Genomic DNA, 71,369 nt, shown 5'->3' with positions numbered 1-71,369 from the left:
ACTCTTTCCTAACTAGGAATAGAGGGTTTTGAGATGTCAATGTGAATGTGCCCCCTCTGTTCTTCCATCCCACATTAGCTGTATTCTGGATTTGCTTCCACAGTCTCTGTAGCTTGTACCTAATTGCCAATGTGTTGCTGAATACTTTGCATCCTTTTGCAAATCACATCAACAAACTGAAAGGAAGCATGCTTACACCAACATGCACATGCAGACACTGTCTTTTTGTGTGTGTGTGCTGATGTTTCTTCATTAGCATTTTTTTGCAATTATTCTTTAATTTTTCTCTTCCATTATTACTTGTATGTTGGTAGTCTCAGCAGCTTTATTAAAAAAAATAGAGTTGAGTAATCTACAAATAATTTACAAAGGGTAAAATTATAAGTACAATAATTTAAGGAATACTTATATAGTAGAGACTGCACAATTGTGGATGGATTTTACCATCTTTAGCAGCTCTGGTAGCAGACAGAAATGAAAAATGGGAAAAGAGAAACATATATGTATCCCTATATGTTTGATTTATTTCTCTGAAAGAAACTTTCATTTCTTAATAATTTCTTAATACAGTTGTAAAGCACTGAATGTATTGCTGGGGAGTTTTGTATTCCTACAGAAGTGTTGGTAATCCTTCTGCTATGAAATATTTTAGTATGAGGGTCTCTTCAAAATGCTATGAGATTCCCTTCACCTCCTCCAGATGCAGTAATTTCTTTGTTGGTCATACAGGATTTTCAAGATTATTGGAAAGAATGTGAACAGAAAGAGACTATTGGGCTAATTATAAAAAATATGGATGAAGATCTTTTTCCTCCCAAATTGATGGTAGCATTTCATATGCACAGCTGTATGAAATATAGCTCAATTTGAAGGAAGAATAGTGCCATCTGGTGATCTCTGGGAAAGGCTTTCCTGCACCTAAAGCTGCAGGATCGTAATGTGCTATATTAAAAGTTCTGCTCAGTGGTACCACTGCTGTTATATTATACCCTTTCCTGAAGCACTGACTCACTTTAAGTGGTTGTCTAGCATTAGGTATCCTAGGAAGTGTGCTCATTTATGGAAGTGTTTGTGCTCTAGCCTTGAATAAGAATTCAAACCAGCTGTTCTGTAATTTTCTCACTGGCATCCCCTCTATGAAGCTCTCATCCCCTTTTCCTGTTGTGATTTTCACTTCTGCAGCTGGATTTCCTCATAGCTGTGCTGCGCACCCATCTCCTGCCCTCTCCCCTTTTCCTGTGCCGTTGACCCCATGAGACACTAGCAGACCATCTGGGAGGCAGTAACTCTGAGAAAGATGAGTGGCAGTTTGGGCTTCCTTGCTCTATCCTTCTGGGAACACCCGGTCTGCATCACTCAGTTTATAAGTGAGGCAGTGGCTCTGTTCCAGCAGAAGACCTGTGCTCTGATCTCCTTTCTTGTTATGTTCTCATCAGTAATGAAGGGCTGGCATCCAGATCATCACTGATGCTGTACTGCCCTAGGGGAAGCAAAGTTCAACCTGCTGCTCTGGAGCCATGTGGGGTTTTGCATGTCTGTCATCTTGGTGCAGGGAGAAAAGGTGGTGTTATGTTAAAGGTGGATTCATAAATTGTTTATACAGAGCTAAACAAACATCATTTTACAAGCAAAAATAAATACTGTCGGTGGTTAGAAGTCTGCCAATGGACAGGTTTTATTTAAAATAATTTATTTTGTGCACTTGGTGAAACATCCTTTAACTGGTTCTCATTTAGGCTGATCACATAAGTGAGCCCTTAAAGCAGAGTAGAAACCCCTAAATTATATGTAGATTCAGAACATGATTTTATCTTTTTTGATTGGTTACTAAGTACACCCGAATCCACACAAATCAGGCTTCAGAGTTAAGCATGGAGTCCTATTTGTAACTTGTCTGTTTGGTTTTGGCTTGCATGGGCTCATATGGTTCTCTTTATACACAAAGGACTAGCTAGTCTTTACAGACAGCTTTTGATTTGCATTTTCTTCTCTGTTTAAAGAAAGGCAAACTAAATGTTAATTCTTTTCTTTCCAATTAATTCTCCTCTCCCCATTTAAACTGAGCTATTAACATGTTTAAGTGCAAGGTATATTACTATGGCTCTGTGTAGAATTGGATCATTATGTAGTTAGTTATGGCTTAAAGGCATATTCATATCGTGTTGGAAAAATCCCATCCTAATTGAAGGCATCTTTCCTAAAAGTGAGACCTTATCACATTGCCTTCTTGTGCCACCTTGATTTTATTGACAGGAAGTCAAACACGTTTCTTTGATCTGACAGTGAAGATAACGGCAAGTGGATAAAACGTTGTGCATGTTTAACTTCATTTTGCTGTAATATCATATAGAATGCTTCAGCTTTATTCTTTACAGCTATTGTAGCTTGCATTAAAAGAGGAAATGGATACAAGTAAATTTGTATTCAGAGCAAGGGCAATCTTCACATTACTGGCAAAATGCCAGCATGTTGCACAGAGTGAGCATTACTGATACACATTTTCTGCTCTATGTTAGCAGAGTAGGAATGTTGGTAATTAAAAGAACAAATAATTTAACTGAAGTAAATCTTTGTGTAGAAGGTTGCTTCCTAATGTTCTTGCCAGAAGTCTCACCCAAATGCATTAGGAGCAGACGAGGGGTGTGCAGAGAGAACTGATCAGTAATTTCTATTTTCTTTTTTAACTTTAATAGAATAAATGGGGTACCTGGGGCCACTTGTAACATTCAGATTGAAGCAGTCAGGGAGGTAACACAGAAATAGGAAGACTGAAATCCATATGCCTCATCAGCTGATTTGTCAGAGCACTGTATTTTTGCAAACAATTTTGCTTGTGGTCTCTTTCAATTTGTTAACAAATATGTTTGCATAAAACATTGCAGTGAGAGATGTGCATGACTCTTCAACAAGGTCAGTGGTATGAAGTCGAGTGTTTTCTTGTGATTGAACTCATCTTTTATCATTGTTGTTCTGAGTTTAACAACCCAAAATTAAACTGACTTTGGGGGGAGACCTTGAACTTCAATGCCCTGTATTAGGTCACCAGTGCTAGCACACCTGAATATTAAAGTTATCTCTACAGTCTAATACATTATGGATTAGTCCCATTTAAGGGAGCTACAAGCCTCTGACTGCAAGAGAGACACAGAGCCTCTTGAGCAGTCTGATGCAACAAAACATGCAGGGGAAGTCATAAGGTTTTTGAAAAAAATGAGTATTTTCAAAGTGAAGATTTAAGTTTTGTGAAGTTGACATGACTTCTTGTTCCTATCTTTTAATAAAAATGGTTTAGAATTGCTGACACAAAGCCAAAACAACCCCTTTCAGTTGCCAGAATTTACGAACCCAGTAATTCTTCTGTCAGGGCAGAAAATACTTTTGATGTTTGTCTAAAACTGTCAATACAGGAAGAATCCTTGAGCTGCCTAGTTTGAACTGCTGTTTGTTTGTGAGGACATCACTGTTCTGGGTGTTAAGAGCTCTATAGCAAATTCGTGTGATTAGAAATGAAGTGTCATCAGCAGATAGCTCGATACTGTGCCCACTGATTAATAGGATTCCTCCTGAGTTAAAATACCAATGCCTTGGTATTTTAAAGTGGTTAATTTTCAGTATTAAAAAAGAGATTTGTATGTTGATACTATTTTTCTATATCTCCTTTTAAACATTCAGATCAGCCTTTTAACCTGTCTACCAGGAAATACGCATTTCTGTATGGATTTAATGCACCATTTCCAGCTGTTCTGAAACTGGCCCTCATTGTGTCCTCCTCCTTGATTTCAGCTTGTCAGTACATCTTCCTCTTTGTGTCTCTGGTCCTGCCTTCCCACATTTTCTGTATGTTTCCATACTGCTCCGTGCTTCCATACATTTTCATATGTCTACATACCTCTCTGTCCTTTTCTTGCCTTCAAGGACAGATACTGATACCGCCTGGTGGTGGCTGGGTTGCGCAGTGGACCTCTCTTCCAATGCTGGCAGGCTTCACCCTTCAGGAGCTGGTGCCAGGGTTATACCTGGTGTGCCAGCTGGCTGGGCAGAGTAGGGCACTCTGTGCATTGTTGACCCTCTCAGCAGAGCTTGCCCAGTCTGTAATCGATAACTGGGTGTTGAAGAAATAAAATGTTCAGTTATTCAGATACCAGGCAGAGGTACCTTATTACTTGTCTGAAGAGAAATAACTTAGTGCTGCAGATGACTTTCCTGTCATAGTGCTGCTTATTTTGCATTGATCCCACAGTCATGTGGGACTTCATAGTTATTTTGTAGCAGCACTGTTACAGCACATGTTTTTTAATTGTCAGCAGAAGTAGTAGCACTTTGGGCTTTTAGCTTTCAAAGGCCAGAATGTCAACACTGATGCTGTGTCTGCTGGGTCAGATGGTTTGTGTGCTAAGAAAGATGTGATGGTACCATGATACCAGAAGAACTGATACCAGTGGTATCCTGGGGTGCATTAAGAAGAGGATTGCAAGCAGGTTGAGGGAGGTAATCCTTCCTCTCTGCTCAGCCAGGTGAGGCCTCACCTGGAATACAGTGTTCCAGTTCTGGGCTCCATGGTGTGAGAGAGACACGCAGCTCCTGGAGTAAGTCCAGCAAAGGGCTGCTAGAATGATTAAGGGTCTGGAGCATCTCTCGTATGAGGAAAAGCTGAAACAGCTGGACCTGTTGAGCCTGAAGAAGAAAAAGCTCAGGGGGGATCTGATCAGTGTATGCTTGTATGTATCTGAAGGGAGAGTGTCAAGAGGATGGGGCCAGAGTTTTCTTGGTGGTGCCAGTCGATAGGATGAGAGGCAATATACATAAACTAAAACACAGGAAATTCCACCTGAACATGAGGAAGAACTTCTTTATTGTGAGAGTGGCTGAGCATTGGAATAGGTTGCCCAGGGAGGTTGTGAAGTCTCCTTCCCTGGACATATTCAGAAGCCATCTGGAAAAAATCCTGAATAATGTGCTCCAGGCGACCCTGATTGAGCAGGGAGGTTGGACTAGCTGACCTCCAGTGGTACCTTCCAACCTCAACCATTCTGTGATTATGATTTAAGAGGGCTGCAGTCACTTGTTCTTTTTTAAATGTGATGTCAATGTTTCTCTTGCAAGAGTTCAGTAACAGCTCTAGTGACAGTTTCAGTGGGTGGTCTTGTCCCTCTGAATTCAGCCTACCTACTCCACTCAGTAGTATCAAGGGTTTCTGTTGCACTCACTGCTACACCATAACTGATTTCTTGCTGGAGCAGACTCAGATGAGCCACTGAAGTTCAGCTTCACAAGGGGATTTAACATTTAAAGAAAAAACGTATGTAACCCAAGTTGATTTTTTGTTTTCTTAATACCGACATCCAAGCAGAAACCATAAGTCACTGTAGAAATAGAAATCATTATCTTGTTGAGTTGCCAGCATAAGCACCAACGCTTCATGATCTGTGTCTGGGGTTTTTTCTTTGTCTCTATGGTTCCGTTGCCCTTTGTAAATGAGAAGCCAGTGCTGCTAAATTTAGATGTGAATTTGAATCCAAGCTTTCCAAAAACACAGAAGTGCTTGGCCCTCATCAAAAAGTGCAGACCCTGAGCCAGATGGTCCTAGTTCAGTATGGCGAGATACTTGAGATGCAGAAGTACAAATTGGCTCAATCTCTAATTAAAATTAAGAAGCAGCCAGCATATCATAATTAGGGATACTGTATGCATTTCTTTCTTTTTTTTTTTTTTTTTTCCCCCCAGACATACAAGTCAATAACTTTTCACAACCTAAAAGCCACAAGTAGAAAGTAGGAATTCTCTTATATTAAAATTGTGCACAGGACAACTCAGTCACCAGCTTAATGAAAAAATATAGTGGTTGCTGAGGTTGCTTAGAAAGTCATCTGGTTCATAGATTATAGGCCAGAATAATAGTGGCTGAAAATGGCCATTTTATACAAGCATTGACCTATTGTTGTGATTGTCGGTGTACCTTATATGTCAGCAAGCCAATGTTTTTTTTTCTCATATGTGGCAATAAAGGCAAAATAAGCCTATAGTATAAACTACCTAGTGTGTCTTGAAGTTGATCCTTACAGGTCAAGGATGAAGTAGGTTGGAAGTAGTCCTCAAGGCTTGCTAGTCTGTCATTTTATATCTGTGCTAAGTGAAAAAAATCATTTTAATATCATAGAAGATATGTAGAGGATTGTGTTTTCTTTCTCTTCGATGTGGATTACTGTTCCTCTCTGTTCTGATCTTCATCGAAGTGTCTGCCTACAAATAATCTAGGAAAGGGATAGGATTTTCACATATAGTGCATGCTTACTGTGCCTTTTGCAGGTCTTGACTTTAGATGTTCAACCAGCTTGTACTTCAGATAAATTACAGCTCTGCAGCACTTATGATGAAAGATTTGGGGGCTGCAAATCCCCTAAGGCTACAGTTGCTTTTCTTGAATGAGTCATGATATAAGAATCCAAAGTTGAGTCTTAAAGAAAAATTATTCATTCTTTTCACAGAGGAGTTCATTAGTGGCATTAAGTCATGAGAAAGAGGAGGTAGCATCTGTAACACTAGATGGTTATTAACTGGTATTAGTGTGAGTGCTTTAAATCAGGAGAACTAAAATAATGCAAACCACGAGGTCTGACGGAGAAGAAAAATGTGATAAAATTTGACCAGTTTGATTGCAGTGAGGCACAGGATTTATCTTTTTCAAAAGGTGCAGAATATCTGCCTGTCTTTGCTTCTGTGGAAGCATGTTCTAAAAAACGGGCCACTAAATATTGTTAGTGTTCTTGGCCACCTGGAGAATTTCATGAGATCTTCCCGCTCCTGTTGCTACAGCATATGCAAAACGTGCCCTGAGATATACATCTGGCTCCTGCTGTCATTTCTAAATCCCTGTTGTAAATTCAGTAAGAGCAGACTGAACTTTAGGGACACTGTATCTGCAGCTTCACTGATGATTATTTCCTAGTTTCTCATTTTCTTGTTGTATTTTATTCTGGTTTTCAACACTCATTTCCGAAAACCTCACCAAGTTTTTTTTTTTTTTTTCAGTTTATTTGTCTGATGGCAACTACTTTTTAGTATTTAAAAACATCTTTGACACCCTCTGTAGCAATTCTTTATCCTGTCCCCCCACACCCTATCTTTTCTCTTAATTTAAAGGCTGCATTTATTTGCAATATATTTTTAATGATATTTAGTGATGCTGTTCTGCTTAATACTGTTAAATAGTCCTTAGTGAAGAACTGTTGTGAATCTTTTGATGGGATAATTTTCATATGTACTTTTGCAACTTGCTGCTAATTGTGATGTTGTTTCTCAAGTTGCCTCCCTAAAGACTCTCAGGTATATTGAAAGGGAGAAGATATGGCAGTGTATGGCTCCTCTGGCTTCGTTCTAGTGTAACTGAGACTGTCAAGTTGAAAATGGGGGAGGATTAGTTAGTACACAGGAGGCAGAATGGTAATTATTGCTTTCAATGGATCTTTTTTTAACTCATGCTGTGTATTTGGCTGCTTTGTTTTAGTTCACCATAGAATTAAAATAGCTTCCCATGTTAAGCAGGCAATTAGGATATTGGACCTGTAAACTCAAATGGGTAAGATCCCAGGTATTAATAGATGGCATATCATCCACTGTATGTTCACCCAGCGTCCTGCTCCTGCTGGGTCCCAGCTGGTGTTACTCCATCTCAAGTTGAGACTGAAGACAGTTGTCACTGTTTTCTTCGCATGAACGCAAACTGTCAGCTTCAAGCTACCAATTTGTGACCATCTGATGTACAAATTGGAGAACAATAATGTAAGACAATCGAGGACAGTCTCTGAAGTACAGAATTGTTTTCCTCAGTTTGTGTTATTCAAAGCAGATTTGAGCCCCATTTAGAATTTAATTTTTCCCATCTGCTGCGTTTTAAAGAAAAGTAATAACTTTTAAAGTTCTGAGTTTAGTTGGAGTGGTGTCTATCTTTTAAATAATAAACCCTGACTGTTTGTGACTGACTGTTATCTGATTTATGTTGTCAAGTAGTTCTTCAGACTGGGATAATCATGATAGTTTAAGGCTTTTAGGCAGCCAAATCCCATGGAAAGTCCCTTGCAATTGGGTGACTGAATCCCCAAGGCTCTGCTGAGAACATCAAACATCGGCGTCAGAGTTTCCACAAGGTTTCCAAGCTGTGGCTGGCGGCTCTTAGCCAGGAAGTTCACCCCGTGCTCTTGCCTCCTTCCAGGAGCTGCATTCCCTGGATCGTCCTTGTGGGATGCCTTATGCAGAAGGTCACCAAACTCTCTGAGTATCTCCATTTGAACTGGGATTTCCCTAGGAGCCCAAGGCAGAGCACATGTACGGCTGGTTCCAGCTTGCCCCTTGCCATTCTTACATGCCACAGACTGGCAGTGGTGCTACCCATGGCACACACTCTGGGTGACAGGTGGCAGCCTGCTGCCCCTTTCCCCTGCGCTTTCTGGGGTTTTCCAGCAGCAGCTGAAATACTTGTGCTCTATTGTGACAGGAGGAAAAGTGGAAAATTAGGTAGTACTTTACATCGGTACCAGTGGAGTTTGTTAATTTTAGGTCCTCTCTGTCAGATATACATGGTGGGGAATTCTGTTGCATTGGGTTATGTCCAGTACTTGCACCCACAGAGGTGCAGACTTTCCTAGTCTGTAGGTCTTGAATCTTACCAAATCTAATTATCCCACTCCTTGAGATGATTTTTGCATCTATGTTTTGGTTGTTGCATGCTTGCCTGACAACAACCACTAGGAGATTTTCTTTTGGTGCATGTCACAAATCTGGAAAAGCTTGCTAGGTGACCTGAAAGAAAGAACTTGAAACTCCCTTGAAAGTTACAGATGGCATCAAAATTCCCTCCATCCCTCAGACCTTAAAACCATGCTTTCCTGATGGCATGTTGGTTTGTCGATTGATAATGATATGCAAAAGAATCTCCTCTTTTTTAAAACATGTAGTCATTTTTTGCTAAAGCTGTGAAAGAGACCTTTGCATCCAGGGAGATGCTAACCCAAGCTTGGGCATTGAAGAGAGGAGCAATTATCAAGGTGTTATCAGTGCTAACCATTACCATTGTCAGTCAACAAGAGGGAAGAATAATTGAGGCGTAAGCCTGAGCTGCAGACTGATTGTGCAGTTTGGATTAAATGTGATCCTTTGCCCCTTGGGATGTTGAGCACAGTACACAAGGCCATGTGGGCAGCATGTGGAGGTGTGTGCACTTAGGGCAGGCTGCATCCTCAGGCAGTTTGGTGGATGGTTTCTGACAACCCACAGAGGTCATGCAAGGCTAGCTTTGGTTTTGTTTTTCCCAGGAGCTATATAGCTAAATCTGGACATACCAGGAGAGGGAAAGCAAAAGGCCTTACTGCACCTTCGGTGCCTGCTGCAGATTAAATGGTATCGGTTTACTAGGAATTTTGAGCATGGATAAAACACTTCAACAGTGTTCTTGTAAACGTCTGAACAATTTTTCTCAAATGCTGAAATAATTCATCCCAGACAAATACCTGGCAGTGTACATTTCAGTCTGAGCTCTTTGGCTGACAAAGTTATCACGAACAGAAAGGCCCTGTAATGGAAGAAATTTAGCCATGAATGGTGTCACCTAAGGTAGAGGTGCAGGACGTGGCGATGGCAACTGCAGCCCCAGACAAAGTGTGCTATATACAGTTATACATTCCACAGGTCTTGTAATAAAGAAAAAAGTATTTCCTTCTCAAACCAGTGCCTGTTTCTTAAAGGCTCACAGTTCAATATTTGCAAAGGTTGTAATTACTCTCAATAGATTAAATGTTAGAGGCGTTTAAGAATGATGTTTTCATCCTGGTTTTCTAAAGGAAGTAGGATTGCATGATGATGCCATCCAACAGTTTCAAGCAAGTGTGGCAGATGGGAGGAAACATCAGAGCTGATCATCCTGCTAGAAATTTTATGATAACCTATGATGGGGTACAAGAGGTCGGTCCAAATTAGTGGTATTGCTTGGTAGGGAACGACTGACAGTTTAACACAGTGTGATGTGTTAATGTCCTTAATGGAGGGAGCCCCGACCTCATCAGCATACACGTAGCCCCCAGCACAGCTGCCTCCTGCTGACTGAGTGGCCACAGGGCTGTTGCTGAGGAAAGGGGTTATTGCAAATACAGTGAGTGCTGAGGGGACAAAACATGTAACTCTTCAGTGAGCCCCATTTCATTAGATCCTCTGCAGAACTACTTACAAGTATTTCCTCTGGCTATGCTGTGGTCCTTGGACTCAGGCACCATGCTGGCAAGTGCTCTGGCTCTAGATGTACTCACTGCGTGTGGCAGCCGTGACATTTTCTGCTTTGCAGATCGGAGTTCAGTGTAATTGTTACCAGGAAGGTCTGCTTAGCTGTGGTGGTGCCATCCCAAGGGTCAAAACCGTAATAGTTGCGGTTTGCACAAGATCTAGTTTTCCCTCACTATGGGCTCATCTGTTGTGCTTCAGTGTCTGGTTTACAGTTACATGGCTTTGAGTACTTTATAGAGTCAGCAGCAAAATCAGTGATTGCATTGATGATTTAGGAAAGGTTTTATTTGATCAATGTGATGAGACAAAAGGAAGATGCTATATTCAGTCCTACTAAAGTATATACCTTACAGAGATTGTAGCGGTCCAACTCCAGAGAGCAATGGAAAAGCTGTGCTTCATCAAGATGGAGAAAAGTGTTTCATAAATGTCCTGTTTACTCACTAGAGAAGAGGAAACCTGGAATCTTGTGTTAGTACAAACTAAAAGTAAAATAAAAAGACTCCAGTTCTGCAGCTTTAAATACTGAAAAGTGAAATGTCAAAGAATTGTACACACACTTTTCTCCTTAGTCATCTAATGAAAGGTGGAGTAGTTAAATCTGTGGCGCCTTTAAAATGATTCATTATTTCCATAGAAGCCAATTCATGTTTATCCTTCAAATCGCTCTGTGGACATTAAAATAATGGAGAATTATATTTGCTTTTAATTTTGTTTCCAGACAGCTTGGCCCTAACATTCATGATGTGACTTGGAAACTGTATCAAATTGTGATTTACTGTTCCTCATAATTGTGAAGATTGAAGATATGCTAGATGCTGCTTTTTTCCTTTCTTCCCTCCTCGCCTCCCCCATTCTTTTGCTTAGAGAGTGTTCCTGAGTGTAATGTGATGAAAGGCCTTCAGTGCTTTTCCTTGTACAAGCCACAGCAGATGAGGATTTTGGTTTTTTCCCTAACATGAGGTTGTGTGAAATGAATTGTAGTTTGTGTTTGATAACAATTTTACGTTTTTTCCCTTTTTTCTGTGCTTTTATTATGCTTAAGTTTTGACTGCTTTTCTGTTGTCATGTTAATCGGCTTTCGGTATAGGGTGGAGAGAAGCAGCAGTTTTTTAGTTAAGGTGGACGAGTTCAGTTTTATGAGTCATATGCAAAACACCAATTTGGGGGGGGGACGACTTTTATGTGCAGTAAGGCATCTGTTAAGTATAAGGGTGTCAAATCTGCTTCACTGTTGGGTCAACTGTTTCTTAACTAGTAAAAATTTGTAAACTAAATTTACCTATCAGGTCTTATGGATAAAGTAATTTATTATTCCCATTTTCCTAAATTAATTTTTCCTATACAGTTTTGCCTGCTTTTTGCCCTACTGAGTAAAAAGCTATTCTTAGGGTTTTATGCATAATGTAATTTCCTAGAGGAAAACAAATGGGATTTTGTGAAATGTAATATGAAAGCCTACAGAAGGTTATGCAAATTTTGAGAGTATTTTTTCTAGCCATGTTATAGAATCCAAACCAAACTATTCAAACCTAAAAATTCTAAGTGATCATTAAAATTTACTGGAATATTGTTTTCATATTTCATTTAAGAGTGTTTCTTGAAGATAAGTTTCCTGCCCTGACAAAAATTCTCTGTGTGACAGTGGGACACGCTACTTGTGATTTGGTTCTATAGGTGCAGCAGTATGTATGCTCCTTGTTACATGAAAGTTTTCTTGCAAATTCCCAGCAAGCCCACCCATGCAAATTTAGGTGATTGGACAGTTGGTGCTGTGTACTGTGCGTGTCTGTCCCTGGTCTCTAACTCATCCTACTGGGATCTGGCCATCTTAGTTTTCATACAAGTTCTTTAGGGGAAAACCCTTTCTTTTATTTTTGAGCACGAAAAGATGGCACAAAACATACAACAAGCACATTTGAACCCAGTTAGGAATTCCAGGTGGCACCAAAGCCTAAAACACCCACCTGGATGCCAGTTTAAAAAAAGAAGGGGGGGGAGGCAAGCACAAAACCAGTTGGTTTACAGCATTGAAAAGAATTTGTTTTGCTCCTCACCTTAGTTGTCAATGATCATGTTTAATTGATCTGATTTGGCTTTTGTTTCCAGTCTGTTTGCTTTCTCATTCTCATGCCCTAGAGAGCATTTAATCGCTTAAATTAGTGCATGACATCACTTAAATCAGTTCGAATGAAGTCACAAAGTGAACAGTAAGCCAATCTTCTCCAAAATTCATGGGAGGAAACTGTATTCCCAATCATTAGCATAGATTGGTAAATGAATACTGACCAGTGTGAAATTAAATTCACCTTAGCTTAACTCTTCGACTTTTTTGTTTTGTTTTACCAAGTTAGTTGTTTGTTAGTGATGATTGCAAACATGTTATTCATGCCTCTATTCCCAAGTATCCGGCCTTTGAATTTCGATGAGTAAAGTGGTTTGGGAAGAATCCAGATCAGTTCATGCAGAGGCTATTCATGTTTAGTAGAAAACTACTTAAAAAAGTCTGAGCATGGATTTTGTATGAACTTTTACCTTAAAAAAAAGACCTATATGTGTGCATGTGCCTGCATATGCATATATGCAATTATATCATTCTAAAATTTTCAGCAATTTACTGTCTTACATGAATCTTTTTTTTATTGTTATACATCATCATGTGTATTTTATAAAAAATTCCAGGTTTCCTTTTCCTTTAGGGAAACACATTTTAGTTTACTTTCTGAGTAATGGTTTGCAAAGCATACACAGTTCTCTACTGTTTTATAGTAGAGAATCTAAAAAATATTTTCAAATGTTTTCATGCATTTGATTTGTGTTTTTAGAAAATTATAATTTGAATACCTGTAATTTTATCTAGTCAGACTAGTCTGATAGTACTCTAAATTCATCCTGAGATAGATAAAATATTCAAACTGCTTGAAAAAGAAACTGTTTTCCTGAATAAAAGTTCAGTGCAATTAAATTACAACATATAAACTGTACCAAATTAGGATGTGGTGTTAAAGTACTGCAAATGATGCATTAGAGCAGTGTTTACCATCTTCTTTTTGTTTCTTTTGAAAAAGAAGAATTTAAGCTTGGTATGCTCTCCTTTTGCATATGCTTTCATTCTAAGGATTCTAAGCATTATGTGTAGTTCGAACAATACTTGGACTATGATATGTATGTCATTTAAAACAGCTCACTACAATGATGTCTTTGAAAAACTTTCACTTGAAGTCTTCGCAATGAGGTGTGTCATGTTGCACACACCGGCAACTGTTGATGTTTTATGGTGATCATGTCTGGTCTATGCTGGCAGGATACATGTCTCACTTCAGCTCTGGTGAGGGACACTAATCGTGCAACTCCTTATAGGCACGGAGCTGACCTCTCCAGGCATGCACCATGCAGGCAGGGTGGATGGCTGCAGGGGTTTTATGTGAAGTGTCAGTTGAAAATGTTAGATCTGCAGGTAGTAGTATGCTTTTCGTCAAAAAATGCACATTGTGCAGAGTGAGGTGCTATCAGATGTGCTCAAGCCACGCACTAAAACCTTTCCAAGGCTTCCAAAGGGAGAACCGCTTTGTTTCCATGGATTAGTTCTGGTGGGGTGTGGGCTGCAGCAGTGTTACTGTGTTATGTGTTTAAGTACCGAACTTAATGTGAGTGCAGACTGCCCTTCCTGGTGAGGTGCAGGCAGAGCTCAGGAGGGAGGATGCAGACCCAGTGTGTGACATCCCTCTTTTGGGGCCATATGGCCTCAGCACCAGCTTCTCGCATAACTCAGCACTGCTTGGCATTTGAGTTGGACAAGTCTGCTGGCACCCAGAGTCAAGGTTGGAGTCACCAAGACATGACAAGGCCTCCTGTGACAATGTCAAGTGCCATGTGGCAGAAATTCACCGTTGAGAAGAGACGGGCTCTCCTTCTCCCCACTTGATACTAATCATGGAGAACAATGCTGGCTGCTTTGCAAAATATTAGTAGTGCTGTACAAAATCTGGGCCTCTTCTTATGGCCTGCTGAGTCATACTTGTTTACTTCATTGAAGTATTAATCTCTGTCTCTGATTGGCAGTCAACAGCTCCAGGCTCCAGGCTTAATAGAATTTTCAAACTGTAGATTATGAAGTTTTGCTGAAAATGTGAGGCTTCTATCGCACTTTGAATGACGTATTCTCCCGCACTCCCTTCTGGTCTGTTTTTCAGGGCCGAGGTTATGATAGATAATGAATTACTCCCATCCCAAGCTTTGTCTTTCAATTTAAGAATTTTCTTTAGCATCTGCCAGAATCTTCTGCATGCACTCCTGAGGGGTTAAGCAATGAAAGAGCCATTAAATTAACTTCAGCCATTATTTTTTTTCAGTAGGATGAAATAGCGATTCAGCATATCAAGAGGTTTCTGGTTTATTTTATTTCATATCATGACAAAGAAAAGAAATGTGGGAAGAAGAGGCTGGTTTTCTGGTTCTGTGGGAGGATGGTGAGTGAGGAGGCCTGTTTTCTGGTCCTAAAGCTTACTTCTGTGTTAGAAAGAAATAGGACATGAGGAGTGGATTAGTGGAGTGAAACAGCTATTGCCAAGGGCCTAATGTCGACAGTACGCAACTGGGAAGATAGTGAGAAGGGGTTTAGCAATACTTTGCTAATATATTGCTTACCTCAGAAATACTTTGCTATTGCCTGTAGAGCCTTTTCTGAGAATGAGGCAGTGTCAAGACCTATTGTGCTGTTCTCTGATGTGTTGTGATAAATGCTGTCACTGGTGAGTCACTCCTGGCTGGGGCTCTGATCACCGTCCTGCTAAGCAGTCTGCCCAATTCTTCATGTTCTGTACTTGCCACTCTAAGAAACCCGTATGCTCTTTTCACAGGCATAACTTCCCTTTTTGAAGAACTGTGTATCTTAAGGGGTTTTTTAAGAAATACATGAAAAAAATCAGTACAAATCTTCTGGAATGGTCTCTCTGGCAAACTACACGTACACCTACTAAAAAGTCCCAAGCAGTAGCAGCAAAATTGAGCTTATGTGTCCGAAACACAACATAGGAAAAATGGTATGAAGAAGAATGTATGAAGACAGTTTTCCTGTGCCACAATTGGTTTGCAGTGTGTCATTTACAGATCAGTTATGTACATGTACTGGAAAAGGTGTCTAAGATTTGCCACTGATACGAGCTTCTCCTTGATATTATTTCTGTTCATGCATCACTTTATTTGATAATTCTTCCTAAACGACATATGTAAAGTAGGCATATATTTCAAACCCAGGGGAAAAAAAAAAAAACCAAAAAAAAAGAGAAAGTAAGGACCATCTGAGTAAGTCATGCAAATCTATAGAGTAACAATTCTCATCACTTATGCCTGATTAAAATAAGGATTGGAAAATCCACTTTTTACTCCATTTCAATTTTGGTATAGCTGCCCAATTTGCAATTGCTTGGAGATGAATGTTGTTGCCACCATACCAGAATGCTATATTTTAATAGCTTGCAGATATTTAAAAAATCTCAATATATGCTAGAGATTCATTTCATTTACCTAAGAATAAGCATTGAACATTAGTTGTTTTACATGCCTCTGGTTAGTAGAATGTCTCAAGAGAGGCTCCTCCTGTCCTAAGCTATGTCTCCAAAATTATTTGTGCAAATAGCCCCTGGCCATTGACTGTGTCTCTGCAGGGAGCCTGAACAATTCATTCAGATGGGTTAAGTCAGCTGCAGATGGTGAAAGCTGTGAAATCAGATATGATGAAATTCCAAACTCTTTGCGGACTGTGAAAGTTATGCCTGATGATTGATCTATTCAGCGTGATTCTCTTTATTTAAAGAATTATTTAATGTTATTATTTTTCCACTTTGTGGGTAACTGCTTTAGCAAAAGTTGTGGAGAGAGTTCACCACAGCTTTCAATACTGCTCAGCAGGTTGTTCACTTCTATTGTCTTACATGTATTATTTTTGTCCTCTTTAGTCTTCTGGCACCAGTATTACAGTGGATATCGCTGTCATGGGAGAAGCACATGGGCTCATTACAGACCTTCTGGCAGATCCTTCGCTGCCCCCCAACGTGTGTACTTCACTGAGAACAGTGAGCAACCTGCTTAATACGCAGTTAACCTTCCAGGCCATCCACAAGCCAAGGGTGAACCCTTTGGTGTCCTTCAGTGAGAACTACACCTGCTCTGACTCAGAGGAATGTCCGGAGAAAGGAGAGAAACTAGCTATTCCCAAGGTGGGTGCTGAACCCTATCATCTTGTAACTTGGCTCTCCCTAATGGGACAGCACTGGACTGTGTCACTGCGTTTTTTGCTTGTTTGCTTCAGATTAACATCTTATGCACTAATCGGACTCTTAATATAAAAGGGACACGTAAGGAGACTTTAGGTTTCCTAGTAAGACAACTCCTGTGTATCCTTCAACTCATGGCCAGGTTGACTTTGGTTCAGGCATCTTCAGAAGACGATATTTGACACAGGATAGCTCACATAGGTGGTATGCCTATTTCATCGCAGGTATTGGCTGGAGCTTAAGAGAAAAGAAATGATAGGAAGCAGAGCAAGCAAAAGCCTTTCAGCATCCAGACTCACAAGTCTGCTCTATTACTTCTCACACAGAAATCCTCCTCCCACTTGAAGGATTTGAGCCGCTGCATGTGGGGTGACTGTCCTAGTCAATGAGCAGTGGGGAATTAAGGAGTAGTATGGGGGAACTTTTTGCCTACTTGGAAGATTGGAATTTGAAATTCTCTGTGAATTTCAGTCTTTTCTTCCTTCCCTTAGCTAGAGGTGTGGAACCTGTAGAGGTCAATGAAAAAGTCTGTACTGATGACAGCCAGGTGCTTTGGATCAAGTTTAGAATGTTGTATACCAAATAAACAGAATACTTAGTGTGCAGATATTGTAAGCTCATTGTAAGTAGTTTTGAGAAGAAAAAGAGGACTGAACCAAAAAGATACATACATTATTGCCTTGACAGATGGCTTTACAAATGCTAATGAATCCACCAGGAAATAACCAGTGTTAACCACCCACATTTAGTAAATGAACAACTAGAAGGAACACATCAGCTTTGAAGTAGTTTGGATTGTAGGTTTGTTGCTAATTAGCTGTCCTGCAAGGCTTACATTTCACTTTTGAAACTAAACCAAAATACTTTTGGAATTTTGTACTGCAGTCTCCCATGTAAGATTAAATACAGGCAGAGTACATTGCACAGGCACAAGCCTTTAACAGTCCAAATGGCACAGCCTGCATTCATTCCAGTATTTCCCGGCATCTGAATTGCAACACTTGTGATTCTTCCTTTAATATATTTCAGTGCGATGATAATAATTATGCTACTTGCTTATGTAGCAACTGTATGTATGAAAAGGATGTTCACATGTTTTAAGAGCATTTCCCAGTTTATTTTAGTGTACATGTCTATAATTGCTGTACTCTGGGCTCTGAGGGGAAAAGTTAAGTGGAAGAACACTGCCATCACGTGAGCAAACACAGTGAACAGATACCAGTTTGCTGTTGTGTAATACCTAGTGAGGAGAAAAGAAGTCAAGGATGAAGAAATGAGTTAATGCTACAGAGAACTAATTTGACTGAAGAATTCACTGACCTAGATGTATTATGGATCATAACACTAATAGTTGCAGTCCTTTATTAAAGTGTCTAAATACAGTTTGGGGTCTTTACCTTAACCATCTGACACTGAGCATTTTGAGTAAGGAGATAGTATGTTAACGTATTTTTCTGTAAGTTTGAGCTTTAGAACTACAGGTCTTTTCCATTTCATATCTCTTAGCCCTCTGGCAAAGTCAAAATGCTTCATCACAGGGACATACTTATTTTAGCTCTTACCTGTTTAAACGCTTCAGGAAAAGTACAGGAGAAATGTCTTGCAAAATTTTAGCATCTGTAACAGGAAATCTGGATCCATAAAGCTTCATCATCTTTTATTACCTCTGTCTTCAAAAGTTTGCAAAAAGCAATGTGAGTCTTCTTAGTGGAGAAAAGGAAGAGTCAGGTGAAAGAAAAATGCAGGGTGGTCAATAAGAATCTGCTGTAAACAGGGATGCTTTCTCTAAGCTTTTCAGGAGATGATATATCTCAGAGCAAGAAAGTTTTCTTTCAATCGGTGATCTTTGCATTGGGTAGAAATGGCAGGAAAAAAGTTGGAGCTCCCCTCCTTATTTTTCTTACAGCCTGTCTTACCTTGAATCTCTGATTCCATTCATGTCAGTTTGAGTCACAGAGTAGATGAGGTTGAAAGTACATCTGGAGATCATCTAGTCCAGTTCCTCAGCTCAAGCAAGTTGAGCGTGGAGCAGGTTTCTCTAGGCTAAACCTAGAGCTGGTTTCTCAGGAGGGTGTCCAGTTGGCTTTTGAGTATCTCCATTGGTTTAGACTCCACAGCCTCTCTGAGCAACTTCTTTCAGTGTTCAGTCATCCTTGAAGTAAAAAATACTTTCTTACATTTAAATGGAATTTCTTCAATTTGTGCCGCATGGCCTCTTGTCCTGTCACTGGACACGACTGAGCCTGGCTCCGTCTTTTTTACACCCTGCCTTCAGGTATTTATATACATTGGTAAGGTCTCCCCTATGCCTTCTCTTTTTCAGTCTAAGCCGCCCCGGCTCTCTCAGCCTTTCCTTTTATGGTGGATGCTTCAATCCCTCAGTCACGTTTGTGGCCCTGGTGACTTTTTTAAGTGCCTTTGGCCACATCATGTAAGACCAACATTTTTAAAGAGCACAACTATCATTGGCTGAATAGAGTGAGAGATCCACATGTTTAACATCGGTGGCTATGGGATTGTGCATACATAACTTTTTTTAACCTTAAAATAGGGAGGACGGTCCATATCCTCTAAGCATTTAAAACACCAGCTGTGTTGATTTGAATAAAAAGTAGGCACCATAATACCTGAGAGAATCCAGATTTAAGGTACTTCACTGGGTGTTGCCAGACAGAATTAATCAAATGGAAATATTTTTCTTCTTAAGTTTTTGTACACTTATATAAACCCTAAGCAACGGATTTCTCTCTAGCGCTTACGGAGAAGTTTGCCTCCAGGACTGCTGAGACGAGTGTCCTCAACCTGGACCACAACAACATCAGCCACAGGATTGCCTACACTGGAGCCAGCTCCGGTGAGAAGGGATCGCAGTGCCAGCATCAAACCTCACGAACCATCTTCATCCAGGTTTGTGTCTCTTCTTGGGTGAATTTCTTTTGTTCCGTATAATGATGTCCGTCATTTAAAAATGCTGACTCCAGAGTGCATGTGAACTACTTGTTCATGCTTCTCTAAACTGCATTGCCAGTGAAGTAGCATTCTCAGTTTTAGTCAGATTATGCCAAAACTGTTACTATTATTAGGAACTAAAATAAAAATAAGAAAAATCTATTTATGCTAGCAAAGTGCAAAAGCACCAAATTCAAGAAGAGAATTCAGAGCTGTGATATCAGAAGACTCACATGTTTTTCTACAGTTCAAAATTTGATGCCAGTAGTGGAGAAAAAGATAGGGCCTGAGAAGGCTCAACATCACCAGTGTTTGCTGTTGGGTATCTTGTGTGACTACAGTACCAAAGAGCTTTCTTCTGGATATGTAAACCTTTCCTGTAGAGGAGGCTCTCATGTAGGGCACCTAGGTGCTCAAGGCAGCGTGCAGAGTACACCAAATGTCTGGTGCAATAAAAATACATTATTATCCTAAGTTCCCTTTGTGAGGAGTCCCTTGTATCTCGGTGAAAGTAAATAGAAAGAAGCTATAACCAAATGGAAATCTTCTTCCTTTGCTAGCCTGTGATTCCCAGGGTACATTTGATTTATACTATTGATCCCAGACTCTTTATGTAGTATGTAAGAATCCTAAGATGGGAATCAGAGGGAAAAAGAGAGCAATTAAATATTATTGTTGGTCCTTTTCTATGGATGTGATATAACTCTACATGATGAGCCAACTAAGCAGGCTATCAATTCTTCCTATGTTTAATGTCGCCAATAGTATAATTATAGCTCTGTCAAGCCTCCCAGCCTACTGTTTGCAGTTCTTCTTTTACAGTAGGAGAAACAATGTGTATTCCAGAAAGGGGAAAAATCAATCCTATAAGTCTAGCTTTAAAAATTCTGGCAGAGCAATACTGATTTGCTTTCAAGGAAAAGAATTTTGAACTGAAGGAAAAAAAAATCTTGATTATCTACCACTTCCCCTGTATGAAATTCAAGCATGCCACAGGTCACAGAGAAAGAAAGATTTCATGGCTTGAAGGGTAGGAGAGGGGAAATTACACTGGAATTACCCTGTAGCAGATTCTGCAGTTACAAAATTTGTATGTCGTTGCTCAGTCTGGGACATTGCTTCTAGATCCCTATAGTTGTATATATGCAAAAATCCCCTGTTCTTAATATTAGCAATGCGGTATTCTTCCAACTGTGCCTCACTAAACTGGTAAGATATAGTCCTCCTATAGTTTCAAATGGTTTGGGAAGGATGATAAAATTTTCTCATTCCTATCCTCAGTCACTTCTATATGCAGTGATTCTCCCTTAAGAAGTTGGAGAAAGTGGTTTTGGAGGATTGGTTTGGTTTTCTTTGCAGTCGGAGAGTGTGTTATATTCCTCTCGTCAATTAAAAAACCAAACTGCAAAACAAAAAAATTTAAAAAACAGCTGGGTTCTTTCTTTGTCTTCACTACAGATTGGGCCAATGAAAACAGCCAGCAAATATTTTTGTAGGTAGTACTTGCACTTCCAAAATGAAAAGGTGTTTGTAGACTGAAGACAATATTACATGCTTTTTGTTTCAGAACACTTCTTTTTCAAGATCAGCCAGGACTAGGCTGGTTTCAAAGGCTGTCTTCTGCCATGCATGTTATTACATCATTTGCATGTGAGGCTGTGAGGAGAAATGTGGAGCCTGAGAGGCTGCTCACAGAGAGCATATCTGTCCAGAGAAGTTATAAGCCTCACCTTAAGAGCCAGTCCTACATCCCTGCAAACAGCTGAAATAAGGATGAGTGTCATTCAGGAAAACAATGATAAATACAATTCTCTTGCTTTACAGAAGTATTTGCCCTCTTCTGGTACACAGTTACAGCCTGAAGGCTAAAAGCGTGTACCCATCCTGTTGTAGGGAACCAGCATTTGCTCCCCACAAACACAGACACATGCACCCTATTTTCCTTCAGTGAGTTTCTCTTGGATCAGTGACCAGTGTCTTCAGGGACTGTCAACAGGTTTTTTTCTTGAGATGCAACATGAATTTCAGTTGGCTAGAGTGTGAAATGCTTCACCCAGAGAAGAGGCACACCACTAGCAGCAGCAATGCAGGGCTTTTCTGAGACTCTTCCAGCCTCTAAGGTGCTCCTTCAGTGCCTGAAGGGTTACTGGGTATCTGCCTTGGTGGTTGCAGCAGAGGAGTCAAGGAGGCTGATTTTTAAGCTACTCTGAGAACTTGTGACACTTCTGGCTCTTGTAAGGAGGCGTTAAAAGAGGATATAAATTTAACTTATTTCGAGTCAACTTTTAAGCCTCTTTGTACTGTCAGAACAATATGACAAAGACATCTTTGTATAAATAATGCGAATAGGCCTCAGCACTGAAGGAAGTCCAGCTTTGGAGCGTCTGCATTGTAAATATTTTTGCTGAATACAATACTGAGTGCCTCACAAAAAGCAGTTCAGCCAGCAGATAGATGCTGTTTTCCTCATCAGATTTTGTACTATCTCAGTTTCATGTACTTCTTGCAGTGGCTCCTGGCTTCTTAAGATCTGTCATTGAGGTTTTTGAGGTGTCGAACAATGCTTGTTTGTGCTCTGGTTTTACAGCACAGATTCTTGGAACAGCTCAATTCTGATGACAATCACGAAGAGCAGGTCCTTCTCCACCTCCTATGCCATGTCTTCTACCAACCACTTGAATGCCAAAAGACAGAGCCGGCAAGGTGAGTGGGCATCCGTGACTGTCAGGCTCACTGCAGCTGCTTCTGCGTGACTAGCACATGCAGCTGCTTTTGATCTCTGTCCAATCTGTGACTTTTCTAAAATACAGTTATTTTCTTTATTTAAAAAAAAAAAAACCAAACAACCTCAGTGGCTTAAAATAATATAGCTCATAGTGATCCTATTGTAAATGTTTTGACTTTTGTGATTTATAGACCTTAGTCATAATATGATGCAGCAAGTGTTGTGATTTATGTCCATGTAATTCCCTTTACTACAACAGGGCTGAGAACAAAGTGTTTTCTGTAACATTTGTTAGATTAACTATCTGTGTATTTTGCCTGACTGAGATTCCCTGAAGCACAACCTACATAATGCCATTTGGAGCTGTAGGCAGCAACTGACCCGTCTTACACAAACATATCCAAGACAAAACCATTATAACTTAGTGATCTATCTCTGTTGTATTTTCATTATTGAGAAAGTCCAGGTAGTTCTTACTGATTTTTAGAGATGAGAAATATGGGGCTTGTTACCCAGGTTTTTGAGCCTTTAAAAAATTACTCCAGTCTTAACTGAGGGAAAGAAATTGAGACGGTGACTTCTTAATTGATTATGAAATGTGCAATATGACAGCCATGAAGCAGCCTTAATCCACAGTAATGTCTTTCTCTTCCTTGTACAAATGCAGGATAAAGTAATGTTTACCCATTCTTTAACTTGCAGTTCAAAATGATCACAAGGCCTTCCTTTTTTAAATCAGCCCATGGAATACTTGAGATAATGTTACTCAGAGATACTGGCCACCCAGACGTCAAATGGAAATTGATAGGTGCCTGAGGCCTGACATTGGAAAAGTCAGAGAATACTAATTTAGAGATGGGTTTGAAGTATGGCTGCACAATTATTCTGCGTATCTAGCACTGTCACATCGCATCTCCTTTTCAAACTGAAGAGTTTATTTAGTCTCGTACAGAAGGTGCTTTGTTATACTGCAGTGAATATTAGGTAGCAAAATATTATCTTAAAAGGTAATAGGCACATAGACAAATGAACAAAATTGAATCAGGAAAATAATGGAAATAAAGAACTGAGTATCCAGGATTTTGTTTTTGAAAAAAACAAATCCAGTTTAAGACTTGTGATTTTTGGAGATTAACCCATTAATTTGAAGGGGGGGAGTTATAATATTTTGTACTTGGAAAACAAGACTTACCAACCCTGTCAGGAAATTTTGCCTTTAGTCTGTTCCGCTTCCAGAAAGTGTTAATAGTCGTCTCTCTTGCCTGAATACATGAAATCCCGTGTGGTGGAGAGCTCCATTCCATCACAATCAATTCCTAAGGGCACCAATTGACAGGAGTGAAAATTCTGGCTCAGCATTTTATTCAGAAGATTGATACTTTGTTGTTTTAGACTGTTTACTATCATGCATTTTTAATTATGAATTGTTTTTGTGTTCCAACTAAAGAAATGCATCAATTTGCAAGAACAATTGCTTCTAAACTTAATACAAATTAGACTTCTATATGTTAGCACAATTGGCAATATGTAATAATTCTTGGTAGAAGCTGATATAGCTAAACCTATAATCTGTTAATTTATAAAGTGTCTTCATGCATGAAAGCATTTTGAAATACTGCTAGCTATACTTCAGTAAAATTCTGAGATAAACTCAAGTGTTTTCATATGTAATTTCACATCACACTGAAGTTACTCTTTTATTTCTTCAACACTGCACATGTGTAAAAGTTCTGTAGGACCTACACAGATGGATGTACTTAAAAAAATTCTCCCTGTAGTGTTATTCTTCTCTTGATTGTTCCATATTCCCTGCTGTAGCAAGACACATTTTCTCTCACTTCTGCCAATAAATGGTTAAATGTTGGCTTATTGAAAATATGTTTGCATTTCTCCAGTAAATTTATTTGTTTTAGATTACCTACCCTGGCAATTACTTTAAAAAAAAAAAAAGTTACAAACAAACAAAAAACCCCCAGACAAACAGAAAAAACCTACACAACCAAAAATATTTCCAGAGATGTGAACCCAGACTAGCAGCAGAAAGCCAGCTGTGATTAGAAACATTACTGTGAAAATTGCTGTTTAAATTCCCAGGACTTGCTTTAAATTGTTGGAAGATGACCATATATATTGTATTCTCTAACAGTCATGAAGATTACCTGGTAATATATAGCTCAAAGATAGAAAATAATCCAACTCAATCCCCTGTGCAACTAGGAGACTGCTAGATGTTTTTAAAGACATATTTTCGTTGGATAGAAAGGAGGTATCTCAAAGGATCAGTAAATGCGAAACAGAGGCTTTGTGTATTTTAAAGCAATTTCCATATGTCATGGCCATCTGATAACTTTTGAATTGCTCTGTAGGCTGTAGGTTTCTGGTCTCAAGACTAGCTTAGTATCCTAGTTGCAGTCATTGAATTAAGACTGTAATACATACCACATTTGCTGAAGAAATACCCTAATCAAACTTAGGAGATCTCAAAATTACAGTGTATTAACTGCCAGAGATCATTTTTAACTCTTGATTTGTCAAGAGTAAATCATATCTTAACTTCATATCACAGAAAGTTGTTATCAGGAAAAAGCACTGGAAGTGTACATGTATATCCTGCAAGGTTAGGATTTCATAAACTTGTATCAACATATTGCCTTATTTTAAGATAATTTTTGTGCCTGGAATGCATTTAGATAGTGGGCACAACTCAAACATAAAACCAGTTAAAGTACGTAAGTTCTTTTTATCATTTGGCTTTGAAGATGAACATGCTAAATGAACCGGGGCTGAGTTCCTACAAACTTTTGAACAGGAAGTAAGTTAATTTGCATGCATTTCCTTTTAAAATAGATTATGTTTTCTTATCTGCACTTTATTTTGAATAGGACCTTTTTGTCTGAGATTAGAAAATGTAAATAGATTCAAAAAGAAGGCAGCACTTCATCTCAAACAGTGGACTAACTGATGCACTTCATCTTGGCGGTGATGCTTAGTTGAATAAGGGACAGAAAGAACTACATCTTGCTAATATTCACACATGTGGATATTGACAGTTTCTGATACACTAGCTTGGGACTACAATACTATGTGGTACAGGCAATAGTCACAAGTATCCCATAGCGAGCAACAGATAGTGAAGAATAAACTCAAGCTGCATGAGATCAAGGCTGAAATCTGTGAGGAATGCAGAAATGTCACCAGAAGTGCAATATTTTATATTCATATAATGTATGACTACTAACATTTGCTTTTTTGTTTTACTGCTGGTTTTCAAATGTGTAGAAATTAAAATTTGCTGGGAACATGCGTAAGCCTTTCTCGTCTCTCCTTTTCAGATGGAGACATTGAAGCACAGAGAAACTCCAGATGGGTCTGGAAACTGCCTATTTGGCAGTTTCTGTCACTAGAGCATGTTGATACCAATAGTCATGCCACTAATACATGCCTTTCATTTCATGCTTGCCAGTTAGTGCATCCTGCTCAACAGGGAGAATATGCTTCATATTTTGAGCCAAACCTTCAGCAGGTAGAAGAGGCTGATATTAACGGAGCTTCATCTCTCTGGGACAGCAGTGGGCTTGGCTGGGAGTGGAGGAGGGTTTTCTCTTTTTTTTCCGTTTGGAAGCTATGCTGGTACCCATGCGTCTCAAGAGGAGTATTTCTGCACAGTGAACTCATCCAACCATCTGCCACTTCTATTAATTGACAAGACGACTCTTTTCTCTTGCCAGGTATCCCACCAAATATTTCACCTTTATCCTCCCCATGCCATTCACCAATTCAGGGGACTCCTGCCACAAGTCCTACTGGAAAAACATCTTCTGTGTCATTTCCAGACTACGCTGATATTGACACCAAGCAAGGCTTAAAGCCACATAAAGTCTTAACTTCTACTCAGAGTGCCCCTAGCCTGTCAGACCCTATTATCAGTCCCTCTGTCATCTGCAGCAGGTAAGATAGTAATTTAACATACACTGGCATCATTTTGCGTTGCTCTCACGAACAAGTTCCTTTGGCCCACGTACAAGTTTTTGTGATATGCCACAGAATTGTGTATTGATATTTCGCTATATTTAAGCAGTTCTTAGTATATGAGTAACCATGTATTTTGATGCTGCAAGGTGCTTTTAAAGTGCAAGATGGTTAGCTACCTTTATAGCTTTTACTCATGTCAGATGCACAGTGTGATTCATAAATTCTTCATCAGTAGCTTACAGATCCCAAAGCTGGATTTCTCACAGCATGCCCTTAACATGAACAGTCACTTTCAGGTCACAGGCAAAATCTTTCACAGCAGGCACCTGATGTTTGATAGAAAAATCTAACTGGTAGGGTTTAAAAGCTGCTGGCTTGCAGCCTTCTGATAAAGGTGTGCCAACAGTGCCTGAAGACTACTGAATTTTGAGTGCTCTTTCAGAAGGAGAGGATCCTGTCCTCCCTAGGCAGAGTCAGATTATGTAGCACTGAGATTTATTAATTTTCTTTTTAGAAATCAACTGCATCGGAGTTCTTTCTGCAGTTATAATTTTGCACTTTAGAGTAGCCCATTATTAGATTACACAGACCTGCTCTGCAAAATCAGCATTTAGGAACGAAAGTTGTTCTGCTTATCTTCTCAAAAGGGATTCAGTTGCTAAATTAGGTTACTGCAGTATGTGTCCAGTTCAGAATAGTGGGATACACTGGTATTCAGAAGCCTGTTCCAGTGTAGTTTCAGGGTTACCTTACTCATTAGATGTTACTTCTATTCACAGTAGTGAGTGGTTTGTGATTATTGGCTAGCCAGTGGACAGCACATCATCTGAGGCTGGGTTAAATGTTACCAAGTTTGTCGGTCTTCAGAAATAGTTTCTCGTTTCTGGCTTTTGCCACATGACTGGATGTGTCTCAGTATGCTGGGCTATATAGTGGGTGTCAGAAAGTCAAAATTGAGACTGTGAGTTTGTTCGAGGGAGTCATTCCCACTAGAATTCAGTCCTGACAGGCTTTTAAGATGTATTTAGGTGACTAAATAGAAACTAAGCACTTTTGAATAAATAGAAACTATTAAAAGTTTTAAACTTCTAAAAAGAAACCTTTGAAAGTTTTCCAAAGACATTGCAAAACTGGGGACTTGCAGTGATTCATTCAAAATGAAAACTATATTACACATAAGAAAAATACCATAAATGTGCTACTATCTTATTAAACTGTGCCTTTATTACTACTTCAAGAAAATATTACTTTAGCTAGTAACAATTATCTCTGTAAGCCTTCTATTAAAAAGAACAGTTAACAGTTATATAAAAAATGTCAAAAAAAAAAAAGGCAATGTAAAGTTGCTGTAGATAGTTATGAAATATATTTACTTGTATGTGAGACTGATTTCAGTGTAATCATTGGTAAAATGCTTTTCAGCTTTTATGTGGCTGCTCTTTTGTGTGATCTGTGTAGGTTGCGTGGTGTATTTAGGTTCTTAATTTACTTTTTTCAAATGCTTAAGCTGTGTAGGCATTACAAGTAGTTACACTGCTTAGACTCACAGAAATTAAACGGCTAAGCAAGCCAAGAGAGTTAAATTAACAGAAACTGGAAATAAATCTTCCGATGTTTGAGCTTTCACATTGTAGATTGCTAGTCTTCATGGTATGCAATATGCAGTCCCCTACATTTACTGCCAAAACTGCCTTACTAGGAAATAATACTAAGTCAGCAAACCTCTGGCACTGCCAAACCAATCCCTTCCTCAACAACGGCAAAGGAGGAAATTAACTGCTGGTGGGTTCAGTGCTTTAAATCAGATCCACCCAGGCAGTGTCATCCAGACAGCAGGTTTACTGTACTTTTTTTTTCACTTGAGAAGTGAAATGTGGTAGGACAGCAGAGTTTGAAAACTGCATTAAAGAACATACACCAGGCAATGCTGTTAAAATAACTTATAAATAATAATTTTTAATTCTGCTTAGTGGATGAGGTGGGAATTCTGTGGAAAAAAAGTTAAACAATCCTGTATATTATGCCTGCGCATGAAGGGGATTGAGTTGAAGTTGCATGGGCACGTTTACTTCTGACAAAGAGCAGATTTCAAGTGCTCTACTAGGTAGCTCAGTAATTATTTTTTTTTAATATAGTGTTTTATGTGGACCATGCATATTAAATTGTTGTGAGTTTGCATATGTTCTGGAAATAAAGAGGTACGCTCATAATTGCGTAAAAGCCTTGTAGCATTACAACCAATCAAAGGTTCTCTTTCTCTTTTACTTTTTGGCTTGTTGGCTTTGACCTTATAGAAACCACAAGGAATGTGGGAGAGAGAAATGAATATTTTTTTTTTTTTTTCATCTTGTTCATAAAACTGAGTGATACAAGATTTATTTGCTTGGCTTTGTGCTACAGGTATCATTAGATACAGATTTGTATTTTTATTTAAATTCTTTCAGGAATTCATTACATTTCTAGGGCATACCAAGCTCCAGAATATGTTTTGGATGACCCAGTCAAAAGCCACCGGGAAAACCAAACCAGAGAAAGCAATGTTAAGGTGACAATTTTTCATAGACAGATTTGATATAATACTGCTGAGTGAGGCTTCAGATTTTTTAAGTTCTCTCATGTTTTCATGAGATGTCATGATACATTCAGGTCCTAGACTCAATCATCTTGGGTCCTTGTAATTTTAAATGTTCCAGCTGGTATTGAGTTCATGTTTAGGGTTTAAAGGGAATCACACACAAGGAATAAAGCATTTTAACAGGAGGGAAGAGCCAGTCCTTCGGAAAGGCCATGATACTGTGATCCCACCTACAATGTCTTTCTGTTCTGGGAATGATGAAGCAAACTCTCTTTTCTAGTTTCATTGCTAAATGTCTAAATGTCAGATCACTTGCCTTATGTTCTGTCCAAAAACCCATGTAGTACTGATGTACTTGGTATGTTGTCACTGAAGTAGTGGCAAAATACCTTCTTCCTTAAGAGGAACATATTCAAGTCTTAAGCAAGAAAAGGAGAGTAAAGCCACATGATGTCTGTAGTCAAATTGAATTACGTAAGATTTCATGGCACTCTGGCAAATTTTCATCATTTTAATTTGTGTTTATAGGACAGCTATAGTACAAAACCAGGGAATTTATATTTTCTGAACTGTGAAGCTTAAAGAATAAAAAATGCATTTTTAAAAAAAATCACATGGTATAGGTTTACCCTTGGTAACATGGATTTAATGGTGGTGGTGGCCAGTTAATCCAAGGTCTTTATATTTTCGGTTTTTACATTCCTAGCTTCCAGTAAACTACAGTTCAATCTTGTAATTTTGTCTGGAGAATGCACCGTGTACCGTAGCTTATACTGTATGACATAATCTTGCACTTGTCAGCAGGACGTAAGACTGTCTAACGTGCATTGGTTCTTTATCTTGTGCATGTTTCTTGATTTCAGCTGTGGCAGACCCTATAACCAAATAGAAGCCAGTGATGGGACACTAGATAGAAATGATGGTACCACACACACCCTGAACAGAACAGGTAATTTCTTTGTCCATCAAAAACTTCTCATCCTTTAAAATTCAGTAGTATATTCACCGAAAGGGCAGATATGCCAGTCTGTCATAAAAGGAGATCACACATAGGTAAGACCATGCAAATTGCCTTCGAGGCTTCTTTCCTTTTTTGTATGTACAACATGCAAAATGCTAATGAAGAACAGAGTTAAAATATAAAGGGAATGTGGTTTCTCTCATCTAACCTAGTCAGTTCAAATAACGGTCCTTAAAATTTTTCTCTCTTCAATCCCTGATTCCATTTTTCACACTCTGCAGGGTATATGCTTTAACACCTTTAGACAGATTGTCTGTCTTTGGACCCAGCCAAGCAGCACATATGTATTATGAGTCAGAGATCCTGTTGCCATTATTCAGAAGGTCACAGAATGACTTTGATGCAATCCTTGCTGTTCACACAACAAAGCTTGTGATTTGTTTTGTAGATGATCCTGCGCAAGCCACTTCTGACTATGAGACCAACAACAGTGATAGCAGTGATATCGTACAAAATGACGACGAGACGGATTGCTCCAAGGAGCAGACACGGAAGGGATCAGTCTGTAGGACGTATACACCTGAGACCATCATTCTGCATCCCTTGATACCACCTGAGGTAGCTTAAGTTCCACTCACACAATAGACGAAGGAGACGGGAGAAATAAAAAACAAACAAAAAATCCAAACCGCACCCAAAAAAACCTTAGAGTTGTCTAAAGATTGTGACATGGTTTTAAGCAACAATTGCAGCAGGCTTCTACCTTGCAGTAGGAGGACTGACTTTCAAGAATGGAAAGGAACCATTGAAATGTGTGACAGCTGCTAAGCACTGGCCACTTGTGAAACACTAACTGTCTATTTCAGTGAATAAATATAAGTTTATGGATCTGTCGTAAGGCATTTCTGAAATGTTTCTAACATTTCTCTGTTGGCCTGGCCTTTAAAGGGAATGGATTGGAAGGAAGAGAAATTCTCTTCTCAGACTACCAGCATGATATATAGTCTTCCTGTTCAGCGTTCTCAGTGGCCTTGCAATCTTAGTTTATATATATAATGATCCTTATTTTAACATACATTAATACTTGTCTGAGGTTGCTGCATGATATTATTGGTGGTGGATGTCTTGAACATAGTAACATTGCAGTAGGGTGAACAAGGGCTGATTTTCTCATGACTACTGTATTTAGCTGTAATCTTGATTGAGATGGAGAGGGAAAGCTTTGTTTAGTTAAATTTTCAACAGCCTGTTTCACAACTGAAATAATAACTTTGAGTTGGCTTATGCTCTTGAAAAAATTTATTGTAGTCTGTTGAATTGGAGTTGGACATGCTGAGAGAAGGCATTTTTCTTGAGATACTTTGGCATTTGCTCGTTTACAGTTTCTTAGTAATAATGAAATTCAATGAAGTATAGAGGGAGGAATGTGAAAGGAAGGGCACAACCCATCTTTTATTTGCAGACCTTGAAAAACAGGTAGGTTTCAGTTTAAGAAGTACAAGATTTCACTTGGTCTGAGCTCCATTAGCCATGTTAGATTGTAATGAATGCAGACATAGAAACTGAGCACTTTTCCCTCTGTACTGCAGCATATTTTCCAATGAAGAAAACAGACTCCTTTGGAAATGAATGAATGATTCCCATGAATGAACAAATGAATGTGTCTCATGGATAAGTTCAGAGACTGATGTTTCATACACATAAATTCCTATTCATTCAAGTGAAACAAATTATAAAGAAGAGTGACTAGCTGCAGGGCTGGTAGAAATGGGGACATCTCCACTGAGCTGAGCAAAGTACCATCAACTTTCAGAAGATGCTAATGTGACCTTAGTTTTTAAGAGCATAAGTTTTTGCATGAGATGCTTCACAGAACTAAAATTCCTCTTTATTCTGATTTCTGGAATAGGACAAGCCTGTACTTGCTCCAGAGCCTCTGGTTATGGACAACTTGGATCCCCTGATGGAGCAGCTAAATAGTTGGAACTTCCCAATCTTTGATTTGGTGGAAAAAATCGGAAAGAAATGTGGTCGGATTCTCAGTCAGGTGAGAAGGATATCTTGTCTGCAGAGACTGGCTAGATTATTCACAGATTTAGACAAAGTAGTGTTACAAGCTGGTCATCCCATGAATTGTGATCCCTGCCACCTAATTCAAAACTGACAATATGAACTTTGTCTCATTACACTCCTTACTTTTAAATTTATATATTTTTAAATTTAAAAATGTGATAGAAAAAAACACGTGTATTTTTCCTGGTTCTCTCTGCCAATGAGTTTACATAAACCTTTCTGAATATTCTCTTTTACCTGCAGGAGGTGCTGCCACCCTCTATTGAATTTTTGTGAAAGGATTTCTCATGGGTTTCAGCATGGGAGGGCTAAACCGTAAATACATTCAGTTGATGGAGGAAAAACAAAAATTCGGTACCTTTTTTATACTGGAGATTTCAGTCAGGCCGTGCAAGAAAGAAAGGTTTTTAAGAAGTGGGGATGAAAATAGTCCTTGCTATATTCCGTCACCTTTAGAGAGTCAGCACTTTAATAGTAAATTCGTATCATTATTACATTGGGAAGACTAATTTACTGTGAATCAGGATGTGAGAGCTTTCTAGTCTTTCTTTCAACTGTTGTTTTTTCATTCCCTCCTGTAAGTTGAATGCAGGTGCTGACCAAGCCCATGTCTACCCAACACAACGTCACTTTCGTAACCACTTTCTTGGCTGAACTTTCTACTTTGTTATGCCCCTTTTCCTGGCACACTGACAAATCAGCCTCTTTTTCTTACAAAATATTAAGGTTTATCAAACAGGAAAGACAAGTAATTATTATTATTTAGGGATGGAAGAGGGGAAAAAAACCAAAACCAAAGCAACAACAGAATCTGACCGATCTAGTATCACTTTCCAAGGCATTATGTAGTGATGAGTACTGGAAAGAAGAGATTATGTTAATTGATATAATGTGGGACAATTAACACCCCCTACAAACACAGAGGTTAGTCTGTCACACAGATCTCAGTGCAACAAGCTCCAGACAATGCTATATCAAATCTTGGCCTTTTGATGGTTAACTATTATTCAGCTAGATTCAATTATCCAGTGGTCAACCAAGAAAACCAAAGCATGAATTCACATTTATCCTGTGGTCTGTCTTTTATTGTTCTGTAGCTTGGCAAGTAACATCTGTGTTTAACCAGCCTGCCAGCTCTCTAGGTTGATTTTAGAGAAATACGCAAACTATGGCTGGATGTGGATATTGATATAAATTCAGAGATAATTATTGAAACACTTGCATTCAATAGTGAGCATTAGATAGATAGTGATTAAAATGATTTTCTAGAGCATATTTGTCTTATTGTTTTCTAACAGCACAGAATGAAAAATTAAACATAAGGAAGAAGAGAACTCTTTATTTAATGGCATATCCAACAGTTTGGATGACCAAAACTTGTTCTGGTTTTACATGGATACCTCTATATGTTTTAAGCACTTTGCCAAGTTGCATAGAGTTCTGTACCTCCCAGGACAGTTCCCCTTTGCCTCCCTCAATTTTCACTAAAGTTCCATACTCTGATTCCCAACATCTGCTTTTTGCACAGCTTCTGAGCATGTTACCCAGTTTGCAGTGCTACAAAATGAGGCCTGTGAGATAAAATAGGGAAGCTTTAATAGATAGTATTTGTGATCAAAATTCAACATTTTTTGTAACAGCTGCTTGTAATAACTCCCACTCCCTAAGCGCAAAATGTGTAAGTTCAACTTTGTTCATGAAGTAAAGATAGATCCTTTAGTTCTTTCCCCACCTACTCAGATGCTCTGAACAGAATTATTTTCAGAAATAAGAGAACGAAAATAATAAATCTTCTTTTTTTTTTCCCCAGCCAAAAATATTGTCTTTTTCTTGTATAATTGTTAAATCCTGGGATATTGTAAACAAAGGAAAACAAAAGCCCTAATGATTTATTCTCTGTATTTTGCCATTAAATGGACTCATCCATTAAAAATAAGTAAATTAACAAGCTGAATTAACTATGTTTGCCTTGCTAGCTTAAATTTATGAGATGGAACAAAGCAGAGCTGACAACGTGCCTCTAGGGAAGCATTCAGTTTAGAAAGCAAATGCTGGCTTAACATCTTCAAAGCTGCTTGAGATGTCTGTTTCTTCTTTCTGGAATGTTAAATTGATTGAGACGTATAAAAAGACCCCAAACCAGTCAGCGGCCATAAAGGCATCTGTGCAAAGTACAGTGGCAAGCACTTTAAATGTGGCACTAACAAATATGCATGATGGGAGTTAGAGAGCAATTTACATACCAGTCTCATTTCAGAAAGGAACAGCAGAGCTTTGAACTGGGTTGATGCTTCACAGCAGGTCATATAGTTAGATAATGTCTTCAGTTGCACTTAACGCTTTCCTTAAAGCTCCTGTAAAACTAAAACCTGTGGAAGAGAAACTCATTTGCCTTGGAAAGCAAATAAAATGAAAAAGAATAGGCTGAAGTCAAAGTGTCTCTCTAGCATTTATTCCTGGGCCCATAGAAACGAGAAACGCTGGTGGTGCTCCTGTGCTCTCGATACATGAACAGCATTGAGGCAGGATGACATCATTCCTGTGTGTGTTGTGAGTTGTCCCTGGGTGGTGCCAAGAAGAATGTTTGGTCATCTCCTAATCCTGCACGGCTTGTGCAGAGGGAAACTGCAGCCATTAAATGAAGGAGCAAAGGAAATCAATCCTTGGGGAATGGGATGTTCCCGGCATCATCACAGCGGCCTTTATGAGGAGTTGTGCTTGTCAGAGCCAGAGACTGCAACTTAGAAGAAACATATGTTTGAAGAAAGCAAATACAAGAGAACAGAAGTGCAAAAGGGTTGCCTGTGAACAACGAGTAGGGAACTGCTAACCTAAACTTTGCACGTGTCCTCCAACGAGAGCCATTTATGTGTGCCTACAACACCCAGGAAAGGAGCTACATGTGAATAATGATCCCCATTTCCAAAGCAGCTTCCATTAAAAATCATTCAAGAGAAATGCTTGTCCTTCTTCAGGTGTCACCACCAGAAGTATATGAGTTATAAATGACTCATTCAAGCATGAGCAATCATTGCAGAGACAAGCTGAATATGGAGGCTGGAGGCAAGAGGCAGTGTGGAGCACCTACTACCAAGCTCCTGGCAGCCCTTGAAGATTCCCTGGGCTTGTCCCTGTCAGCAGGGACCACACTGTGGCTGCAAGGGTGTCATGCTCAGCCCATGGGATTCTAAAGCTCAGTGAAGCAGTATGTGGTTTGGGAAGGAAGGATTTTAAAAGACAGGAGCATTTAAAAATGGTTAATGCAGAGCAATGAGTAAACAAAACTGTGCATTTTGTCTTTCTCGGTTTTGGTTTGGTTTTTTTTTTTTTTTTCCCCCAAATGAAAGAATTTGGTTAGTTGATTTTCTGGAAGACATCAATGCCCTTTTTCTCTCTTTCTGATCTTCCCTTATCCCTTACTCGTCCCCATTTGCTAAGAAAGAGATAAAGAAAGAAAATATTGCAAGAATGTCAAAATGACCTGTTTGGCTGTTTATTCTTTCTAATGATCACAGAGTATAATGTCATTTTACTCCAAGTCAGGGGGGAGAGCTATCGTTCATATCCATCACAGTCAGCTTCGCTTGTTTTCAACTGCTGTGGAATTTCCCACCCCCCAAAATACAAGAGGAGGAAAAACATGCTTTTATAACATTCTTTATGTAAGATACCTGTCTAGTATTGGTAGGGTAGACCAGTAAAGTTTGGTTCTGCAGAACAGTATTTCTTAATGCTTCCTCTTTTAACAGAGATATTTTGCTGGAAATAGGAAGTTTACCATTCAGTGATCTAAGACTAGAGTGTAAAATAACGTGATTCCAGATAGATAAAATTCCATGCAATTTCTAATCCAAATTATGCATAAGGTCAGCCTCTGCCTCAGTACAGGAGGATCCCATGGGATTTTCAGAGAGTAAAGTTTTGCCTTCTACAGGCTCTACTTTTTTTTTAACCCTACTTTGTGTCTTCCAGAGCGCTGTAATTCAGTACTTCCTTAGCTCCTTTGTTATAAAGAGCTTTTCACTTTATAAGCAACACCCATGGCCACAAAGAGAAATTGCCACCAGCAGTGATCTTTGTGTGCATTGCTAGTGGCACTTATACAATTGTGGTAGGAACAGAAGTAAGAGCTGTGGCCATCAGCAGAACCCCAGCTGTCAAATGTGTCATCAGGCATCCTGGATAGTGTGAGACATGACACTCAGCCTGTCTCTGCATCATCACTACCTGTTGCAGTGCTTTGCTGGAGTTTGTCACATGCAGATTTTACCTGGTAGGCAATGACTAGGCAGGGGAAGATCATTCATTAATGCTGCAAATTCATAACCTCTTTTATTGTTCTTACTGTAAAAATCCACAGTGGCAGGACATTTGAAGTTTATGTCATTAAACTTTAGGTGCAGCTCACAGGTCCCAATTTATATAAATGATATTCAGAAAGAAATGTATATACACAACATACAGAAAGAAACCAAGGCCAGGTTGGATGGGGCTTTGAGCAAACTGCTCTAGTGGAAGGTGTCCCTGCCCATGGCAGGGGGGTTGGAAACAGATGAGCTTTCAAGTCCCTTCCAACCCAAACCATTCTGTGATTCTATGAAAGAAGTGGGTGTGGATAGCTGTTTGATCTACACTTGGGTGTAAACCACAAAATATAATTTGTAAAAATTTCTTATTGCTATAGCATTCACCATTCCAAATGTGCTTCAATTTGCTTAGCTTTAGGCAGATCATTACCAGACAGATGGCATCAAAAGGACAGAATTTAGCTAACAGCAGTAAATAAATAAAGAAGCTGAAAGGCTTTAGGGTCCAATTTGTGAACAAAGTGAAAAGGTCAGGCAGTAAATTTACTGTGTCCCATTGTTCCGTATGTCACATTCAAACTCGTCTTCAAAAGTGTCCATTTTGCAGCAGTTTCTGTATATATTTCTGAGCACTTGTCCCCCTGAACGACCCCCTACTCATCCATCACATTCTCCCTTCTAGTATAACTTCTCCTGGATGTCTACAGTCATCTTTCCATGCAGGAACACTTGGAGCAGCTCTGCTTCCTAAGCTGCTTGCTGCCTTTGGAATCCTTTTGGAGAAGTCACTTTTGTCATTTCATTTCCAAAATAGGGGAGAGAGAAAGGAGATAATGCATAGGATTCAAATGGGTCTCTCCTTTTATCATTCCTTCACGTGTTCTTGCTTTTTCTGGGAATTGATTTGATTCATGGATTCTCCTTGGAATTTTTCCAAAAACATTAAAGACCTCTGGACATTTTCCTTTATGTGTGTGTGTTTCTGAGGTGTTTGCAAAATTTGGGGGATCCATATACCTGACAGGATAAGAACATCTGCAATGGTGTAGCAAAGGAATGAGGACTTTTTGGTACTAATAGGTTTTCTGTTTGGCTGTGTAGCCACATCCCTATGGAAATGCAAATAGCCGCAGCTATACATGGATCAGAAAGCAGGTTTTCATGAGATAATTCAAGAGAATGATTTTTATTAGAGATTTTCTGGCCTACTTAGCAGCATGGTTGTTCTGGTTTTTCAGGTATCATACAGGCTATTTGAAGACATGGGGCTGTTTGAAACCTTTAAAATACCAGTGAGGGAATTTATGAACTACTTTCATGCCTTGGAATGTGGATACCGAGAGATACCTTGTAAGTAAAAATTCCCAGCAGATAACAATGCTTCCTTAAAGTTTGGGGTATTTTCCACACTCTGTTATTGAAGCCTTTCTTCTCTCATTATAACAGCTACTTTTTTTCTTCTGGTACATCACGCCAAATGGATGGCTCTCTACTGGGAAGCTGGTGCTGAACCACAGCCTCTCATGTTTTTCTCATTGCATTTAATGTTTCATGTTGTTCCGTAGCAATTCATGGCAAATTCTGTGCAAGCCTAAAACTGTATAAAGCTACTATAAGTACAAAGAACTGTTTGCTGATGATGCAAGTGTACCCCAGTGCCCCAATTGGAGTTTACTGAAACATTCCCCCCCCCAAGCAATTTGGATTTTTACAAAGTTGCTGTGCTACGCCACCAAAGGAGATGAGCTTTGTAAAGCAGAAAAAATATGCCAAGTAGATGAGTGCAGCTACAGCACAGCTGATATTTTTCAGTGTGAATCATTCATTCACTGAAAAACCTGCTTATTCAAATCAAATTTACCAAACCACTTCAACTGCAAAAGTCTCTTTTTTCCATGAGGAGGGAGGGAGTTACTATCCCCTTTAGCTGGTAGATAACCTCAACGCTGAGGAATATAGGACACCCTGTTTCCTCCCACCTCCCAGGAAAATGTCTGAAACACTGGTTTAATAAATCAGATAGTCTCTCTCTCAAAATATTAAATATCAATTGGAACATCTATGGTGGAAGGGATTGAAGGAAAGCTACCTGAAAGTTCCTCCCAGTCGGGTAGGTTGGACTCTCTTCTGGGAAAATGAGAAACCAAATTTCAAATTTTTCCTTGTGTTTGAACCAGGTTGTGGATTTGAAGCAGCAGACTATAGCCTGAAGGGGTTAGAGGTGGATGTCCCATGGTTGGTCTGTCCTACTGGAGCCATAGAGTCTCAGGATTTTTTTAGCCCTTCATTACATTGGCTTTTCTTAAGCGTGTTTTGGTTTAGTAAAGCAGAATATTTTGTTTCATTAAAAAAAAAATAGATTGCCTTCCAGTTTTTCATTTCTGTGAAGAGGTAAAAACCAAAACAACTTGTTTGGACTTAACCACTTCTTTCTTCTGGTTGCTGAACTGAAAAAAGGGTTATTCACTCAAAATTCGTGGTGACTATCCCAGTTGGATTAAATCAGTACAAGTTTCACAAGAGGCTAATCCAGCCTTTACTCCTGAGAAAAGCATTAGACCCCTGTGCGGGGCCATCCCCTAGGTTTTGCATGAAGGAGATTAGTGTCTCAGGAGAGATGTTCTTAGTACTTTGAGGAAGGCAAGGGAGAGGTGGGTCCTTCCTTATTTTGCTTTCTTCTTTCCAAAAATAATAGGCAGCCTTAGGGTGAAGTTCAGTGTCAGTGCTGAGAAACCTTCCATCTGTTGCACACTGCCTATCTTTAGGATGCAGCAGGTATAAAACCAGGTTGTTTACACTTCTTGCAGCCAATCCCTTCTACTCCCCCAGAGTAGAGGGGTTTTTCCGCCATTAATGAATCTGGTCAACTTTACGTATTATTTCTTACAGGGGACTTCTGGACTTGTGTGTTAGTAATTTTTCCACATGTCATCTCCAGTGTTATACTGATTCTTGACCATGCTCTTAATATAACCTAGTTCTTCACCCACTCCTATCAAGCCTGTTGTAGCAGTTGGTTTACCAATAAGACACATGATTGATGGCGTTACCAAGGTGTCTCCAACTAAGATGAGTAATTATCTAGAGATGTAGCCAGTTATTGTGAGTTTGTGAGATGGGAGTGACACAGCAGTGGAATCCCACATTTTTGTGGTTTGTCCTCTGAAATACATCTTTCCAGAACTGAAGCAGCAGTAATGTGGCCATAGGTTATCATTCTGATTAGCAGATTTCTCGGTGTTTGCCTAGTCACTGTAGAAAATACCTGTGCTCTGCCCAAAATTAGCCTGAATCACAAGCTGAGCTGCTTGTCCGTTGGTGATTTAACCCGAAGTGCAAACTTTGGTCCCGGTGCAGCAAAGCATTAATGCCCTCTTTCAGCATCATGGTTGCTTTTTGCTAGTGTACGTTTAGATCATGCTTTGTGCATGTGATTCTTTTCCAGCCAGTTGTGTTAGTTGTGGAATAGTTTATCTGGCCTTGTAGGATTTGGTGTTATGAGCCCCGGAGTGACTTTTATCTCATTTCTGCAAAGAGAGCTTGTGAGATTTCAAGAACCAGGGCTGTAACTCTTACCTCTGGCCAGAAAACCACAGAAAGAATCTGATTTAACTGTGCAGTGTACACCTATCCTGAATTTGACTTTTTTGCAATGCAGCTGCTAGCACAGCACTCAAATTTGCTCAGGTAAAGTCAGGTAAGTGTTACCTGCTTTGTATTTAGAAGCTAGGTGAAATCTTGACTACTGAAGTGGGTGAGATTTTCCCACTGATTTCATTTGTATCAGAGATTAGCAGTGCATACTTACCTGGTGGAATTTAAGAAGCTAAAGGCAACCACTAGAGTAAAAGATTGGAGCTAGTAGCACAGGCAGATCCCGCTGCTTGTCTGCTGTTTTCTCTTTCTTGACTGGTGTAAGACATACCATTGAATGTGCTTCAACTTTAGTGAAAGAAAACTGAGCATTTACAGAATACAGCTGTTTTTCATGCTTCTGATGTTTGTCTCCCCTCGATTGACTGCCATGCAGTACCCACTAGATGGTGCTGATTTCCCTCTGTCGGAAATCAGTTTACTAGCAGGGTCATTTGCTTTGTATCACAGATCACAACCGAATCCATGCAACTGATGTCCTACATGCCGTTTGGTACCTTACTACCCAGCCCATTCCAGGACTCCCAACTGTGATTAATGATCATGGGTCAGCAAGCGATTCAGGTATATTTAAATGTGCAAGTGTATATGTTGTATTTTTAGAGTTTTTTGTCCTCAGATTTGGTGTAAGAAAGCCAACAGTTGAGGATTGCATACAGTATTTGTTATTAGATAGACTTTTAAGTTCAGTAGTAACTTGGATGCTGAAGATGTTAAGGTATGTTTATGTAACTTTGAATTGGTCCTCCAAAACCTAATACTTTACATTTAACAATGTGTGAATGCAAAGCCTTGTGATATGCATTGCAGTTTATTTGTAATGGGTGCTACAGTTTGTTGCAGTTTGATTTTTACAATAGCTTTTTTCCTAGGAAAAGTGTATTGGTAGTGCTTTTCAATGCTGCTTCAGAAGCAGAGTAATCTTAAATCCTCAAACCCTGCATTGTTTTACTATTACAAAATCTCTGAGGCACGCAGCATTACCGCTACTTGGCTGTCATGAAGTGTTCCTTTGCCTTTCTCACTGTCTCCAAAGAAAGAGACTTGTTACCCTTTGACAACCAGTTTGCAAGACCACTCATCTGCTGTTTTATGTTTGTTCCTTACAAGAAGCTGTTCTTATTACATTTTTATATTAACTTATCCAGGTTCAGCTGTAGCAACTAGAGGACCTTGCCATATTTTGTGGGAGTTCTGAAGGAAACCTCTTCCATTTCTGCTTTTTTTTTTTTTTGGTAGTGTTTTTGTGGCACAAATCATTTGTTAAAATCTTGAGGGTATTTTTGTGGGGTGGGAAACATTTTTATTCCTGGAAAACTTTATTAGCAAGGGTTGTTGGAGGCTTTTTAAGTGAGACGAAATAGGTGGAATGAAAGGGGGTGAGTTCTGCGGCTTTTTGGTGTTTGTTATTTTAAAGACTTTGTTCAGGTGCATGTAAGATCCATTCAAGCAGATTAAATTATCAAAACATCTCACTATCTGCCTCTGACAGGCATGTTCAAGCTGCTTGAAACAGAGGAGGATTATCAGCAAAGATCCAAAGTCTAGACCTGTAGATTAGAAAATGTGAGCTGTAATTGAATTAATAAATGCAAGTCCATTGTTTTAAGTAAGGACTGTTAGTGTCTCATAGACTAATCTATATGGTGAAGCAATTAGACGAAGGAGTGAGATGATCAAGTTACCCACAAAGCTCCAGCATGGCCATGAATCCATGGCTTATGGATCATGTGCACAGTATCAGAAAACACTGAGGTCAGGATGTGTTTATTCTTCTATTATGTATGGTAAATTTGTTCCTTCTCTTTCTGCATTGTCGCTTCTATAATTTTCAATAAATCACTGAAAAAGTTGTAAGGATTATTTTTTTTCCCCAATTTTTTTTATTTCTGCTCAGATTCCGACAGTGGAATCACTCATGGCCATATGGGTTATGTGTTTTCGAAGACATACACACCTACAGATGACAGCTACGGATGCCTGGCTGGCAACATCCCTGCCCTTGAATTGATGGCTCTTTATGTAGCTGCAGCCATGCATGATTATGATCATCCAGGAAGGACCAATGCCTTTTTGGTAGCAACAAGTGCTCCTCAGGTAAATAAGTCTCAAGCAGTGTTGCTGTTAAGTATGGAAGATCTTCGGTAGCAGCTTCTCCTTGTCAGTGGCGCCTTGTGGCTTACATTAAGCACAAGTGTACCAAATATTTTGAAACAGCTTATCAAAGTGAACAGAAAAAACACTTCACGTAGGGATTGCCAGTAAGAGTCTTCTTGCCCACCCTCATGACCTTAAGTTAGAAGAACTGTGTCCTGGGTTCAGCTACAGCAGTCATTTTTTCTCCTTCTCAGTAGCTGGTGCAGTGCTGTGGTTTTGACTTTCAGTCTGAGAACAACGCTGATAACACCGATGTTTTTAGTTGTTGCTCAGTAATGTTTACTCTGACCAAGGACTTTCTCAGTCTCATGCTTTGCCAGAGAGGAGGGGAAGCCGGGAGGAAGCAGAGACAGGACACCTGACCCAAACTGGCCAAAGGGGTATTCCATACCACAGCACGTATAGAAACTGGGGGGAGTTACCCGGAAGGCCCAGATCGCTGCTCGGGTCGGGCTGGGTATCGGTCGGCGGGTGGTGAGCGGTTGTGTCCTTTTCCCTTGTTACTCCTCTTATCATTGGTAGCAGTAGTGGTTTGTATTATACCTTAGTTACTGGAGAGCTGTTATCTCAACCCATGGGAGTTACATTCCTTCGATTCTCCTCCCCATCCCTCCGGGAGAAAAAGGGGGAGGGAGGGAGCGAGCGGCTGCGTGGTTCCAAGTTGCCGGCTGGGCTTAAACCACGACAAGCTGTTAAGAAAGGTGCTGATAAAATGTCTTAGCAAGGAAGCAGCTAACACTCTGCTGACTGATGGAGAATCTGTATCTAGAAATAAAGGAAGATTTAGTCTACCCAGTAAGGAACAGAAAGATTAAAATGTAATTAAAAAAACCAAACCATGTATAGTTAACAGTGCATCATGCAAGTTAGTTTATGCATGACTGTAACATATTTTCTGTTGTTCCTATAGAATATGAGCAGCTGCAAGTCTTTTATGAATGTATTTTTACACTATGCATCTATCAGGGCAGGAGTATATGTGGAAATTAATCTCAGTTTTGTGAATGAAGAGTTGAGATTTATCTAAGGTTACACAGAAGCCAGCGCTGGGAGTTGGAATTCAGCAATTCTGAGTCACTGTTTATCAGCTTAAATGAGAGATCATCTTTCCTAACTTTATATACTTTATGAAGCCTGCCTGGCTTCAGCGTACTGTGCTGAAAAAGCAAGAATACCATATTGCCATTACTGTGAGAGTTATGCATCTTATTTTGGTAAAGATTTAACCAGTTTTGGATGTTAGCATTGTGTCAGGCTGAGTATGTGTTGCCAGGTCGCAAACTGGAATTGAACTTACTTCTGTGTTTGGATTCAGTCTAGTATGGACACACTTGCAAGGTACAAACACCAAAGACAATAATCCCTGTTAAGTGAGGTTAAAATTGGGGAAGCACACACCTATATTACGTTAGTCATTAATTTGTGGCATGAAACAGAATAATCTCTTGACACATGATGCAGTTCAGTCAGGAACTGAAAACCCTTGAGCATGAAAGACCCAGAGTTTTCAAATCAATCTTCCAATAAATCTTCACTATCACAATAGTTCAGCTGTCTGCTATTAGCCCTGCCAAAATCACATCTTCAAACCTTGAGAAGTTCTTTAAAAAAAAAAACCAAACACACAACCAACCTGAACCTCCCTCATGTGTCATCCCCATGTCATTATCATTTCTGCATTGCAGTGTTTCTTTTGCTAAGAGGTTTCTCAGTTTTCAGCTGCCCCTATTGCTTTCACAGGCAGTGCTGTACAATGACCGTTCTGTCCTGGAGAACCACCACGCTGCTGCTGCCTGGAACCTCTTCATGTCAAGGCCAGAGTACAACTTCCTGGTCAATCTCGACCATGTGGAGTTCAAGCATTTCCGCTTCCTTGTCATTGAGGCCATTTTGGCTACTGACCTGAAGAAACACTTTGATTTTGTTGCCAAATTCAATGCCAAGGTAAGAAGATTGGTTCAGCTTTCTGGTGGATAGTCAGAAGAGATTGCAGGTCTTGGTAGCACCATAGTGAAAAGGCTAGAAAGACTGTTGGGTTGCTCTTCCTTCTAAATGTCCTTTTGGCTGCTATAAAACACTCTGTTGAATAGTAATACAGCTGTTATTTTTTACTTGATTTAGTAGTACAGATTCTTTTCTTATATATGTTTTATTTTTTTCAGAAAGCAGTTTAAGGCTAAGGATATTACGGACTATTTGAATATAAATCCCACTTACATCCGACTTCTCAACCTTGTTTTCTTGTTCAATGGCACTTTAGACCTATTAGCAAAGCACTTGGGAAAAAAATCAAAGGTGTTGCCAAGTTTCCATAATGGCTAAATACTTAATGTGAATTTCTATTGGTTTAATTATACTGTTACATTATCAAAGCACAGAAATAATAACAATTTTTTAATTCTAATTTCAAATGCTGTGAAAGCATGATCTCTCTGTCCTACTTTGTTTCAAATGGGTAACCCCCAAAAAAAGGTGATTAAGGATCTTTCCTGCATGTTCCATTCAGCAAATATAAAATTACAGCCCTGGGAAATCATTCTTGAAAGTTATTGTACAGTTTCAACCTAAGTTGCTGGAAATCACCACCTATCAAGTTACTTTAATAAACTCCATCATTCTTCAAAGCTGTTGGCATGTTACCTAGATGATACCTGTCTTTGGAGCTGGTACTGCCTTCTTGTTCCTTGTGAGAAACAGATCAAGCACAGCATTTTTCTCATCCAGGAGTAGGACCTCCTAGCTGGTTTGGTGACATGAAATGTTTTCTTGTGATACTGCTTGGGGTGGGCGTGCATCCTGAAATTTTGAAGCCTCCAGTTGTATGAGTGGTTTTGTTTTCCATTTCCCTTTAACATATCTCTCTTTGTTAGGCTTTAAGAAGCTGTAAACAAATGCCTTAAATTGTGGTCCATGGCAGACAGAGAACTGATCTGTAGATACGTAAAAGACTGAACTCCTTCTGCATCCCTCCTAGTCATGTCCCAAGACCTCCAGTAGTATCAGGGAGGTTTCTTTAGGTCTTAAATTTTAAGCTCTGGGACCATTTTCACCAGCCTAATTTCCTCATGAAGTATTGAACAGATTTGGCAGATTCTTATCTCTCAGGGCTATGATGACAATAAAGCATGAAGAATTTAGGCTGTCTGAATATATCATTTGAATTCAACAGTTTGGACCAAAGCCTTCACTTATGTGAAGATAAGTGAGGAATGAAGATAGGCTAAACCAAGTGATTACTGCGGCATTGTCACAGAGACTGTCTCAACTGTGGAAGAGGACAAGCTTGACCAAAGTATTAGGTGTAAATTGTGGATATTGAAAACTAAATTTATCTTATATCTATCAGGCTGGAAAACAGTAGGTATAATCACTGTTGTAACCAAGCAAGGTGATACATGAGACACTGCAGATAAATGGGAGAACAATCTGATGTATCATATCCTGCCAGCTCTCAGTAGATTTGTAAAGACATTTGTTCACCTCCTTCTCTCTCCTTATTACTTGCATACTCAAATAGTCATGCATGGAATAAAAAGTGGAGAAGGTGAGCATATTAACCAGTGCTTGTGGCTGAGCCTTGCTTTCCCAGAGTAATCACTGCCTTAAAAATAAATTATTTACATTTGGTTGGCAAAAAACTCTTTTGTAGCAGAGTTCTCAGATAGCAGACACAACACATTCATTTATGGGTGGAAGTGCTATAACTGATGAAATTAGCTCTAAATGATCATATTATTGATTGGGTTGAGTATATCGAGGCTACACTCAGAGACCCTTCTGTTCAGAAGTCAGCATAATGTAAGCATCCTCCCAGCAGAAAACTTGGGAGTCTGGAAAGTGCCAACAAGAAATAATGAAGGAAGCTCACTGTCCAAGACTTAGATGATACCAATGCATTGGAGCACTTACTGTTCCTTGACCTTACTTAGGTTGGATCGTGTACACAGAATCAAAGGTCTCACCATATGGGCCCACTGCTGTCTGGCGCAGGGGACATGCTGACAGAGGATATGGAAGTTTCATCTAGTCATAGCACGACAACTTTCTATCCATTTTCAACTACTGCTTGACAATTAAAGCTGTGTTTCATGAAGGGATTTGAATTTCAAAAATCAAATGACCAATAGAAGACAGCCCATCCTACACCAGGAGATATTCTAGAAGAAAAGGCTAAGATAGGAAAACGTGGCTAACAGCAGTAAAGGGTGCTACTGCTGGCCATTTGGAGACGTAAAAGGCTGAAATCCTCAATTCTTTTTCAGCCTCCGTCTTTGTGGCTAAGACCTGGCTTCAGAAATCCCAGGCCCCTGAGTTGTGAGAGAAAGTCTAAAATGCTTAAGGCTTTATCCTCAGTGATTGACATCAGGTTAGGGAGCCCTTAAACAAACTGGATGTACACAAGTCTGTGGGATCTGATGGGAAGTAGCTATGTGTATAAATACCTGATGGGGATAGTAAGGCAGATGGAGCCAGACTTTTCTCAGTGGTACCTGGTGACAGGATGAGAGACAACGGACACAAGCTGAAATACAGGAATCCCCATTTAAAAACAAGAAAGGATGGGGGTTGTCCATTGGAAGAGGTTGCCCAGAGAGGTTGTGGAGCTTCCCTTCTTAGAGATCTCAGAATTGTATTGGACACGATCCTGAGCAGCCTGCGTTAGCTGACCCTGCCTTTAGCAGGGGAGCTGGACTAGATGATCTCCAAAGGTGCCTTCCAACCTCAACCTTTCTGCAGTTCTTTAACGTGATGCTTTTATATTAGAGCAGATAGTAGTATATATACCTTTTATTGTGGGACATGTGGGAAAAACAGAGAAAAGGAAAGAGATAGGGAATACTTGCAGACATACTTAGATCAAATAGGGAAATAGGCTTGTTACATGTGTCTTCACCCTGCAACTAAATCACCATGGCATTTGATGGTAATTTTTCTTTGAACACCAATTAGGTAATAACTTACTGGAAAATGTCATGGGAAGATTGCATTTGTTTGTTTTCCAAGCAAAGGCTTTCAAACAGACACATCATTTGCTAAATATTAATTTCTCATCATTTATCTCAATGTTCATTGTTTTTCACATTTTATTTTTTTTTTTTTACATATTGCTCTACAGCTGATTTTAAATTCCAACCTTGGATTAGTTCATCTGCTTACACTTGTGATTTTGTTGCACAGCTAAATATGCTGTAAGGTATCCCAGGGCAGAACTTCTGTGGATGCGTCCTTTCACCCAGGATTATTGGCAAGGTTCTCCTTTTTCTGTCTACTAGGTGAACGATGACGTTGGAATTGACTGGACTAATGAGAACGACCGCTTGCTGGTTTGTCAGATGTGCATCAAACTGGCTGACATAAATGGGCCTGCAAAATGCAAAGATTTGCATCTGCAATGGACAGAAGGCATTGTCAATGAGTTTTACGAACAGGTAAATAAATGCATTTCCAAAGTGGTATCTGCTGGTTGCATGTCTTGTGTTAAACAGTCCTGCAGTGTGCAGGTGAGTGAAAATCACAGCGAATAGGGATGAAGGGGATGGCTACCCTAGTCCATTCTTTTGCTGGATCAGTGAAGCCAATTTGTCATTGATGCTTCTGATATGTCCTCAAAGACCTTTTATGATGAGGTTTCTACAGGCTTAACTGTTCCCCTATGGCACTACCCTTACAGTGGACATGGTGAACAAGTGTTCCTTTCCTCTCTTTTTTTCTGTTTGCAGTGATAATGTCTCCCTTTCAGTCATCTTTCATGCAAACTATGTTTTCATCCTTTCTTCTTTTCAAGACATCAGCTCGTTCTCATTGCTTTCCTCTGCAGTCACTCCAGGTGGCTCTCACATTTGTTGATGTGTGGACTCCAAAACTGGACTCAACATCATTGTTGAGGTGATCTAAACAGAGCAGAGGAATTATTTTTAGCTTCCCTGTGGGCCACATCTCTGTTCACACGCACAGGACCTTTATGTGCTGAGCACGACTATAACATTGACTTTCAGTTTATCACAGACTAACCATATCTGGTTGCTACACATTGATCCTGACTCATGCTTTATTTTTGAAGATAACATTTTCAGCTTTCAGAAGATTTGTCCGTAGAACTGCACTAATTATGCAGGGCTTAGCTGATGGTAGCACAAGGAAGGAGGACAGCCACTGATTTACAAAGACCTGGGAATAGAGCCAGGCACTGGTCCTCTCCTGCTAGGTGTAAAGGAGCCCTTAATTAAACCTTTTCTCATTATAACCTATTTAGCCCTGCTGAGTGCAAGGGACAGGGCTGTTCCCACACTATTCCTCTGTTTCCCAAGTGGGAACATATTTTGAATGTGCTGATTAGAGTAAACTCTACATCCTGTCTTTTTGAGAGGAAGCAAGTAGGTTAAATCACTGAACCAGACACCCCACAGATTTCTAAAGGAGGCTGTGCAGTAACTTGAAGTCACAGACTAATCCCTTTTAAAGCCTTTTCATCTTCTCTTAAATTTACTGTACTTAAAGTTTGAAAAAAATCAGGATTTTCTGCTGCTTCTGCCATCTGGAGTATGTAAAGAAATGGGAAAAGGGATAAAGTTCAGACATCAACCAGAAGCTCCTTCATTTATGTCAGATGTCCTGAGAAAAAGAGAGAACAATGACCCTTACATGTATTACATATATAGTTGGTTCCATTTTTCTTTTCATTTTTTTCTTAAATAAAGAGAGTCCCATAAAAAGAGGTCAACCTTCATGTCCCAAATACTCTTTCAGTAGATACTTTTCTTCATACTTATTTTCATCAAAACTCTCTCAGCAAATTGTACTTCACTTAATTCTGGTGATGATCATAGCTTATGTGGGTCACTACTGTATGCAGAAAAAGCCTGTTACTCAGATGTATGGTATGACTCTTCTTTGATCCCACATAACTAATGTCAGAAGGTGGGTAGTAAGTGCTCCAATACATTAATATTGTCAAAGTGTTGGACAGTGAGTTCTAAATCAAGCTTTAGAGGAGCACATGTGGGAGGATACTGTGTTAGCTGTTCCAGAGTAGGAATCTGGGTTGCTTTCCATCACTCAGAAAGGTGTGCTACTAATGTTTTCATGCTCTTGGAAGCTGCTTCAAAGGGCTATTGGAGATTATCTTTCTTATTCTTTCTTATAATCCTGTTGAATTTAATTAATTAATTAATTGATCTACATTCACAATTTATCTTCTCTGCAAAATTTGATTCAGAATAACATGTTATCAAGATTCTCAATTTATTTAACCTAGGTTAAAATCTGATTTTCTTTAACATAATATGGTATGAGAGGTGTATCGAACCTCTCAAATGCTCTTGATTATCAGATTTTTTCAGAGAAGGGAAACATCTTCATTTTCTCATTTCCAAAAAAGAAGATTTTTATGGGAAGTTTACATTTCCCTAGGACTGTTATCAAAAAACATGCATATGTGCATTCAACCTCTCTTGTGAAAATAATGAAATATCTTTCTTAAATTTACTTTAATAAACACCATTTTTTTTGGAAAAAAAAAACCAAGCTTCCTATATAAAGAAAAATAGCTAAATAAAAACATATTGAACAGAAACATTAAAAAGCCTGTGTCATATAGTTACAGCATGTTGCCTTTTCTTCCGTCCCGGTGCTCAGCACTTACTTGGAGACAGGTTAGACATATTAAAAAGAACCAAAAACACACTGCAAAATGTTTCACATAATAAATTATGTTTTAACAGATCATGAAAAAAGAACTTATAAACATTTCAAGAATCAGCTTTCTTCCCATTACTGATATCTCACATCCAGGAAATCTCAGATGTGTTACTATAAAGAAGAGTGAGCTGCCCCCTCTTCTTAATTTGCTTGCGATTTCAGGAATGGATGGCATGTTTCAGTGTTTTGTTAATGCTAATACTTTGCATTTAATATTTGAACATAACATTTGGGGGTAGGTTATTATAAAAATAACAAAACACAAGGAAATGAGATATTCATTGTACATACTTCAAAATTTGACTCTTATTCTTTGGCCTGACCAAATACATTGTCCATGACTTTTGGAAAAATTAAGTCACAAGGAGATAGATTTGGTCTATCTGTAATATAATGGAAACTGAAAATATCTCTCCAAATTCTAATCTTTATTCTCAAATATAGATCTCTGTATTGTATTAAAAATTAATTTTCATCTTAGGCTTGATTAGCGGGGTTAGTGGTTTTGCTTGGGCAGATGGCATACAGCCTTGACATGTCCACTCAGCTGAAAACTCACTGATATCACCAGAAGGTTTGCTGTGATAGGGATGAGTGAGTATGCTAGACTTAGTTCTGCAAGTTTTACTTTTTTTTACATCATGTGAGAGGAGGGAGAAAAAGTCTTCTTATACCTCCTGTCTACCCTCTTTCCCCAAGAAAACCTAGAAAAAACCTTACGGCAAAGATTTACGTGCTTCTGAGTAACTCCTGCTTTCATAGGGATCATTCTAATAGTCCCAGGAAACAAATACTTACGACCTCAAGCCAAGAGGACCCTTCCATGTTATGCATAGTAAGGACAAAATTAATAAGAAAACTAATTCAGTGAGATAGCCCGTGCTTGTAGTTCAGTCTTGTTCCCTGCAAACAGGTGGCTGACTACAAGGTTGTTGAACTAACAATCACGAAATCAGAAGGGATTTTTTTAATAATGTGAAAAAAGGAAGAAATTAATTATTTTCACATTTTCACACTCACAGTGTAAAGTACAGAACAAGGGCAATGGGTATCATTTTGCACAGTAGTCAACTAACATCCTTGTTAAATTCACACTATCAGTGATGGGTTCTTACAAGAAAAGAGCTGTAACTTCGATTAACCAGTTGATGTGATGTCACTGTAGTAGTTTCATGCTGCTGTGCTATGGAAGTGGCTTTTGAGATGAATTATTTTTCTTTCATCATTTTTAATTGGTTTGATGTGCATTACTCCTTTCCATGGTTTTGTTTCATTTACTTCAGAGAAATTACTGCTATTTTTCATCGCCAGGGTGATGAAGAGGCTAGCCTGGGCTTGCCAATCAGTCCCTTCATGGATCGCTCTGCTCCTCAGCTGGCACACCTCCAGGAATCTTTCATCACTCACATTGTGGGACCACTATGTAACTCCTATGACTCAGCGGGGCTGATGCCAGGAAAATGGATAGAAGATAGTGATGAATCAGGAGACACTGATGAGCATGAAGAGGAAGAAACAGCAGAAATGGAAACTTGTGAAAATGCTGAATCCAGTAAGTTGGTTACACTTTAATTTTTCAACAGAGAAAGTTTCATATTGTGGCCAAAAGGCTAAATCAGACATACTGGAAAAGCACAGAGACCATGAACTGGTCAGGTTCAATATGGGCTTCTCCAAAGTTACAGTGATTCAGTGCTGCCTTTGATGAAGCTGGAATATAGCCGATTACATTGGTAATGGAGACCCTCAATGTTTTCAGTTCAGATATGTATTGCTGTTCTTATCTACTACTCATTTCTACCTTCAGTTGAGGTTTCTGGTGGTGGATCAGCCACCTGTGCATAAGACTTTTAGACTCTTTTTAGATTGTAAGTAGACAGCAACAATTTCAGTTGCAGAAGGGATGATTGAGAGATTTTTCACGGAAAGAACTCATCATTGCTATGAGTTAGCATGATGTACAGGAATAATAGAACGAGGTTCTGAGATGATGATGCAGTAAAAGAGGTTTTAGCAATGGAAGTGTTTTAATGCACATCTCTTCAAGGTAATGTGTGGATAAGGACAGGGAGAGACTTGGCACTGAGCATTGCTGTGTTGTGTTCAGAGCTGTGTCACTTGGCCTTTCTGGCTAAAGGTTACTAAATCAGTAACTAAAGCAAATAGTCTCCTGCCTCTATTCCAGAAGGGCAACAGTGCCAACATATGTCATACTCAGAGGAAATCTGTACCTTGAAAGATCTCAAAGATCTCAGGAACTCACTGGAAGTGTTTAGATTGGATATAAGGAAGAAGTTCTTCACAGTGAGGGTGGTGAGGCACTGGAATGGGTTGCCCAAGGAAGCTGTGAATGCTCCAACCCTGGCGGTGTTCAAGGCGAGGTTGGACAGAGCCTTGGGCGACATAGTTTAATGTGTGGTGTCCCTGCTCATGGCAGAGGGGTTGGAACTAGATGATCTTAAGGTCCTTTCCAACCCTAACTGTTCTATGATTCTAGGATTCTATGTAGACCCGTTTGTTTTACCAGTTTAATCCTGCGTGATTTACCTTTTCCTCTCTTTTGTGTTCCTCCTTCCTCTGAATTTCCTGCTACTGTTCTTTTGTTTACTTCCTCCTGGTCATCTTTCTCCCCTTCCCCTATATCTAATCTTTCTAGAAAGCACTAGCCTTACATGTGCTAGTGAAATACTGATGTATTGTTTTTTCTCTTAACAGCCTTTTTCTGTTCTTTCCCACATGTTTTCATGCCCATCCCTATTTTCTGTTGGGAAAGCTGAGAAGTGGAAAGATTTGATGATTGCAATAAGTCATATAAGGATGTGGAACTAAAATTTGCATCTCCTGATGTGCATAATTGACCTTATGTCTCTAGTAAGATATGAGGGTATACATTTTATATTTAAGAAATCATTGCTGTTGTTCACTCACATATGTTTGCTTGTATTGTAAGTTTAGCAGGTTCACATGCACAAAGATGTTGTTGAGAACAGCAAATACTAGGTAATACAGCCCACACAGATTTGTTTTGGCACCTTATGATCTATCAGCTCTGTAATAGCAGGCAGACCCACATGTTATAGTAGCAGATTGGCACTTAAGAAATCACCTACTAGAGGGAAAACTTACGTGATTAGTAACCAACATAGACCCCAAAGCCTGAAAATGGTATTGCAGTATTAAAAAGAAAGATATAGGATGTTCTCATTTTTCCACTGGAGTGTCTAACCTTACTTTGAAAACCTTAGTTCCCTTTCACCTCATTTCTGTATTCACTTACCTTCTGTATCACTGCTAATCAAGTCCAGCAGTGCTGCTTTCAGGTTAAAAGCACACACCATTATTAACCCTTGTCACATTGCAAACAGACCATTTTTTATTTGTCTTCTGTTTTCTTTTTCACATTCTACTCCATGACAGTACTTTAATACTCAACCTGGTGCTTTTAGACTCTTCATCTTATTTTCAAAACCTTAAAAATGAATGTATCAGAAGTTTTGAAATATCCAAACAAGTTCTTTCTATTTCATTCTTACCAAATGTGGGGTGCTTGTTTCTTGATCATACCAACACGTTGCAAACTGTTTTCTTCCACTTCCCTAAATTCTCTGTGACTGTGTGGATCTGTGAATCAGGCATATACAGCATCTTTTGTGTCAATGTAGGGGTCTTACACGTCATTAGAAATTTATACCTATCATCAACACAGTTTTGGATGTTCTAAACTTTCTCAATGAAACAAAAGGTTGAGATGTCAGATATGTACATATAGAGAGTTGTTTAAATGTTGGTTAAGTTCTTATTCTTGATGGAAATGCCTTTTAGGTGGATATATAATTGTAGCAGAAAACACTTCACCTAGCTCCTGATAATTCACTGAAGCATTTGAGATAGAGAGTTATTAAACCTTAAGGTAGCTTAAAATTGTTTTTGTTTCTATATGAGTATGTAATTCCCCCAAATGCAAGTATAAAAACTAAACAGACTCAGTCTTTAGTAATTCAGAGCACAGCAAGTGCTTGCTGGTGTCTCCAGAGAGCAACAAGATGCAGGGTCACGCCAGAAACCCAGGAGAGAATGTCCTGCTGCAGCATTGGCAGAGTAGGGACTTCTTACTAGTGTTAAACCTGAAGGTTTCCTACAGGGAACCAAGGGCTTTCTAATGAAGGCTTGAACTGGATTTGGTTTGTGTTCAGTGAAAAGCTCTTTGTTTCCAGTTCAAAAGCTTCAAGGGCTAAACATTTTGGATCCTGACACAGACATACTTTAGGCAACCTGCAAATACTAATCTGCGCAAGTTTATTTGGTACAAAACATTCCTCTATGTCATTTTCTTTAAAAGAGAAATCAGCAGTTGTCTTTGGAGTGGTTATTATTTCAGCTCTGTGGCTGCCATTGCCATTGTTAATGACCAGGGGAAATTTTCAAGCTTTGTACCATTCAGAAGTTAAGAATCTGTGTTGGACAGGCTATACTGATACAGAAAAAAACACACTTCAGACAGCAAAACACTTGCAGTGCAGCTGTGTCAGGAGCCATGAGAACTACCACTTGCAAAAACATTTTATAGGTTAGCAGCAGGGAACTGATGCTTCAAAACCAAAGACAAGCAAGCTCCCTGATAGTATTTAGCTATATGACTACTTTTTCAGTGGTCAATCTCCATTGCTAAAGCAACATTGTGCAAAGGCTTTAAGGTCATCTCCACCGCAATGGTGGAATGGTCTATCTCTGGCTTTGAAAAAGGAACATAGGAATGTGTTCCCTCCTTTGTTTTCTAATACTTGCTCATTCGTTATCCTTCTACAGCTCATATCAGAGCTAAAATGTGGAGAAAACAAAATTGTGATTTTTTTTGTTTGTTTTTTACAGGGCATTCAGCAGGGTCCATTGGGGGAAAGGGCACAGAATGTGATGTGTGTGTTACAAAGTAGGTTGATCAGTCTTTAAGTACTTGATACAAAAAAAAAAAATGAGCAGAAACACATTAGCAACTTGTTTTATGCATAATCATTCAAACACTAGATGTCTCTGTGAGCTGCATAGTCAGGGACAGCATGCAGCCTATGATAGGATGAAACTGAGGCTCAAACTATGCAGGAAACTAACTGGTTTGTTCTCCCAGAGGTCTGGAGAGGTATAGCTTTTTCAATTTTGAAGACTGTTAAAGTTTGTGGGTTGAAAAATCTGTTGATGTGGTTCCTGTATGTCATGGTACACCCTGTCTGCTTTCTACACCTTCAGTCCCTTTTTCTTCTCTCACAGAAAATAGTACCTTAACGCTACACGCTATTTTGCAGGAAAGAAGAAGTTCAAGAGGAGGAAAATCTACTGTCAGATCACTCAGCACCTGCTTCAGAACCATAAAATGTGGAAGAAAGTAATTGAGGATGAGGAGAGGTTAGCTGGGACAGAGGAGCAAGGCACGGAGCAGTCCGCACTGCATCAGTCTTCAGAACAAATCCAGGCCATCAGGGAAGAGGAGGAGGAGAAAGGGAAGCCCAAGAGGGATGAAGAGGAGAACACAACTGTAGAACCAAACCAATGACAATATTTACAGCAGTATTTTAAGACAGATTTACTTGTGCACAGTTGCTTTCTTAAGCCAGCACAGCATTTAGACACAACACTGTAGAAGTATGGGATAATGCGCCTACAGCTGTTTAATTTGTTTCTCTTTCCTTTTAATGGTGAGGTACATTGTTTAAACTCCTATGCTCAAGGAAGCTTTCACACTGCGACACCGGCTTTTTCAGAGTTTCTTTAAAGAGATTTGGGGGTGGGTGGTATTATATAAATATATATATAGCCAGGGTTATTGGCTGCGCACTTCAGCAAAATACATTTAATGATATATTATGGTCACTGTGATATTTACAGAGAAAGTTATCTAGGGAAATGCTGCTTCTAAAGCACATTTGTGGTTAACAGTAAGGTACCAGTTAAGTAGCTTTTGCTCTTAATGCTGAGGGATAAAAGTTCCAAAGCTTTATATGAATGCTGATATAACCTGCCAACATCTATGTGTGCATGAAGAGGTGTTTGTGGGTGTGAGTGGAAGTAAAGTAATAGAGCATAGTTTGAGTTCTTACTACAGTAACTGTAGTACATGTCCCAATACACGACAACAAACAGAAGGCCTGAATTTCAGAGAATTTGTCCCCACAAGGGAACTGGAGACCAATTTGAGGAGCTTTGCAAGTCCCAGTTTACACTCCAGCTGTAGGCAGCAGCCTTTCAGTAGGGGCTGAGGTGGTCCAGGCTGCTGGCCTGGCCCCATCCAGCTGTGTGAGCTCCTCTGTCTCCTCTTCATCCTCCTCCTTGGCATTTCCCAGATTGCTGGCGAAAGGGGTGTGTCAGGAAATCTATTTTCCAAAGGGGGTTATGAGACTGTGTGGCATGCTGATCTCTTCCCCTTGAGAGGGCCTGGCCCTCTGTATACTTCTGAGTGTATGAATGGCTGTATGAGGCAGTGTGTATCTTTGGGCAGAGGAGGAGAGAGCAAATGTGTGTATGTACTCAGAAGCTAGAGGCACTCTGTCCTCTTCCTATCTTAACCTTATGCCTCTGTGCATCAGTGGCCAAGTATATAATTTAAGAATGAAGCTAGACTACATCTCTTGAGAACAGAAGAAGGGGAGCGTGGGGCCATGCCCCTCCTCAGAGTAAAAGGCAAATGATGCATTAGGAGCAGCACGGGGGCAGGTGCCAGTCCTGCATCAACAGAACACATGTATATCTCAGCAACCACTCACATGAGCTTCAGAGAACTTGTTTTTTCAGTGTGACGTGCTGGATGGGAGCAGTTTGTTGCTGGCTATCTGCTTAGAAGCAGCGTGTTTGATCCCACCAATATACTTTTTTCTTTTTTCTTTTTCTATTAAGAGAAAGGAAAAGATCGGGCCTCTAGGAAGAACAGATCTTTTTTTGTTGTTGTTCTGTTTGTTTGTTTTCTCTGTTGTTTATGCTGTGAGCCAAATGTCTATTTAAAAGGTTGGATATTCACTTTCAATATTTTATTTCACAATATTATATTTGTCAATGATTAGCTATCTAGATGTAAATATGGAAAAATTTTTATGGGTTCCTGTAGATAATGATATCTTTAAGAAAAAAAAAAAAAAAAAGAAAGAGAAAAAAAAGGAAAAGTTCTTTTGTAAAGCTAATTTTTTAAAAAATAAATACAAAAACATTTGTATACAGTGTGGCCATTTCCAAACCCACCAAACGAAGTCTTGAGTAATTTGTAGAGGCCCTTCTGGGAAGCCAGTGGTCTACAGGATCAAGGCTTTAATATGTTAATGCTCTTTGGGACTGGCAGCACCAACCAGTACCACACAATTTAGAGTGTCGTTCCCACAAAAAGAATTACATATATAAAGTTCAGTATCACTCGAAAATCATTTGACTGCATATGCTTTTTATATTTTGATCCTGCAGCCCCTTGCCAGGAAGAGGATTGCTTGTGTAACAATGCTCGTGAAAGGCAGAATTTGTAGGAGAAGTCCTTTCTATATTAAATTTCCGACATTGTATCCATCACTTTTTGCTATTGTTATGCATTCACTGTATTTCATGACCCTATTGGTACCTCCCCAAAAACACTGGAAAACATTCTCTATCAAAGCCAATCAGCATGTGTGTTATCACTTCATTTTCTTTTTGCTTTGCATTTCCGTTAGCATAAGCTCAAAACAGGATTGTGATTTCTTCCAAGTTGCATTTGCCTGATGTTGTCCCATCCTACTCCTACCAGTAAAGAAGCTATTTGCCTTTCAACAGAGTGACTCTAGAGCATGGCTCTGAATGCTCTTAGCAGAGGTATTTAGTGTTTCTCAATGAAATTGGAAAAGCAAAGATCCAAATTGCACTTTTATTTTAAAGAGAAAGGATATAGCAGAATTCATTCAGAAGAAAAAACAAGATCTTTCCAAGATCTCAACAAGTCTCCACCAATTCCAGCTTGCACTGATTTCACACCTCTTCAGTCACTTCGATTTTATTTGAGATTTTCTTGTACAAGTTGTCATACTGTATAGTATGAAAAGAATTTAATATGCCTCATTCTGTCCTTATAAAAATTAAACTTACAGAGATATTTTAAAATGTCACATCTCCGATCGCTTTCTTCTCCATTTTCAGTGCATGATCACTGGGACTGGATTTTTATATCCATTTTTATATTGCCTTTGCTAGAAGAAGAAAAAAGAAGTTATAGCAGAAAGTGTTAGTGGGTGCCCAGTTGGTAAAATTACAGAGAGGCATTTAAGAATGAGGCAAAATCCTGCAAGTGGAGTTCCACATACTGCTCTAAGCAGGCATAGACAGAGTTGAACTAAGACAAATTATCCTAAAAGTGGGCTGAAATGGAATTACTGTATTTGGATTTACTTACTTTTTAGTCATCATTTTTGGTTACCATTACGTAAAATCAGTGTCAGCTTCTAATTTGTTAAGATTTTTTTCTATATTGCCAATGCAACTGTCACAAATTGTTACCGAATTGCTACAGAAGCCTGTTTGTGGTTATAGTTCGATTAACTGAGGTCTTTTACAGCAAAGGAGTTGCTGACAGGCTTAAAATCAGAATGACTGTTGATTTTATCCAAACTGGAAGGAATACCAGTGAAGAAGCTGAAGTAGCTGGGAGTGGTTAACTTGATAAGAGGTGACTTTTTTTGCATTCCAAATAGTTAGTAATAGAATCCAATTTCTGCAGGTATTCACTTTTTACAAATCTGATTTTCAGTCATTGCAGTGCATTTCTGGCAGGCAATGATCAGGGTTTCCCAGCTTGGCTTAAATGTAACACACAAAAAAAATCCAGAGAAATTTTACAACAAACATGTGAATACCATTTTTTGTTTGGGGTTTTTTTAGTAGATAATGAAGGAGGTAATTTTCAGGGGGGGTTATAATAGTTTCTAGTCTAAAGGAAGCAAAACTTTTGACCTGCAATTGCAGCAAACTTTTGGAAGGTAGATCTTGATGGTTTTCCACTTTGTGTAGTCCTTTGGTGTTGCAAACCACAAATAAACTACAGCCTGTGCAACATTTTTGGGGGAAAAGAAAAAACAATAATGAAAAATAACTCATTCTGTCAGTGAAGTGATCAGATTTCAGATGGATTTACAATGTTGATATGGGTTTCTGGTATATACAGTGTGCAGAGAAGTTTGTTAGATAGCAGAGAAAGCAAACCCCATTTAAACAGTGTTTTCCAGTAACAAAAAAATTATGTGTATTAGGTTTTGAGTTCTTTAAAAATAGGAAAAGCTTTTTGCAGTGCTGGCAGCTCCAGTGCAGTGAACACTTTGCCTGTCACATAGCAATCACATGTAAGTCCTTTTGTCCTCATATTCCCAGTTTGCTTAATAGTCACATGCTGTTTATAAATAGTGGAATATAACTTCTCTCATTATGTTTGTGTTGCAGAAGGAACACATGAAAGTAGAGAGTGAGAAAGCCCCAAACTGTTTATGTTACTACTTTTTCTTTTGAGGACAAGTCTGAGACTTTAGTTTCCAAGAACCCCAAAATGCCTGCATCTAGAAGTAACAATTTCCACCGTATTCAAAGGGCCATAGTTTACTATTTATGTTCTAGTTCTTGAGGGAACCTGGCATTTCTTGGTTTGTTTTGAACCTGTGTACAGAGCATGTTGATGCTCGTCTCTGAAAATCATCTGCCTTCTCCAGTAGGAAGATGGTGTTTGGTGTGATGTTGCAAGCCATGTATCAGAAGTGAGTTGCAGGAATCTCCTAGGAAAAAGGGATTTTACTGTGCTCTTGGCAGCATTTTGAACTCCCTTCCTCTCTGAGTGAAATCCTTACAGAAAGTTGGGGAAATGGCTGTGTGTCACCAATGGCCTCCCCTGTGGTAAATGGCAGTCACCTTCTGGCAGCAAACGGTTCCCAGGCCAGGTGTAATCTGAGAATGCATTTGTTAACAATGCAAGGATAGTTGCTCATCAGTTTTTACCCTACTATCATGTGAGAATGTCTTTCTGCATCATCATCAATTAAAATCCAAGATTGTGATTGCTCAGGACCTTCTGAGAGGATGCATTTCTGTAAAACCTTAAGGTAAACCCCTTAGTGCACTATTAGATGTTCATAAGATCTTGATGATCTGGTTTTGGAAGTAAGTTAAGTCTGTAAAGGTTCAGATAGATGCTTCTAAAAGTACCATTTAGCATCCAAGCAAATTCTGTACCCAGCTCCCTTTTTATGCTTTCCACGCTGGACATTAAGTTCATATGTTTTCTTTAGAAAGTTCTTCTAAGTTTCTGTTTGCTTTTCAGATACAAAACATTTTCTGAAATTCTGGCCACATCGTTCTTACTTGCTTCAGAAACACCTCAGAAAGTAGAATGCCTTCTGTTGAAGCCAAGTATCTTGTCACACTGAGCATCAGTCAGTGGTACAGCCCATGAGGCACATTGACACCCTGCGCCATGCCCATGGCTGCTGAGCTGTGAGCTGAGAAGGTCTGGGGTAGCTGTCAGTTTGGGTATTCAGCAGCCCGAGCCCTACTATTTTTTGGTGGGATTTGGGATCTTAAGAGAATTTTGTCCATTTGCAAAATGAACCTTAGGCACTTTTGAATAAGTATAATCCAGCAAAAGATTTGTGGTTGGTCCCAGGTGTTAATGAACTACCTAGGCAAAGTCTCATTAATTATGTGGGACATGCTGCTTGATCGATGTATTGTGATCCTGGGCTGGTGATGATGAGGGCTTTGCTGTTGATGAGTCCACCAGATTGCAGGTTTGAGTCCACTCTCTCACTGATTTTCCATATGCACAGCCAGATGTGCCAGGCAGTGTGAGCTTGGGCAGCCCAGCAAACCCAGCTCTGCCCAGGGCTGCGATCCAGCTGATTCAAGCGTGGAAAAGGCAACACAGATGTGATGTGGTTCATTCTAGAGCTGAGCTATCTGACATAGTGCTCACTAGGTTTGGAGGGCAGCAATGACAGCCTGTGGCTTTTCTTTCTCTGAAAGAAGAGGCTTTTGACTCTTTGAAAACATGCAATTCACAAAAATGTATATTTGCTACTACTTCTGCAAGGACTGTTATGGTTGAGATGTTCCAATGTTACTGGCTTAAGGAAGAAAGATTTCAATTTAAGGACAAGTGTGAGAATTTCTTAAGCATCTATTCCATGGCCTCATGGGTGGAAGATTAGATGGAGGCACATTCCCAGAGGAGAGAACCTGCCTCTCTCGGATCTGCTGCAGGAACCGTAGCTGGGAGGCAGCCATCGATGGTTGCTGGCTCTATCGAGTGTCAGGCCTGGACACTGGCCTGAGAACGTGGGTATTCCTCAGCTGTCAGCACAGTGCTGGTGTAATTAGTCCTCAAGTTGATGGAGTTGTAAACATACAGGGATAAAGTTAAACTGGCAATTCTTGGGGCAGAGAAAAGGAAATTGTAGTCCAGTATGAAACAGTCTTTGTACAACACAAACATTAATGTTTGTATTGACTAACGTGCAACATCAGTCAAAAGAGTGGCAGCACTAAAGATAAGATAATTATTCTTATTAACTGGGGAGGATTGTCTTTTTTTTGTTGTTGTTGCATATTTTTAGGTGAATCAACAAGTAAGAGTGTCTATGCCTGCTGAAGAGATGCGTATTAAGTGTTTCTGAACAGATGGGGGAATAATTGAAATTAGGTGGCAGCTGTCTCATCCAGTCATTGGAAGAGCTAGCAAAAAATACTGTTTATTGGAGGCAAACTTTGAATTAGAGCAAAACAGCACCAGTACTTTTGAGAGCAACTTAGTATGATAAATCTTTCTTTGACTTTCATCACTTTCATTTAGCAAAACGACATTCCTCTGGAGGTAAATCAAAGCAAGGTTTTAGCCCCTGCTGTGGTAGTTATTGAACCCCAGTGGTGGAGGGGGCAGTGCAAAAGTTATCCTACATTTACATCCTAATTATGATTTATTCAGAGGCCATTAGTGGGATTTTTCTGGCAGGCAGGTGTTCTCTTGATGAAAAATACATCATGCCTCCTCAGTAGGATGCAGACCTTGCCCACGTTAGCACCCGCCTGAATGCGTAGGACAATACAAGCTCCTCAGAGCCTGCAGGCAGAAGACTGCGGGTAGATTTTTGGAGATTCTATTTTTGCAATGACAAAAGGTGTCAAAAGCTCAAACTAGTTAACACACTTCTTTGATAAAACTGAGACAACAGTAAGCGTTGTGCAGTTTGAAAGCTTGCCAATGTCACTTGAGGTGTTTGCCAAAATTCCCCAAGTGCTTGCACATGTAAAACTATTTCTTCTGGAAGGTGATGAGTTCAGTCAAAACCAATTGGTCTTGGACGTGGTTTGTCAAGCTGAAGGACAGTAGTAGCAAACCAATACTAAACCAAGAAGAATTTTTGACTTAAGTACTTTAGTTCTCCCTCATTAAAGAAAACTTTGCTTGGTGCTAGAGGAGGAAAAATATGATGATACTTATTTCAGTTGAGCTTTTCAGGTGGCTAGTCCATGCCAACGTTTCTTACTTCCAATGCCAAGGTATAGAAATGGGACAGCAGATGAGACTTGTTCTGCTGTGGATAGCATATGGAATCTATGTGCACCAAGGAGCACCACTGAAATCTGCAGTTGCAGAAGGTGGTGTTCCCAGCAGTGAATTAGATAGGGAAACCCAATTTTTTTCTGTCTGTGTGGAAGTACAAGAGCAGGTATAAAGGACTTTGCTACAGCTGTGGACCATGTATCCTCTTATGATTGAATTCTCTTGTCCTAAAAACAAAACAAAACAAAAAAAACCAAAACCCAAAACAACCCATAGAAATCGGATCAAATAAACAAAACACAGTGTGTGCTGTGGCCCTGGCGAGGCAGGCGTGTGTTAGCTTGCTTTTCCTCAGGCATACAAACGGAGCTGCACTTGCACCATTGACCTGCAAATGGTGTGGGGTCCCAGGCAGCACGGCATGGCATGGGGGAACTGAACAAATGCTGAATTTCAGGGGGCTGTTGTAAAGTAGAAGTACCTTAGAGTAAGTAACCCAACTCTGTGTGCACTCCACCGTGGTTTGCTCACAGCGATAGTCACAAGGCAGTGGTCTTAGATGCTCTGGTTTTCAACACCATCTTCCTTTACCACAGCAAACACTTACAAACAGTTAATGTGAATTAGCAATTGCTCTTTGCTTTTAAATATTTATTTAAAGGAGATTGAAGGGTTTGGATTTTGTTGTGGTTGGTTTTTTCCTCCCCAACCTTAGTCGTTTTGCCCTCAAGCTTTCATAAAAAGGAAAAAAAGATAAAAGGTCTGTAATCTGATCAGAGAGAAAACACTTAGGGGTTTGCCATGTGTGGACGTACTACTCGAGGTAGAAAGCCTGTTGTTTGTTAAAGCTATCTTTCCTTTTCAAAATTCCTGCCTGATTCTGACACATGATGAAAAGCTGCATTTGAATGCAAAATTTTCTTTTTCAGGTGTTTGCAAACCTTAATACAGTACTGCAGATGGGATCTTAAAAGATCAAAGACAGCATTAATAACTGCTATGTGGTGTTGATATTTTTAATATTTCAACCATGTCAGCATACATTTGGTCATTACTTTTCTGAAGTTAAGTCTTCTTTTCTTGAGTAATCAATGTAAGGTGTTTGCATGATGGAAAGTAATTTAAGTTCACTTTTCAAAAAGATGTGATTTGTACTGTATGTTTGTTTAACAGATTAACATTTTCACTGAGGGGTGGCAGTTTTTTTTCTTTCTAGTGCTTTTGATAGAAGAACATCTAGGATTTTTTCCAACAGAAACACATTTTTGTGACCTTTGCCTCTCGTTCTGGAAGTGATACTTTTCAAATATAATTTTTTTTCTAGTACAGTTTGGCCATCTGGGTGACAGTATACAAGCATATATATCATGTACAAGATGTGATTTAAAAAACAAATAATCTCATTTGGATGAAAGTAATCATGAAATTAATCGAGCAAAGTCAAAACCCTTTCTGAATGAAAATTTTGCATGTCTTGATATAATTGAAGCACATGACCCCCCACCAGATTTTGGGGCCAAATCATAAAAATTTTGTATTTTCGAATTCACAAAAGGCCAACCAGAGTTTTTCTAATTGAGAAAGCACGGAGGAATTTGGTCACTATACATCCTATGCTGTGAGGTTTGACTCTTGGCCTGGGACCTTGGGGCGCTGTGCCTCAGACAGAACTATTTTATGATGCTCATTCAGACTTGGCTCTAGTAGCAAGTTCCTGCAAATCACCCGTGTATCTCAAAATCAATCCCTCCTTGATTTTTTTCACTTCAAAAGGTGAGAAAAAGGTAGGGGGGAATGTAATTTTATATGGCTCTATTTGAAAAGGGTTTTGTGTACCTTTATAATTCTTTTGAAGCAATATTTTAAAAACTAACTGCCAGCCAAAGTGGCAATGCAGAAAAGTGCCATCTTGTTTAGAATTTGTACACACCAGTTTTTAACACATTGTTCTTTTCACTAAGTACTACATACGTTAATTCATATTTATATATTGTCAATATTGTTGTAACCGAGCTTCTCCTTTCTAAACACTTCAGGAACAAGGCCTTGTATTTTTAGGTGATTTTCATAAACAGAGTAATTCTTTTCCTTTCACTAGTATCTTGCACTCGATACATGTAGCAATACTTAATATATTCTCTTCACAAGTATTTGTTAAGTGATTTAGTTAATGGCTGATAAATGTTTTGTACAAAATAGATTCTGTACAGGAAAAAAAATCTTTTAGATAAACATTATTTATTTTTACTGTTTTGTAAGTTAGACACTATAATGAAGCTCCTTTTTGCCAGAATTACTGGAAGTGCCTCTTGGTAAAATGTATTATATAGTAAATATGTATTCAAAATTATTAGAAATACTTGTCACAAAATGAACAATGTGGATGTTGCAATGTGAAGACAAATGTACAACATAAATATAATTCTGTGGTATCCTGTTTACTGTGTTTCTTTTTCCTTTATTGAACAAATGTGCTTTTGGTGCCCAGCTTTCAGTTTAAGCACCAGACTGCAAATGACCTGTAGCCTCTTCAAACACTGATTCAAATCCAGTAAAGCTAGAATATATTGAATTACCATTTTAGCTGCCAGCCCTGCTTGGTACGTGTTAGTGATCCATGCTCACGTTTATCCAGTTACCTGCAACTTTTACTTTTTAAGTGTTCTGCACTTTATGTCAGATCACTAATAAATCCCATGTTAAATGCTGTGTGGCTAAACCAATCTGTGGAAGGCTTCATTGTAAATATCCTTCTTTAATGATGACCAATATTTCAATATTTGTCATCTGTGTGTTTTTCAGTCCAATTAATATGGACCATACTGATTGAATGTGGTCTGTATTACATGGCACTATTCAGCCATAGTAATGCAGAGTGACTAATGCTTCCAGAGAAAATGAAATGTGTTACCTTAACAGTGTTTTCCTTATTAATCACAAAAGTAGTCTGGTAATGTGGATTATCAGTAAGTGAAATCAATTTTCTTGCAGTTAGATTGGTAAGTATATCATCATTCTTCAGTGAAAGATTTTGCTAGCCCATTATGTGGGCTGGGATTGACATCTAGCTACTTTCTTGGCTGCTTATAATTTCAAAAAAGCATCTTACTGCTGTCAAAAAATTTCCACATTTTTTAAGTTATTACCTTCTTTCATCTAAGATCTGGAGAGCTCTTCAGCCACCTTATTTGAAGTGGCTTCATACAGATTATCTGGATCAAGTGTGTATTTGAAGCCTCGTTTCCTATAACTTAAAATTTAAAAATATGGAAAAGCATCAACCAAATATCTGGCTGTCAGTTTTGAAGTCCCACAGGTTTATTTGCCCTCTGTCTTAAACTCTGAATAGCAAAAACGTAAGCAAATTTGCACCAGGGAGTGATTAGGAAGATATTTGTCATTGTTGCCAGTATGAAAGTAGAATCTGGTTATACCTTCTGTAAGGGAAGTGCTTATAATCCTGCAGCTGGTCTGTTCCAAATCTTTAATAACTCCACAGAATGGAATTATTTGATCCCAAGATTCACTGCTGCCCACAGAGAAGCATACAACTGGATTAGCAAAGAAAAACTTTTCTTTCAGTACTACTCATCACCAAGAATAGGGGCTACCAAGGTAAAGAATGCCCCGCCTTTGAAAAACCCCAAACTCTCTCTAGAGCTCTCCAAACAGCAATATGTTCCCATGGGAACTGATGAGCAACAAAACACAGAGCAGAAGCAGTCAATCTGCTAATGAGACCACACATAAGCATGCCTCTCCTGGGGTTCTGGTGAAACATAAAGGAGGCCATGACGCACAATCAGTAGCAGCTCAATTAAATGTTGCATTTTCCAGGTGTTCAAATTACTCTCAATTGCCCCAGCAAATTCGCTTGCCTAAAAGCACTTAAAATGGCTCACTAAAAATAGAAATCTCAGAGAACTCTTGGTGCTCTGTTTAGCAATGCTTTCTTTTAACATTTCTTCGATTTTCTCACTAAAATCCTGTGGAAACTGATGTTATCCCTCGTGCCATCATGGACTCCTTGCATATTTGTCAGTGATTCAGGTAGGGGTAGAACAGCAAACGACTTTGACGGTCACATGTGTAACTTCCAGGTGCTACCCTGACTATAGGGTCTGTAGCTCTTGAGTAGCCATCTCATGCAGTCTAAGGGAGATTTTTAAGCAAAAGAATCCCAAAAACCTGGCATGCTGAGATAGAAACTGTCAAAGCCAGCTAATTTGTTGAACAGTTTCACAGCCAAGGGATGATACCAGCATTGCATTAATTCATAAGCCATTGGAGAAAACATGTGACTTGAAAGTTTTACCTAAGGTTTTGATAGCTTGCGTCACACCCAATCCAGACTGCTAGTTATAGTCACTAAATAACCTGGGATAGCTGGGATTGTAATGGTTTGGAAATCTGATACAGATAACATGCTGCAACATCTGCTTCTCTGCAGCCAGGAAATACAAAGCAGAAGGTTCTTCTTTGATCTGCATGATGGCTGCATTTACAGTGACTTTTGTTGTTGCTGGTAAATTACTTCCCTTCACAATCGTTTGCACATGGCAATTGCTTATTACTGTGCTTGCCAAAGGCATCATATTCTACAAATTTAACGCCTTCTGTGTAATAAGCTCTTCTGTCAAATTCTTTACACCTTCTCTTTCCACATTTCTATCCAAAGCCTTTGGGTTTAAACCTACTTCAAAGAACTTATCTGCATTTACAGAAAATGCTATGGAATTTTATCAAGATTAATGGGATTAATCCCTAGTGGCTGGACAAATTCCAGTTTCTTTTATTATGCTCTTGTAAATTAAAATTCTCCCCAAAGCTCCAGTGGGTACGAATGCTTCCTGCCCTGAAGTATGTCATGTTACTGGATGTCTCATTCATTCCCCTTCTCAGGCCTGAAATTTTCACAGCAATCCCTGAAAGCCTCTGACAGCTGAAGTGAATTATCTGTCTCTGGTTCTTTGACGTGGAATGGGTATGCAAGGTTTGTTCTCACAGTGGGTTTCCTAATTTGTGTTCTTACCAAGTATGTTCTTAGGACTGGCAACAAAAAGAAAAGGAAAATTAAAATAATCAATCTATTTCAATAAAGTGGCGTAGCTAAAGCAATTAAAATTATATAGGTAGTGAAACTGGATTGCTTCATTAGTTAACTGTAAATGTCTCCACTGGATCTGCTTGTCATTGATCGCAAACTACAGATTTGCCTAAGAATCACAGCTAGCAGGAGTAAGATTTTTATAAATTGTTAAATTGTACTTAAATTACAGTACTTGGAGGTGTTTCTTTGACAGAGAAACTACTTCCAAGCCATCATGCTTTCCAAGTTCCCTTTATTCTGGCAGATTCATTTCTAGACTCAGTGGTGATGTAATTTCTTGAGCTTCCTGCTCTCTGCACAAAGGTTCAAGAGACCTGGATCTGTTTGAGTTTTTCCTGAGCTCTGCACAAACTTCCTGCATGACCTTGAGCAAACATGAACAGTTAATTCCTCTCCTTCAAATGTGAATATGACTTACTATTTAGTCGACTCTCTCAGTCTTGTCTGATTCACCTTAGCTCCTCTCCAAGGGGTTAGGAAATCATTGCCATAGGAGAAGCCTGGGCCACAAGCAGTTGCTGCCATGACTGACTCTTCTCTGTGAGTTGTTCCAGGCACAGTGAAGTGGTTCAGGGTTGGAGTATTCAAGTGCTATCATAAAGAAAACAATAAAAGAGTACTTGGCCAAGTGTCAGCCTGAGTAGCTGAGGACTCATTCTACCAAGAGTTTCTACGTAGCTTTGCTTTGCAATGCAGCATTAAGGCTTAGGAATGTGTTCTCTGTCAGACCATAGAAATCATATAGAAGTTCAGATTTTAAGGTGCTGTGGTATTCAAAATGCCATTTATACATTTTGGTTTTATTTTTTTTAAAAATAGTCATTTTCCTTCCAACAGATAAAAATGTTCCTTTGCAGCTGTTTCAAAAAAATGTTTTTTACAAAGGAAAAGGTTTCATGCTTCTGAATGTGAGGGAGGTGGGGGGGATTTGAGACTTTACAAAGTTAGCATTTGCTCATGAAATGTGCTTGAAGAAGCAGCAGCTGGTTCCCTGGAGCTATGCCTCAGAGATCTGTTGTTGTTGGATGGTTTAAAGACTGACCCACAAATCTGCTCTGTTGTTAGTGTATTGATATGTCTATGAATCAAGATTACTCTTGTCACAACTATTCACTATGGCTAGACTAGGCTTTGTAAATGTAAGTAATTTAACCCTGTCCTTTAGAAATCAAGGTGGTCTGGCTTCTAATTTCCTGTAACTAATACATAGTAGGAACACAAAGAAAATAGACCTCGAGGAACAAGCTTTAGTCTGATTCTTTGTCCTGTAGCTGTTTTAAAGGCTTTGTTTCAATTACAGAATAAATATATGTAAGTAAGCAGTTTCTTTTAGGACTATGGGAAAGCAGAACCTTTCTTGTTTGATTGACTGTCTAGGAAGCTTCCATTGAGTTTTGTGTTGCTGTGCTTGGAAAGTGCTCTGCTGTGGGAGGCACTGAAAAGTGACACACAGGAAGCATCATGTCCTGTGTTGGAATTGGTAGTGTTTTGTTTCCCTTGTCTCAGTTCTTATAAGTAAATTGTATAAGACGATGTACTACATTGCCTTTCCATGTGATATCCACGACCTGGGAGGCCTGGAAACTAATAAATTCGTAACGGGATGAGACTTTCTTCTCTGTCAGATGAACTCACTGAGATTCAGTGAGGATCTTGTATTCATTTACTCTGAGCATCTGGAAAAGTACTGTAGAGCACATAAATAAGACCATTTCTGAGGAACTTCTGTAATTAGCTCATAAAGATGCGCTTCTGGAAGGTGTAAGAAAACTCTGCATAATGGAAAATACCTTCTCCAGGGTGGTTTTGATAAAGTTCCCATTAAGATATTATCTATACCTCTAAAGAAGTCAGAGAAAACTCTATAAAGAAATTCCAGAAATAGCCTAACTGTGATAGAAAGCTGATGCTGAGGTTTTACAATGAACCAGAAAGACAAGAAAGATGAGAAGATTGCACTAAATCTTGGGGGCCTTGTTCTTCAAAGCATTGCTTCATCTTAAACTGCATAAAACCATGCATGATGTATTTTTCTGTAACGGCAGAGGACCATGCCCTGGTGTTCATCAATATGATTTGTAGCGTAATGGGGTCTTAGAAGTTTACGTGAAAGGCATTTATATAAAGAATTTATGACTCTGAACGTGAGCCTCACCTATATTAAGGGACAGTGTGGTGAACGCTACCAGTGGCAAAATAACTGGTGTCAGAAATCATTGAAGGAGACACGGTCAACACCAAAGATTAAAGGTCAGGCACAACTAGTGCAGGTCCTGTATATTGTAAACTCAGTTTTCCTAATAATTGAAGGAAACATGCTGGAAGAATTCATTATCACTAATTCCTGTGGAATATTAGACTCTTTGATATCTCTTAGAAAAGGGGAAAAGAGATTTCTAAACTTCCAAACTTAAGGATGTAAGATAGATACATAAAAGTACAAAATGTGAATTACATGCAGTATAATAAAATTCCGGCCACATTAAGAACCCAAAATGGAGATGACATGAATAATTAGTATTAAATGGAGGAAAGTAGAAACCTGGTCCAAGGTGCCATGTTTAGCATAGCACCGTTTTGAATGGCAGTGAGGTTTTAGCTGCCACGGGAACATACCCTTCTGCAAAGGGTGGGAGAGAGATAGAAGGGAAAGGAAGAAGAATTTATAGTTTTAATACCTTCCCTGTTTGTATAATTAAAGTTTAGAGTTTAGCAGAAGACACATGATTTATAGCCTCTCTCAGTTCAAGCAACTACGCTGGGAACCAGCGACGTTCTTCACCTTTACACAAACTTGCAAATAAATTTCAAGTGGTTTCATTTGTGACATTGTGACAGGAAAAACACATGGTGGGAATGAAGTTTGCAGAATTTTCCCTTCATTGTGGCAAAGGACTTGTCCTACTCTCCCATGCAGTTCTGTCCTCTCCTTCAGTAAGTTTTTTCATTCTGGTTTTACATTGTCTAGATGGGGACTTTGCTCTGAGGCTTTTGGGGAGCAGGGCGTACTGAGGGTCTGAATGGGAAATCTTTATGAATCACCTGTTCACCCTACATCCTACCTTCCCCCATGCACACCACCTTCTCCTCCCCCCTCCCCCCCCCTTTTTTTTTTCTGGTTCTTTTCCCCTTGAAGTCTTCTGTTTCCTGGCAATGAGCAATTAAGAAAATCAGGATTGGTTTTTTTTTCTTTCCTCTCCACAAAGCTTTGTCACGTGTCCCATCAAACACAGCAACTTAAAAAGATAAATATCCCTGGGAGGGTTTAAGTGCTTTTCAGGATTTCCAGCTAGGATACCCATCATCTTTTCTTTGCCTGTGTCTGCACTGTCCTGGAGTCGATAGGGGGGGAGAAAGGAAGAAAAAAGTGAAGAGGTAGGGGAAGGAGGATGGGAGGGAGACAAATAGCAAATGCTCAGGCAAAAAAAAGAGACAAAACAATTTCTCCCACCCTTATGCTTTTTCCTTTCTCCACCTCCAGTATAAGATGTACCATCCTTAGACAGAGTAATTTCTAAGAGGTGGCTTTCCCCTCCAATTTTTCCTGCTTCTAAGCTGGGACCAGCGCACATGCACGCATGTATGAGTACGCACAGGCAATAGAGGGAGCTTACCTACGAACACTGCTAGGAACCATCTCTGGGAATTTCTGCTGCCAGGTAAGATTTGGCTTTTCTTCTTCTCTTTGTTGAGTCACCTTTCAGACAGGATGTTCTTTACCTGGGTTCATGAGTAAATAGTCTCTGTATTGGTCTCCTTGTCCACATTTTCTAGCAAGTGCAGTTCCTATGCCTCTGGGCTGACACACAACAAAGGAATGTCTAAGGAGGCTTACTGCAAAACAAAGGATTTTCCAGCGGGGAAGGACTTTTTTTCTCATTGCCTGGAGTTTGAATGAGTGGTCACTTCCTGGCAGTGTCTCAGACTGCCATATGCCTGCTCAGGGACAGGTTCATCCTTGGACCTGACCACCAGGCACAGCCCCATTGCCAGCCTCTGGGAGGATGAGTGCTTCTGCCACTGGAGCTGTGTCACAGGTGGGCTATCAGATGTGCTTTCAGTTAGATAGAAAGCAGAACCAGCACAGAGAACTCCCACACCCTGGC

The 71,369-nt window shown here is 39.3% G+C and overlaps 1 protein-coding gene across 1 annotated transcript; it reads left to right on the top strand.

Annotated features, from left to right (window-relative positions):
- Positions 1 to 16,226: 16,226 nt before the first annotated feature.
- On the top strand, positions 16,227 to 55,427 carry PDE3A (phosphodiesterase 3A, cGMP-inhibited; the record flags this gene model as incomplete). The annotated part of the gene is made up of 14 exons (XM_010019846.1): positions 16,227 to 16,487; positions 19,297 to 19,451; positions 22,081 to 22,196; positions 25,947 to 26,166; positions 29,629 to 29,714; positions 30,175 to 30,344; positions 31,636 to 31,773; positions 37,345 to 37,456; positions 40,211 to 40,324; positions 41,658 to 41,857; positions 43,658 to 43,861; positions 47,191 to 47,346; positions 50,927 to 51,167; positions 54,913 to 55,427. Coding segments are annotated over 14 exons (2,421 nt in total), but the record flags the coding sequence as incomplete, so codon positions are not given.
- Positions 55,428 to 71,369: the final 15,942 nt, after the last annotated feature.

Source organism: Nestor notabilis, unplaced genomic scaffold, assembly GCF_000696875.1.
Source record: "Nestor notabilis isolate BGI_N333 unplaced genomic scaffold, ASM69687v1 scaffold2518, whole genome shotgun sequence".
NCBI classification, from domain to species: Eukaryota; Metazoa; Chordata; class Aves; order Psittaciformes; family Psittacidae; genus Nestor; species Nestor notabilis.
Note: the sequence above shows the minus strand (reverse complement) of the source record. Positions and strands in the feature narration are given on the sequence as shown.